Below are 61,404 nucleotides of genomic sequence, written 5' to 3' on the forward strand. Positions count from 1 at the left end.
AATTGTTTTAATTCAATTTAATTTCTTTTAATTATGACAAATAGAGCATTCATCGAGAGTCAATTTTATTTCTAGACACTATGAGTGTTCAATACCAAGCCAACATAAACAAATAACAAAGCTCAATTCTAAAATAATATAATATTAAAGGATAAAGTTTGAAAAAAAATTGATGACCAAAAAAAAAAAATCTAAACAAAAACATCTTATGAATCTACAATGTTATCTCTCACATGCTACATTACATTATTGATGCCTATTAGTTTTTTTTCTATTTAAATTTAAATTTAAACTTAAATTCTTAATTTTGATTTTATTGTTATTTAAAAGTGTATTTGACACATCCTCTGCTTTTGCTTTTAGATACTTTTTAAAATTTGTTTTGGCTTGAAAAAAGATTAAATTAATACTTTTTAGTGTTTTTTTATAGTTTTTATATGGTGGAATTAAAAATAAAATAAAAATTATTTTAATGTATTTTTAAACAAAAAGCTATTTTGAAAAATATCTTGTATCACAATCTCAAACACCCTTTAAATATATTAATAAACGGGTCATAAATCATATTTAAAAGGCATTGTTATGAAGCTCAACCTCGGGCATTGGCAGAGTTTCGAATAAGTAAAACCCGAGCTTGCATTTGGCTAAGTTAAACTTGGGCAACTTACCTAGTCAACCCGAAACCCATGTGACCTAGCGTAACCCGGTAGACCCAACTTTATTTTTTATATTTTTTTAAAAAACCCAAAAATATAGAAAATTAATTTATAAATACTTAGCCTCATGTATTCTTTTATAGTTTACATCCACATGAATTGTTTGACAGAGTTTCAAATAAGCAAAACCCGAGCTTGCAATTGGCTAAGTTAAACTCGGGCAACTTGCCTAGTCAACTCGAAACCCATGTGACCTAGCGTAATTCGGGTGAACCCAACTTTATTTTTTACATTTTTTAAAAAAACCCAAAAATATAGAAAATTAATTTATAAATACTTAGCTTCATGTATTTTTTTATAGTTTACATTCACATGAATTGTTTTTTAATATTTTGATGTGAATTGTTTTATATATATATATATATAGAAAATTAATATATAAATACTTAGTCTTGTGAGAAAGTGAGAGAGTATATATATCCATCTATAAAATATTTCTTAATTTTTTGATATTAGATAATTATATATAGCTTATATTTATATGAATTGTTTTATAATTTTTTGATATAGGATAACTATTATATACACACACGCGCAGGCATGCACACATTGATTCTTTCATAATTTTTTCTTAAATGGTATTAAAATCTCAAGTATATTTTTTTAAAAAAAATTTAAATTAATCCAGAGTAACTCATATAATCCAAAATCCTGTCACTGGCCGGGTCAATCCCAACCCAAAAAGATTAGAGGGCTGAAAAGAGGCAAGACCGGACCCATTGAGAATTTTTGACAGGGACTTGGTCCGGGTTTATGGTTCAGTCTATCTACCACGTACATCTTCCCTTTTTTGCCGTCTCCCCCACTACGATTTCTCTTCTTCGCTCGCTCGCTCTCCTTTTCTTTCTCCATGATTTTCTCTCTCTAGATTCTCGATATCTCTCTCTCTCTCTCAAACTCAAAACAGCATCTCTAATTTAACGGATCGCATGTATTGATTTGCGGAAGTAATTGATTGTGGTCAAATTAGGGTTTGAATTGCACTTAGAAATGGTCTACGGAAGCTAGGGTTTTTTAGTTTTTCAATTATTTTTGGTCTTGGGTGGGTCTAGGGTTTTCGAATTGGTGAATTAATTGAGGGGGAAAGTGTGAGTTAGGGTTAAGGGTTGATGGTACTCGAAAGGAAAAATGCAAGGCTATGCTGCATGGGCGGGAAGCTGAGGAGGAGAGGAAAAAGGATCGTATTCGGCACATGTGGACTGCTCCCACTCGTGTTAACAACAATTCAGTTGTAGCTGCTCCTGATTTCGTCCCTTCTCCTCCTTCTTCTTCTTCGTTATCTTCAGCTGATTCTTTTTACAAGGTACTCCTTTTCTTTTGGGATTTTTTTTTGTGTGTTTTTGGGTCATTGTTTCGATTATGAGAGGTATTGGATTGTAATTCATCGTACTTCTGTGTTATTTGGATTTGAATGATGGGAAATGGGGCAATCTCTGATTTGATTGATAAAAGATGGAGAGGTTATTTGTTTGATATAGGAATTAAAGGAGCTGGCTCAGATTTTCTTTGATTTTTGTTAGCGTGGGAATTCTACAATTCAGTTAGTATTGTGTTCGTTATTGCAATTCTCAGTTGGATTTTGGGAAATATGACAACAAATTAATTTTTGTATTGCTACATGATATTGTTGCTTAAATTCAGTTTGGGGGCAATTTTTTCTTGTATTTGTGAAATTTTTTAGCAGTAGGTTTTAAGTTCAATTTCCACTTTTGTTTTTCTTTCTTATGACTGTTGACGGAACACTCTGCTTTGTTCCTTTTAGCTGTGCGAAGTGTAACTTTGAATGACTTATCTCCTCATAATTACATCTTAGCACAATCATATGCATTGAGGCATTTGTATGTAATTTCTTTTACTGATGATGGCCTGGCTTAGATTTATTGATTAAGTGCTTAATCAAGTATCTAATGAATGAAAATGAGATAAGAGGACTCATAAGCTGTGATTTTTAATCCATGAAGTTCATAATGGTAATTATCTAGTGGTTTGATGATGGTATCTTTATTATGATATTAATGGCCAGTTAATGATATTCCATTCAGCAATCATCTATGCTATCAAAATGCAGGCTACATTTTCTACTTTAGCAGAACATTTGTTGATGTAATTGGTATAAAGATGCATTTGTAATAAGTTACCTAAAGTGCCCTATGTTTTATTTTTTTCCTTTAACAGGATGGACGCAAGGTCAGTATTGGAGACTCTGCTCTGTTCAAACCACCCCAGGACTCCCCTCCTTTCATTGGAATAATTCAAAGGCTGACTACTGATAAAGAGAACAAGTTAAAGTTAGGTGTGAATTGGCTTTATCGACCTGCTGACATAAAGCTTGGCAAAGGCATCCTACTGGAAGCTGCGCCAAACGAAGTATTCTTTTCCTTTCACAAGGATGAAATTCCTGCTGCATCACTACTCCATCCGTGTAAAGTTGCCTTCCTTCCAAAAGGTGTTGAACTTCCATCAGGGATTTGCTCATTTGTGTGCCGGAGAGTTTATGACATTACAAACAAGTGTTTATGGTGGCTAACTGATCAGGATTATATTAATGTGAGTTGTAGCTGCCCTTCAAGAATTTGCTTTGAATTTACATTTCCATTTGATGGTTAACTCTTCTTTACACAGGAACGACAAGAAGTAGTGGATCAGCTATTATCTAAGACACGTTTAGAAATGCATGCAACAGTTCAACCAGATGGATGTTCTCCGAAGACAATGAATGGTCCAACTTCAACATCACAGGTAAAACCTAGTTCTGATAGTGTACAGAATAATGCTACCTCCTTTCCTTCACAATCTAAGGGCAAGAAAAGGGAGCGTGGAGATCAGGGGTCTGAGCCCATTAAACGAGAACGTTTTTCTAAAATGGATGATGTGGATTCTGTTCATAGACCAGAAAGCATTTGGAAATCTGAGATTTCTAAATTTACAGAGAAGGGGGGACTTGTGGATTCTGAAGGGGTTGAGAAATTGGTGCATCTCATGCTACCTGAGAGGAATGAGAGAAAAGTAGATTTGGTTGGCCGGTCAATGCTAGCTGGTGTGATAGCAGCCACAGATAAGTTTGATTGCTTAAATCGGTTTGTGCAGCTGAGGGGCTTGCCTGTATTTGATGAATGGCTACAGGAGGTGCATAAAGGGAAGATTGGTGATGGTAGTAGCCCCAAGGATAGTGATAGATCTGTTGAGGAATTTTTATTAGTTTTGCTTCATGCACTGGATAAACTCCCTATAAATCTTCATGCTCTGCAAATGTGTAATATTGGCAAATCTGTGAATCATTTGCGGACACATAAGAATTTGGAAATACAGAAGAAAGCAAGGAGTTTAGTTGACATGTGGAAGAAACGGGTTGAGGCTGAAATGGATGCAAATGCAAAGTTTAGTTCTAACCAAGGTGTCACCTGGTCTACTAGATCGCGCATTCCTGAAGTTTCGCAGGTTGGGAATAGACCATCTGGTGTATCCTCAGAGATTGCAATGAAGAGCTCAGTTGTGCAACTCTCTGCTTCGAAAAGTGGTCCAGTCAAGCCTGTCCAGGGGGAGACTGTGACCAAGTCTGCATCATCTCCAGGCCCCATAAAATCGACAGCATCACCTGGCACAGTTGGTAATAATTTGAAAGATGGACAGCTCAGAAATATTGGTGTCAGTGGGGCCTCAGATCTACCTGCATCTGCAGCAAAGGATGAGAAAAGCAGCAGTTCCAGTCAGTCCCTCAACAATAGTCAATCTTGTTCTAGTGACCATGCCAAAACTTCAGGATTGCCGGGAAAGGAGGATGCAAGGAGCTCTACTGCTGTTTCAATGGCAACAAATAAGATCATTGGTGGTTCTTTGCGGCAACGTAAATCAGTTAATGGGTTTCCAGGCCCAGCTGTATCTGGGGTCCAAAGGGATAGTGGGTCGAGCAGAAGTTCTCCCTTGCACAGAAATCCAGGTTCAGAGAAATTACAACAGTCCAGTTTGGCATGCGATCAAGCACTTGATGTTCCAACGGCTGAAGGGTTCAGTCATAAATTCATTGTTAAAATTCCCACCAAAGGTCGCAGTCCTGCACAAAGTTCCAGTGGGGGAACTTTGGAAGACACTTCAGTCATGAATAGCAGAGATTCTTCTCCTGTGCCTTCGGAGATGCATGACCAGTTTGATCATAATTTGAAGGAAAAAATTAATTCATATCGAGTTAATATTGCATCAGATGTTAAGACCGAGTCGTGGCAAAGCAATGATTTCAAAGAGGTGCTGACTGGGTCAGATGAGGGTGATGGGTCACCTGCCACTGTTCCTGATGAAGAGCATGGTTGTATGGGTGATGATGCTAGTAAATTAGGTGAAGTCTCAAAAGCTACACCCTCTTCAAATGTGTATGAACATAAATTTGGGAAGCTGCATGATGCATCTTTCAGCTCCATGAATGCTTTGATTGAAAGTTGTGCAAAATACTCTGATGGGAATGCATCTATGTCAGTTGGTGATGATGTTGGTATGAATCTGCTTGCTAGTGTAGCTGCCGGGGAGATGTCCAAGTCTGATATGGTTTCACCAACAGATTCTCCACGGAGAAACATGCCTATCGAGCACCCCTGTGCACCAAGTGGTTCGAGAGCAAAATCATCACCATGTGATGTTCCTGCTCAAAGCCAAGGTAAGCCTGTTGATGATGAAGATGAGAAGCAGGGTATTACTGTTGGTACTTCACTGTCCAAGAACATAGGGGCTAAAACAGTTCTGTTTTCACAAGAAAAACACACAGGGGAGCTCAATGGACCTCCCAATTCTTCCCATGTGGATGGGAAGAAAATTGCTGAACCATGCCTAGAAAGCAATGTGAAATCAGAGGAAATACTATTAGCTGCTGTGTCCCCTGAAAGCATGGCAGTGAAAACATCAAATTGTAGGGGCAAGGAGCTGTGGGAGAAAGAGGGTGGTGGCAGATCAAATTTAGATGGCATATCTGATGAAAAAGAAAAGTTGCATGGTTCTGTCTTAAATGAGATCAACAATACAGGAGTGCAAGATGGGACTGATGCAATTGATGTATCATCAACAAACCATCCTGTAGAGACTGATGGTGAGAACAAGAAAAAAATGAATAAAGAGCTGGATGTTTCTATTGGGGATGAGCCAAAACCACCTGCTATGTTGCAGTCTGATTTTGCAAAAGGAACCAATGATGAAGTGCGCGAGCCTTCTAGTTCTGGCAAGGATGTGGTTTCTGAAAACATGCATGATGTGAAGGCTGGTGAAACAGATGGTAGGAGTCATTCTACTGAGAAAAATAAAATTGAACATGAATGTAATACAGCCTCAGCCACAACTGATTATGAAGGTGAGTGCAAGGTGGAGAGCTTGGGAGGCATTCAGGTCAATGAGCAATGTAGTGCCAGACCAGCTGCTCACAAGGCAGCACCCACACTTGTTCAGGCACCAGAACTAGTAGTGTCAACAAGGTCAAATTTGGCTGGCACTGGAGCTGATGAAACAGAGGAATGTATGTCTGCCCCTGCTGCTGCTTCTTCTTTATCTGCTACAGGGGGATCGGATCTGGAAGCAAAAGTTGAATTTGATCTGAATGAAGGCTTTATTTCTGATGATGGGAAATATGGGGAGTCAAGTGATTTGAGAGCACCTGGATGCTCTTCTGCGATTCAGCTAATTAGCCCTTTTCCCTTACCTGTTTCTTCTGTGTCTAGTGGGCTTCCTGCTTCCATTACAGTAGCCGCTGCTGCAAAAGGGTCCTTTGCTCCACCAGAGGATCTACTGAAGAGTAGACGGGAGCTTGGTTGGAAGGGATCGGCAGCCACAAGTGCATTTCGGCCAGCTGAACCTAGAAAAGCTTTGGAGATTCCATTAGGTACAGCTAATATCTCACTACCTGATGCAATGGTTTCCAAGCCTGGTCGCCCCCTGTTAGATATTGACTTGAATGTTCCTGATGAAAGAATCCTCGAGGATTTGGCTTCACGAAGTTCTGCTCAGGAGACAGTTTCTGTTTCTGACCTTGCAAAGAATAATGATTGTGCACGTGATGCACTGATGGGTTCGATACCTGTTCGAAGCTCGGGGGGACTTGATTTTGATTTGAATAGAGCAGATGAAGCTAGTGATATTGGTAATCACTTAACAAGCATTGGCCAGAGGCTGGATGCCCCACTTCATCCCGCCAAATCATCTGGTGGTTTTCTAAATGGAAAGGTTGGTGGTTGCAGAGACTTTGATTTGAATGATGGCCCTCTTGTTGATGAGGTGAGTGCTGAACCATCACCACTTGGCCAGCATACCCGAAACATTGTGCCATCTCAACCACTCATTTCTAACCTTCGGATGAACAGTACGGAAATTGGAAACTTCCCCTCCTGGTTTCCTCAAGGAAATCCTTATCCTGCTGTCACAATCCAATCTATCTTGCATGATAGAGGAGAGCAGCCTTTCCCAGTAGTTGCAACTGGTGGGCCTCAGAGGATGTTGGCTTCCTCTACTGGCAGCAACCCATTTAATACTGATGTCTACAGGGGAGCAGTGTTGTCTTCTTCTCCGGCAGTGCCATTTCCATCTCCTCCTTTCCAGTATCCTGTCTTTCCTTTTGGGACCAACTTTCCTCTTACCTCAGCAACATTTTCTGGTGGTTCAGCATCGTATGTGGATTCACCATCTGGTGGGAGACTTTGCTTTCCGACAGTACCCTCTCAAGTATTAGGTGCAGTCTCGTCTCATTATCCAAGGCCTTCTTATGCTGTTAACTTCCCAGACAGTAACAATAACAATAATGGTGCTGTGGAGAGCAGTAGGAAATGGGGAAGACAGGGTCTAGATCTCAATGCTGGGCCTTTAGGCCCAGACATTGAAAGTAGAGATGAGACCTCAGCTCTTGCATCGAGGCAACTATCTGTTGCCAGTTCACAGGTCCTTACAGAGGAGCAATCGAGGATGTATCAAGTGACCAGTGGAGGTGTTTTGAAGCGGAAGGAGCCAGAGGGTGGATGGGAAGGTTATAAGCAATCCTCATGGCAGTAGATACTAGTGATGAATAATGACAACCCAGTGATCCACCTGTAAGTTTTTGTCATGTTCTCTCTGTGTTTCACCTTGACCTTAATTTGATGAATTATCTATAAGGTAGCTGTGGTATTGCCTTTTCTTTTGTGATCAAGGAGAGGGGGAAACCCTCTTTAACTTGCTTTCTGTTGGGCATGAGTTGCACTTAAGTTCCTGCTCACAGGTCAAGTAATTTTGTTTCTGCTTTCGTTGTGTTTTCAATTACAGTTCTCCTGGATGGATGTTGGCTAACTACAAAAGATCGTCTAACTTGTGATCTCAAGGATGGGTGGTAAGTGAGTTATTTGATGTTCAGTCTCCGACCCCCACCCTGTCGCTTTACCCATTGCGCCTTACAAGAAATCTGTCCGGGGTTGTTGAGCTGTTATTTCCTTGAATTTGAACTGGGTGGCTGCAGTTCACTTTCCTCTTTGTAGATATTTTAACCAATGGAAAGCGTGCATTCTGTGACTGTGTTGCCCAGACATTCGAAATTGGTGTCCATACTGTTGTCCAGTGCATCGACAATTTATACTGCTGGATGCAAAACCATCTTTCCTTTTCCAACCATTTTGAGAATGAATGGTGATTGGATTGGTAAACTGCTTTAAGCAGAAGCCCTTTTGTACGTGCTTTGTTGTTAAGGAATCTTTCTTCATTTATCTTTTCATTCTCTCTTTAATCACATACATATAAGCAGAGTGGTCCGTGAATTTTGGTGCTGAAGCCTTTCTTGCACTGGCATGTGGTTTAGTTGACAATGGTTGGATGCTGTATTCCTTTTAATTTATTCTATTTTTTTTAACTTGGTGTAGATTATTTGCTACACGCCAATTCTACCCAACTTTGCTACCATCTTCGCCAAAGGGTGAATGAACTCTAAATTAATCTAGGTTTGTTCATGACATTCTCCCATTTTTGTCCTCTATTTGACCAACGATATAACACCTGCTATCATCTCTTAAAATTGGCCTTTGAATTGTGGTGCTATTGTTTTGGTGCTGGAACATGGAATTAGCTTCGAGAATAAGAAATCCTTTCCACAGATAGCTGCTGTTGCAGTTCAAGATTTCTCGGTGTTTTGTATGGTCGGCAGAGGCTTTATAGGATGGTTCGTCATGGAAATTGTAATTGTACTTTTGTGTAGGTTCAATTTTTAGGTTCGAGATTCGAATGAAAACTGCTGAACCACAATAACCAGTGAAATCTGATAAAGAGTTGAATTGCATCCAACAAATTTTAGAGGTTAAGGTTTTGTCATCTCCAAGGATGAAATTTTATATTACTGGGCGGTTTATGATGCTGTCTTGACTGTGAAATACACTCGCCCAGGTGCTGCAGGTTCACGTGTAAGGAGGTGTTACGTGACAAGCATGGGAATGATGTTATGCATTAAAACCTAGACCATTTCAATTCATACAATCTCATTTTGGTTCTTTTTCTAACTGTTGTTGGGTTGCGTGCTGCCTCTTTTCAGTTGGCGTTTTTCTTTCTATCTCCATTTTTCTGTATTATGGGCACTCGATTTAATGGCGACGGGTGAGACTGGTTCGCACCAAGCTTTGTCTGCCATGATTAAAATCCTGGTCGGGTCTGGAATGCCTAATCTTTTCTGTTTCCTGGGTACATCACCCTCCTTAAGAATCAGGTTGCAACCTCAACATCATCTTTGTTCATGGATCTAAAGACAAAATACCGATGGGCAATAAGCCAGTAAAGGCATTTAAGTATCACCCTGAACACGGTCGTCTTTTAGGTTTTCTTTTGGATTCATAACAACCAGCTTGTAAAAAGTAAAGAGAGAAATCAGCTTGCAGAAGGAAAAACAAATCATGTTTTACTAGTGTTAAACCAAAAGGTCAGGAAATATACCGTGAACAATAAAAACTTGAAACAAAGCCAGCTGAGCTCCACTTTATACAATGAATTACAAAGTATAGATTAGTACTGAATGAGCATGTTTTCCACTGAAATTGGAGAGCGCGACCTTTAGCAAGGAACTATGCCGCATTCAAAATCAAATTCGCAGGACCCAACATCTTGAGGTATATCCGAGCAGTGTGGTGCCACAGTTATGCCAAAGAGTAACCACCTTGGAGATGATGGGTTCTTCATTCGAGACACAGAAGCCTCCTCCCGCAAAAGACATTTCTGCGTTTCAAGGAATAATGCAAAAAGAATGAGAGAAGCTCAGTTTCTGAATAGCACAAGCAAGTAAAACAGATAAGATTTAAATGGAAGCAGCCAGATGAATGAGGCAGACAAAAGACCTTCAACAGAACATTCAGTGCATGTAAAATAGCACCATTAAGGGACCTCTTCTTCAGTAAGTTATCTCTGAGGGAGTGCCCATCAAATAACATCATAGATATGAAGACAAGTTAATGACAATTGACCGAAACAGTGAAGTCATTCTAATAACTCCATAGCTCTGTCATTCTACAATGGGACCTGTATGCATTGTGAGGAGAAACAGCTGGCTATTGCAACAATGGCAAACTCGATCACAAAAGACATTTAGCTAGCTGTGAGCAGGGCATAAGGTCATGTCTAATATATGTAACATAACAAGATCTGCTCATTCTCCATGCTCTCTCTATGACAAGAAGTGTACACGTGACAAAAAAAAAAGCTACTCACAAAAACAGTTAGCAAATCAACTTATGTTTCTAACACAGAGGCATCAAGGCCAAGTCAAAAAGAAAACTAATAAATGGCACAGTCTCCGTCTCCACAAATTCTATATCAATAAACATATTAGAAATTTAGAACCCTTGTATTCCCAAATGAACCAGTAAATATCCATGAGACTTCCTTCGCGTTGTCCCTTCCATATTACATCTCAACACTACTTTCTATATATATGTCCTTTCAATATATACATATTTCAGTCCACGTATTCACATCCACTACTCAACATCCTTGAGACATTCAGTTTGAACTTAATCTTCCAATTCTATCTTCTCAGACATATGTAATTTAGATGGTCGCTTTTACCAACTCAAGGGACCCAGGCCTAGGATATTCCTTAGCATCCAAAAAACCCATGTCTCCGCAATCCTTTTCCACTGATTAAAGAAACACTTAGCCACTACAACTAAGATGCCAACTGCTTAATCTTGTACATGAAAAAGGAATACTATTTACATTTGATAGAAATGACTGCAGGTGCCTGTGAACTATTAGTCTAAAAATTATAAAATGTTTCCATTTAGTTTGACATGATTACACAAGTGGTGGCAGTAGCTCTGAAAAAAGGGATAGGGAAACAAAAAATAAAATCAGAGAAGCCTATGAAAACATTTATAAAGGAAACCCAAACATAAGTGACACCAAGATAATTTGCAAGATCTATATGTCAAGAGGATATGAGATCAGAAAACTTTGCATGTCTTTCTAAAAAAAAACTCTTAAAAGTGCAGAAAATGATGGTACTGACAACAGGCACCCTCGGCGCGGCTTTTTCTTCCTCTCTTTTTGTTTCTGTGCTGGTTTTATAACTACTTTTATTGCAGCATCAAAAACTGCTTTGACATTCTGCAATAGCATGAAAAAAGTCATTTACAACATGATAATATAAGTGATCTAATGCCTGCAAGGAACAATTAGAAAAGGTCGTCCTAAATGCAATAGTGGCAGGGCAAGATTCTTATATGATAATAGTAAACTTAGCCTGCAATATATTACTTTAGGACTGTCACACAGTCAGGATGTATGCCAAATAGCACAGAGCCCATTGATAAAATTTTCATAAGAGGAAAATCAGTTTTGCCAAGCATTTGGAAACCTGAAATTTGCACTCAGATTAATTCAGGAGAATACCACTGCATACAGTTGCAGAGGTAAGACTTTTGGCAGTTTTTTTACCTCCTTTTCTCTAGAAGATTTAACTTTCTATGATCAATTCATCCAATAAACATTAGCTGGGTGGTCAATTTCATGGATAGTATACATAGGTACTCAATACAACTCAACATATTGCCAAACTATTACATACCTGCTGAGTTTTTGAACTACACTCGATGTAATATGCTGCACCAATCTGTTTTCGGAGTTCCTCTCCCTATTCATAGAATAACCGATATCATTAAAAAATGTTGATCACATGAAGACCAAGAAAAAATATAAACAACCATTGAATAGAAACTGCACCTGTGCCATGGTCACAGGCACCAATCCAGGGTGATCAGCCAAATAATGCTTATCCTCACGAAGATCTACATGTCCGTTTTAAACCATTCATTAGATTCACATCTAAGGTGCTTCACAAAGCTAATCACCGCAATATAAATGTTAAATGTCAATAAAGCTCATGTAATTGGTCAACAGTTCCCAGCAGAAGGATTCATGAAACATAAGAGCACAAAATTATCTGTGAAACATCATGGATTATGAAAAGCAGTATGGATGGCTAGGCTCATGCCAATCAGTTTGCACATAATCTAGAACTCTCAAGGACATGAAAGGCAATACAATTTAATTTTACATCAAAGAGAACAGAGTTCTTATTTGGTCAGGGAACTTGGACTGATATCCTTCCTGACAAAAAGCAAGAATTATGCTATTCATAAGTGAGATTAATAAAATAATGAGTGCAATGAAGTATGACATAATCATACAAGTGAGTTGTAAAAAGTAGTATGAAATTGTAAGTAACTTTTTTAAAAAAAAAAATAGATAATGTTTATCATATGACAATCATTCACATTAAGCCAGTGAAAAGACAAAAGGAACAATGGAGAGGGAAGGAATCACAGAACGAAAAAGAAAAAGCTATGCCCTTGACTTGACAGCAGTTATGTTGTCCCACAAAATTAAGTTCCAGTTAGGTTTATTATACAAAATGTCAAAAGGAGGGAAAAAATTTCTCAATTCTGTACAGAATACAATGATACAGAAATAATCTATAAATCCTTCCTTAATCCTGCAGGAGACTTTAAGTTGGTAACAACCAAACTCATTTTTTAAGCGCCCTAAAGGCATGCACATGATCCTTATTTGCGATAATGACCAATATTTTTTCTTAACCCCAAAAGGAGACTTTAAGTTGGTTACAACCAAACTCATTTTCCAAGTGCCCTAAAGGCACTTATTTGCAAGAATGACCAATATTTTTTCCTTTTCTCATTCTTTTTTTCTTTCAGAAAAGCAAAGATTGCCATTAGTTTGACAAAAAAGCACGGGCACACACACCCATAAGGTCTTTATTTGCAAGAGTGATCATTTTTTTTTCTTATTCATTTTTTCCAGAAAGTAATGACCACCATCAGTTTGGAAGGATAAAAGAAAAGAAGTCATTATTTGCAAGAGCTAACAATATTCTTGTTTCTTTTCTTATTCATTTTTTTACAGGCAATCAATGATCATCACTGGTTTGCAAAAAAGGAAAAAAGAAAAAAAAAGAATACTAACTTTGACACTTTTTGCAATCCAATAAGGTGGTTGAACAACTCTCCCTCTCAAGAGATTAAATGTTATGGAATAGCATAAAGAATGGATACACTATAGAATGTAAATTGCAATGTATCCGCAAGCAAGTTGATAGAACAATATTAACAAAGAATGGATTAATTTCCTTACTTTTAAATTTCATCAAGTATTCCAACCTTGAGAGAACTTACCTGAACAATTTTCTGATCACACAACAGACCCTCAATCATCAAACCCATCTCAATCAGCATCTAATGCTACTAACCAGGGAAGGGAAAATTCACTTGGTTATGTGGGAAGAATTGTGCAAACAAAGAGGACTGAGTTTAAGAAGAGAAAGGATTGAACATGACAGAAATATCTCAGTTGGGATTCGGGTTTTTCAAAGATTTCCTATTACAAAATCCATATATTAATAGCAAAAATAACCTTTATATGCCTTGGTCATCACTTTTCAATTTCTTTCCAAAACTTCACCTTTGTTTTTTTTAGATTACCAATGGATGAAAACCAAACTTGAGACCTCACTCCTCTAGCTTTGCATGAGTACCATTAAACTACGAACCCATTGGTCTATATATAATTCCTTTCCTAAAATTTATCTCCTACTTGCTCAAAAACCTGAAAGTTTAAACCTGCAAAATTGGACAACGCTTTCCATTGGAAAGGTGATGTTGACACACACACATAGAAAGTCTGCCCAAATTTGTGACTCATATAGATTTATCCATTGAATTTCAAGCTTGAATGATGAAAAGGCTTCAGAAAATATATCAAATAAAACTGAAAAGTACAAGAGGAAACTCATTATTTACTTTCAACATATTAATGAACCAAAATGCATCAATGGCCTCATTGCCAAGTAGTTTTGACTTGGAATATGAACAAGTCCTTATTTTAGCCTGCTTATATCTCAAAATTGCCTTCGGTGAGCTCACCAAGTTCTGAATAAGAAGATATACCATTCACCTATTAAGCAATATGCAATAAACAACTTTGATGCAAATATTAACCAGTATAACCTAGACATAACAGCATTGACAAGATCAATACCAAGAAAAGAACAATAACCAGCATTGAATTGGATGAAAAAATGATGATGGATGCTAGCAGACTTACCCAATTTGGTACCAACCAGTACTACTGGAACTCCAGGGGCATAGTGCTGAAGCTCTGGAATCCACTGGATAAACAATCTCATATTTGAAACTGATATACAACGAGTATAAAAGAAAAAAGAAACCAGAAAGTTAAGAAGATAACAATTTGGAAAAAAGGATGCACCTTTTTAAGTACATTTTCATAGCTAGCCCGACTAACTAGTGAGAAAGCTAAGACAAAGACATCTGCACCTCTGTAGCTCAAGGGCCTTAATCTATTGTAATCCTCTTGCCCTATGGAAGTCAATGAAACAAATGAATCATAAAAGTTGCCTAATTTGGCAAAACTGTTTCCAGAAAAAAAGAAGGCACAATTATGGAAAAAAAGATTAAAAAGAAAACATGCAGCGAAGCAAATAATCATACCAGCTGTGTCCCAGAGGCCTAAGTTTACAGTGGTTCCTTCAACTGCCACATTTGCACTGAAATTATCGAACACTGTAGGTATATAATCCTAAAAAAAATCATCAATAACATTTACTGTTCATTTGCATGAATGAATAAAATCAACCGCAAAAAGCAAGAAACTTTCAAATGAGGACAAAATAAATGAAGCCTAAAACGGGACAATAGCACTTATTAAGCAAGAAACTTGATTTTTTATGTTTATTTGAATGAAAGAACAAAACCAACAGCAGAAAGCAAGAAACTTTCATATGGAGATAAAATATTAAGCCTAAAAAACTAAAATCTCCTAAACACAAGATCATTATCTTAAAACAGAAACTAAAAAAGACAAACTTTATCCTTGTAGCAAAACCCAGAAGCTAAAGGATTTGAGAGATACTGAGACTAAATTAAAAATAGAGCTAAAAACAAAAAGCAGCAAAACCCAGATGCAAAAACACATTAAATCACCAAAAAAAAACCATAAATTATAAAGCACAGCTGAGGTGAGATAGTTAGATGGGTCATTTAATTGACCAAAGAACATACAGTAGGGAACTTGTTACTTGTGTAACATATAAGCATACAGGTCTTGCCTACAGCCCCATCTCCGACAGTAACACACTTGATAAACCTTGAAGCGCTTGAAGCCATTGATGCAAACAAACAAAGCTTTTCTCTCCCAGAAAAAGAACAAAAATATTAGCAGTTGAAGTAAAGAGGAGTGAAAGACTGAAAGTGAATAAAAAACAAAAAACAAAAGACCAAAAAAAAACAAAAGACAAAAGACAAAGGGAGAGAGGAGAAGAGGGTGGTTTGTTGTAGGTGGAAAAATTTATTAGTATTGCTATTATGGCTTATTTTGATTCAAAGTTAAGGAGAGTGGTGGAGGTGGATCACATCACATGATTCTCACTCATTCACTTCACTGTTGAAATTTTCCCTTTGCTTTTTATTTTCAAGGGTTTTATTTTTTATTTGCTTCTGTTTTCGTAGTTTATTCGTTTTGCTTTGACAAATGGCAGATTTGGTTTTTCTCTCTGATATTTAATTTGGATTCTTTCTTCTTTTTTTTCTAATGTTTTTGCTATTTTTTTTTATTTAAAATAGAATGCTCATGTAATTTATTTATTATTTTTGTTTCCAAAGTAAGGGCTGCTGCGAGCATAGTTATTACACGTGGAATGGGGCAAATAGTACCTGGGTCTGAATTACAAGTTGATGTAAAAAAATAAAAAATATTTAAAATTTTAATAATTCACATAAAATTATTCAAAAACAACTCATGTTAATCTAGGTTATATAATTATCTCATAGAAAAATTAAAAAACACTTCATATAAAAATAGATTATTTATAGTAATCCCACATGTAAAAATTAAAAAAAATCATATAGATGTATATTGATGTGGATATAGACCGTGTATAGATATCCCATATTAAAAAGTCAATAAATATTTTATATGGATGTAGGTTATAAAAAAAATATATAGAGCTAAGTATTCATAAATTAATTTTATAATTTTTAGATTTATTTAAGAAAATATAAAGAAAAAAAATTGGGTCTCACTTGAATTATGCCAGGTCAATCAGGTTATGTATTGACCTGGTAGATCGTGGAGGTTTGACAAAGTCAGTTGCAAGCCTGAATTTTACCTATTTAAAACTCAATCAAGACCCTACATCACTTAAATCTTAGATTAACTTACTAGGTCACACCAAGTTTCATAGCTATAAGAACAAAATTAGCAAGAGTTTTTGTTTTATAGTGCCTTGTTTTCCGGGGCTTGGTTCAATTTTTAAACAAAAGAAATGAAAAATTAGCTAGAGTGGGAGTGGGAGTGAAGGTTGAAAATGAAATTATCTTTAGGCTTTGCTAATCAGCAGAGAAAGAAAAATGAGGAGGGGATAAAAAAAACTAAACATTTATCTTTAATTAGATTATTTTGTTGGTTAGAAGGAAACAAAGGGAACAATTTAGAAGAGTTGAAAAAATGTGATGCTTGAGAATTTCTAGAGAAATCATTTTTCTTAGTTAATATTATTTTCTATTTAGTTCAGGAAACTATTTTTTTATGGTGATTTTATTTTTTTTATTTAGTTTAGGATATTAAATATTGGTAATTGTATTTCTTCTAGTTTATTTAGGATTTTTATTATTTTTTCTTTATTTTTAGGTTTTCTAGTTTGTTTAAGTTTGTTTTTGAACTTATTTAAGATGTAAACCTCTTAAAAAGGCCAACCATGATAGATTTTTCTTTTCAGCAATAAAACAACAAATTAGGGTTCTTATGTTATACCCTACTTCCACCATTAATTTGTTTTCTCATGTTATTACAAATTAGTATCAAAACCCAATGATCTCAGGTTATTGTTTGTTGTGTGCATCAATTCTAAGTTATTTTTACTTTGTTATGTGTTCTAGAACAACTATAGTAGAAAGAAATCGTGAAAAAAGGTGTGGTCAGATAAGAGGGGATGGGGAGGTTCCCTTTTGGAAGATAAATGGTTAATATGTTTGGAGAAAAATCTATTTTCTTATCCTTATGTTAAATATGTTTCTAATCGCTTTTTTAATGGAGACCCGCCATCTAGTCATAAAATTCATTCTCTCATGGAAGCTATCACTAAAATACAGAAAAAAAAAATTTAAATTTTAGAATTTGATGTCATGTGAAGCACGTGACTCATCTTGCATAGGAGTTGAAAAGAAATTTTCCTCTAATTTCCTCCTCTAGTAAGGAGCACGTGAGAAGCACGCAAATGATTAATAATTTTATTAATTATATCTACCGGAGTAGTTCACTTGAAAAACAAAATTCTTTGATAGTATAATTAATATGAAAAATAATTTAAGAATATAATTGAAACAACCCAAAAGTTGGATGGTAAATTAGGATTTGCCCCTAATTTTATTTGTTTTAGATGAGATTGTAAAATTTGATTAAAAATCAACTAGTGATTTGTTATAATCTAAACTATATTAAATGATTCATTAGAAGTTTCGCATAGGCCAATTATAAGATCAAGAGCAAAAAAAACTCAAAGATACATTCAACATGCTTATTCAGAGTATTTTAATCAAGATGAATTTCAAGAAGGTCATATTTTTAACAAGTGATAATCAGATCTTAATCAATTTAATCTATGTACAAGAAGAGCGTGATCCATCTACTTCATGGACTAATTAATTTCGACAGCTACATGCTTATTTTTTCTAATGCATAGTTTTAGTTCAACAAACATAATTTTCAATTCAACTATTGAATTGGGGTCATATTATACCAAAAGCTTTCAATAGTCTTGTTTTATATACGATTAAAATTTCAGGTCAACTGGACATCAAGAAAGTCCTGCGATAAGGTTCAGAATCTATTATGCGGGGATAGTATTAGTTTCCTAGTTGATTTAAGATTATTTTTTCTATTTCATTTAGAACTCTTTTATTATTTTTCTAATATTATTTAGGATTTTTTTACCTATTATAAATAGAGTTATTTAGCTTGTAATTAAAGTTTTTTTTATGATAGATTTTGATTTCAAAATAATTTATTTCTTGTTAGAGGAAATTCTTTTAATTCGACTCTTCATTGAACTACTCTGACTTATCAAATAATAAACCAAGTTTTGTGGCATTTTTCATACTTCTCATTCGCATCTCTTTACGTGTGTTGGGTGAGGGTTCGGTTTCTATAAATATTTTATAAGAAGAAATTAAAAACATAGATAATTTTTTCTCATTAAATATTATTGAAAAAATAATGTTAATTTTTTTTCATATTAGGGTAATACATTATTATTCATAAAGTAATTGACAATATCATTATAAAAAAGTCTCAATCTTCTTTAAAAAAATGGCATAGTTGGATAATCACTTAAATATTATTTTAAAAAAATTATTTAAAGAGATTTTTTTGAAAAATAAATAATGAAAAAAATACATATTTTAAAAAAGACCACTCGCATCTGCCCTAAATAAAACAGGTCAGATGTGTATATGCTTTGAAGGATGGGCCAATGCTTCTACCCAAATACAAGAAACATAGGGTTCTTGTGCCTAGCTTTTTTTCTTTTATTAAAAGCGGATTCTTTTTTTTAAAAAAAAGTGATGATGCATCACTGACTTGATCTATTGTTTTTGGCAGGATGAAATTCATAAATGCTTTAATGGCACGTCTCTTGACAAGATGTTTCTATTAATATCAAGAAGAAGGATCAAATTAAAAACCAAATAAAATAAATGGGTTGTTATTAATGTGTTTCATAATTATTTTAACAAAAAAATATTTTTAATTAGAAACTTCAAAAACATATAATGATTTCAAAAGCAAGTTTTAATAAAAATATTAAAATGATTGAAGGAAAATAATTAGTTAATGTGATAAAATTAAGCAAAAAGAAATCTATTAAAAGACAATAGAAAGGAAATTTTACTTTTATAGAATATTGATGAACACGTTTTTAATTTTTTTTTATATCAGGTATATAATAATTAAAAAAATATTAATATTACTGTAAAAACCTATAATATGATATATATATATATATACACACACACTACTTTAAATATGATATTAATTACTTTATATATAACGCATTTTAATAAAAATTTAAGGAAAAAAAAACTAAAGGGACATAGGAAAAGACCCGAAATCTAGACCTAGAAGGTTGGCCTTGTGTTTGACCTAGAAAAAGAAAGCTAGGCATGCATGGGTCTCCAGTGCTAGGTTCACACGCTGAAAAAATAAGATCCTAGTTTTAAAATTTTAAAAATTTATTTTCAATTATTTTTCACCTAAAAACTTCAAAGAAATACTAGAAGCATCCAAATAAACACATTTCCAACCTTAAAACACCCTTAGATCTATATAAAAAAAAACTAAAACTAAACAAAACAAAACAAAATATAATTTCTTGATCCTCAATCTACTTTTTCTATCAACATTAATTGTAAAAAACACTTGAATGAACCCTTCTTGTTAAGAGGAACGCATTGACACCAATATGAGCTTTTTTAATGGCTGGATGTGGTTGATGACCATTTTATCTTTCCTTTCATATTTGTCAGCGGCCCTCTTTTTCTTTTTAAATTTCAAGAACTAAAATATAAAATAAATAATATTGAGAATTGAAACATAAAACTTTCAAAAAAATAGAGATAAAATAATTAAAAATTTTAGAAGCCAAACTATAGTTTTTCATATAAAAAAAGAAAACAAGGCTATTTTTTTTGTTTCCGTACAAAATTTAATCCTTATTATTTTAATTTTTAAATTAATAAAATTTAACTCTATTTTGCACAATCAAGCATCAAATTAATTCTTGGTGTATTTTTTATTCAGGCATATTGTAGCAGTCGCGCCTGGTGTATTTTTTCACCACCAGCATTATTCCTTTGAAATAAGATAGCCCAATATTATTTTCATAGTTTCGATAATTTGAATTGAAAAGTTAAGATACAATATAATATGAAATAATATATTTATGATATATTATATGAGACATGATTTGGTCTCTTGGACCTTCAAGAGAAATAAGCGATGATTATTAGACATAATCTATTATAACTTGCATCTTATAAAGATAACTAGATTGCAAATTATCTAAATTGAACAGTAGGATCTGTACAGGAATAAGTAAAAATTAAGCAAGATTAATGGGTGCAAAAAATATTATTTCTAGTAACAGGAAATTTAAGCACTGTTTTACAAAGCAAATCATAGTATACTGCATAGCGAATATGCTTGGTTTCTAAGAATGACTATTTTCTTGTGTTGCACTGCGGTTTAAATTAATTTTTTTAAAATAAAAAATTTAATGTTGTTAGTGTATTTTTTAATAAAAAAATTTAATTACTAACTCAAAATATAATGTTGAACAACATTTGTTTTAAATATTGATATGATGATATATTAAATGATATTTTTTAAAAATATTGAGACGACGGTATATTTGATTGACCCAATTTAACTTATCAAATATGCAACCTGGATTATGAGACCATAATAACTCTATAGAAAGTGAATCAAAATAAATTATGAAGGATAATTCCTAATCAACTAAATGTAGAAGGACGAACTTGAAAAAAATAATTTTAAAAAATAACAGAAAACTATCCAAGTCAATCTAGCTTAACCTATCAAACTAACAATACAAGTAATGACATTAGATAACTTGATAAAAAAAAATAAAAAAATTACAAAGCTCCATTTCTAATACATCCAATATTAAATGTTGAAATTAAAAAAAAAATCTATAAAACTATGATAACTTTATAGAAATAAAATTAAAAAAATATATATATTATAAAGTTTAATTTCCAAACAACCTAATATTAAATGATAAATTTTTTTTAAAAAATAACTAAATAAAAAAAGCTTGAGTTGTGGAATGATTAAATTAAAAAAAAATATTTAATTAAAAAAACAAAAAAAATATAAATTGAGTAAACCTGCGGCCCATTGAGACCATTGTTCATAGACCTTAAAAACACTACACATGGAGTAATATCATTTCCAAGAATACGCCTGTGTTTATTCTTTCTTCTTTTTTTTTTCCAGGTAAACTACAAAGAGATTCAACTTTGTAATTTCTATTTAAGTGTACCAACTTTATTTTTGTTATTTTAGTGTGCAAACTTTTAAATTTTATATAATCAAGTGTTATTGTCATATATTACCAAACATATACTGATTAAACCGTTAAATTGACACATTAGTATGTTGACATGTACGCCAAGTATGGATGAACATTATATTCTATTTCTAATCGAATATCTATACTTTAGTTATTTTTTTTTATTTTACATACTTTTATTTTTTATCTAATTATCTTTATTTTCATGATTTTCCCAATCGAAGGCTTCTAATTAAAAAAAAATAACAAATGTCTGCTTTGGAATCTTATGATCATGTTTGTTATAGCTGAACAAATTAAATAAAATTATAAATTAAAATGATATAATAATATCAAAAACATATAAAAGCAAATAAATGATAGCCGAAGGAATTGAAAAGTCATATAAAATATATACCAAAAACAAATAATATTAGGTTAGCAACAATCTGCAAAACTGTGCTTGAGAATAAAAAGGAAAATCATCTAGTAGGAGGTTTAGTGGTAAGAGTTTGAGATCAAGGGATTTGCTCCTCCTATGGTCTCAAGTTCGAGTCCTGTAATTGCTAATATGATGACCATCAAAAAACTCTTGAAATTAATATTTCATATTGAAAATTATCATTAATAATATAATAAATTACTATTTAGGATTTGTTTAGTATTATTGTGACATGTTGCGATGTAGTATTTGATATTGTGTGTGGTTACCGTGTTGTGTTTATAAATGTTTGATGACCAAAAATAAAATAAAATAAAATATATTTTTGTTTGAGTGTGACTGTGTTTTCTCATATGATATATTATTTTCTAAATTACTTTTTCTTTATAATATCATAACAAGATTTTGTTTTTTTTTCCCTTTTATTTTTTTAATTTTCTATCTTGATTTTTTTATATTAAAATCAAGAAAGTATATTTTTTTCATTATAATATCATGTTCTATTATGAGAGATTCCCCCCTTTCCCTCTTTTTTTTTCATAAATTTTCTATCTTGATTTTTCATAATCTTTTGTGTTTAATCAATATTTGTTTTCTGTTCACTTATGATGCAATTTTGCTTGGGCTATGAGTTATAAATCAATTGTTTCTTAAATTAAAAAAAACCTTAAAAAAATCTAAATTAATTTCAAAATCTTTCCCCCCCTTCCCAAGCTTCAATTATACTTGTACTAGTTGATGATGTCATCTCAAATAAATTAAGACATGTTTGAGAATATAACAATTATTGTTTTTTAAAATAATTTTTTACTCAAAAATAAATCAAAATAATATATATTTTTTATTTTTTACATTAAAATATCAAAATGATATAAAAACATAAAAAAAATTTATTTAAAGCAAAGAACAAAATAATTTTTATTAAAAAAATACTTTTAAAACACAAAATCAATTAGTAATTAGAAATTCAGTGTATATATGTGCCTGCGCTGGCACTGAATCGTTCATTAACTTTGATCGCTTGAAACCGGAAGGCAACTGAAAGAAAGTTCATCGACAATGGCTTGGAACGAAAGAGAAGAAGTCAATTAAAAATGCGTTGATATGACAAACATTGCAAGAAAAAGGCCGAAACGAGCAGTAAATGCACAGAACATACATTGGTTTTAGGAAGATCACAGTTCTAGAAGCAGCAGTAGTGGGTGTTAAACAACATAGCATTTCCTTAGCGTGCCTCGCAAGTCTTGCTAGTGAAAGGAAGAAAAGGAACAGACAATGAAGTTGTCGTTGTGCACATCCTTCTTCTAAATCTGCAGAAGAGGCCTTGGCCAAGGATCTTGGAGAAGAGCAAGAAAGGGCTAGTAAACCTCCACGAAGATGTATTAATTTGTAGAGCTATGACCGCTTGTTGACTGTTCCTATAACCAAATACCAAATTAAGAGTCTGGAAAGAAAATAACTGGAGGAAACAAAGCAAGCAACATCATGATAACCTGGAAAAGAAAAGCACAAAAAAAAAAAAAACATATGACTATGAAAACAATATATCCTCGTGTAGATAATGTTGACAGCATGCATAAACAGAAGTCCTAACTCAACCATGGTTGTTGCAGCAGTGAAAAGAAACTGGCAGGAGTAATGATAGCATGCAGACTTGAAATCAAAATGAATGAAACAACAACGAAAATGCATCATGTAAGAAAGCAACCAACTTGGTGTGAGACTACGCAACTGGCTAAGCATGTTTTTACACAACATATTTTTATCACCAATTTTTTTTTTTAAAAAAGCAAACAAAGTAATATGCGATAACCATGCTTGTTTCTCGAACTAACTTAAATGCAGGGTAAAACAATGGCCACAGCTAATTTTATTCTCATGAAAAAGAGTTAGCAAAAATTATTTTCTCAAACGAAAATATGAAAGTGGCCTTGTGGAATGTCAATAAGGATGTTAGCACTAAACATGCAATCACATTATAGAAAAAAAATGATCAGGTTTATTAGGTGCAAATGGCAAGATTTGAATGAAAATGCAAAATTGTTCTAAACAGGACTATCACATATTTTTACAGTAGCTAAGCCCTACTTAAGCATGAAAAGGAGCCAGAAAACAACAGCAAATCACGATTTATAAAGTGCAGATGGAGTCTTAAAAAGTTAAATAACATGTGTGCTGGAAGGTGGGAATGTCCATTGGCACTTTGCAGCAGGCGTTGCCTCTTCTAGTCTCGATGGCGAAATATGCTCTTCTGTTAGATCCTCCTCGGATGGGAGGAGCGACTGGCCTTCCCTAACGCTACTACATGGAGAAAAAATGTAGTTAGGCAACATCTTATGACTTAAGAATGGAAATAGAAAATGTTAAAGAATAACATGGCTGATGTGTTCTTTTTAAAAAGAAGCCGTGAGGCTGATTCCTGGGTAGAGGAGTAAGATGGTGACATGAGTTTTAGATTATGCAGCTAAGCAATTGTTTATTTTAAGAGCGATAACAACAAGCAATGGTTTAAAAATAAGAGACCAAAAATGTTCCAATTAGCATATGAAACATTGAGCTCGCTTGATTTCGAGCCGATAAGAAAGAGCTCGTGAGAAAGCTTGTCTGTGGAACATCTTCTTTTTTTTTTTAACACAAACAAAAAAGACTTAAAATGATTCCTTATAAAATTATCTAATGTTTTATGATAATTCCTCATAAAATAACAGTCAACCTTCTCACCTCTTATGTTGAATCCATGTCAAATCTATAGACACATGAGAAATCTAAGGGTCAATGCGAAATGGTGAAAATGCTTAATCAACAGACCCAATCTCTCACCCATTCTAATCCTTTTTTTTTTCCTGTAATTTATCCTCAGTGAAGAGAGTCAATAACCATTTTTTCTCTCTTCCCCCAAAACATAAAGCAACCACGTGTGTGCAACAAAGGTTGAATCCTACATTTTTGGTTGCAGAGATAATAAAGATGAAATAAGCATATTGTATACAAACAGAAAGGAAAATGTACAGATATACATACATACATACATACATAAGACATCATCCGTTGGAGTTGTTTCAAAGCATTAAATCATAGAAGAAATCGTGGTCAATTCCAAAGCCATAAAGCTTCAATCCTAGTATAGCACTAGAGCATAAAATCTGAATTTTTTGTTTAACAACATGACATATTGCTAGCCAAAATATAAGCAAATTATTAGATGGTTGGCGCTGACCTTACTAAATAAGAATGAATAACTGTGAGATATAAGATGTTTTTTTTATTTATGAAAGTTAGCATGGAGGGCATGTTGCAAAGTACATAAAGAAAAGGTAAAAAACTAAAATGGTCATGACATGAGAGAAATTTTTGGTTTAGACATAAAGCTCTTATCTGTGTTCTGCATTTTTCCTTCTGGTTTACCAAATGGCAAAACCAAGTCCTCATGATATCATCATAAAAGAAAGAGACTTTCAGGATCAATTACCTACCAATATCAATGCAAGAAATTCAAATCACAAATGAACCAAAACCTATCAAATTTTAACCATAAAGTTTGTAAATTAATCAAAATTTAAAGCATACCATAAACCCTTTTAGAGATCTCTAAAAGCCCATCAGGGGGTTTTCTATAGAAAAACTTTCTAAACAAAACCATTTTTTTTTACTTCTTTTCCCTCTAAAGTTCTAACAGAATCAATCACCTACATAATTGAACTCATATTACTAAGAACAAAACATTCCTCAAATAAGCTCAAGAAACCAAAATAAATGTGCATAAAACAATAGTTTCTGTCGAGGACCTAGAGAAAACATGAATTTTGCTAGGTTTTTAAGAAACCCCTTATGTGGGTTGCTGTTATTTTTGTCTTCCAATTCACACTTCGTCTCTCTACCTTTGTGCCTGAGAAAGATTGAGACTTTGCTTTCATTCAACAAGCTTTGATAGTTAGAGAGAATATTCTCTTTCTTTTTTCTAAAAACAAATAAGAAAGAGTCAGAGATTTAGCAATGGTGGAGGTTGTTGATGTTGACAATGATATTGCTAAGGAATAAAGCATGGTCAATACATGAGAGAAATATTTGGTTTAGACATCAAACTCTTTCTTTTGCTTTTCTAGAATCTCCTTATCTCCAGCAAATTTGGTATGGATATCAACCATTTGTGTAAAAAACACAACACAACTACAACAACATTTACCAAACATCTAAATAGTTTCACAAAATCTAACTGATATGTTCAGGAAAAGAACCAGGAGAATACCAGAAACTATCACAAACATTAGTATGGAAGCCACAACTTTAGCCCCTAGTACATAATGTCTTGTATATTACCCCAAAATCCAAAACAGAAGGCCTTCAAATAATAAAAATGTCAAGGAAACTTCATTTAACCCTTAAAGATATACGCAAAAGAGGTAAATTCAAATGGCAAGCAATTAACCATCTAATAATCATAGGAGATATAATAGTGAAGGCACCAGGTTTTATCATCTCCCTCAAAGATACATATGTGATGACAGCAACATAGCGACCACAATCTAGTTTCTCCTTGTAGTCTTGTAAATTTACCATAATTTGGTCTCTCCTTGTAGCCCAAAAAAGATCTAATAATGTCTTCTTGTAAACAAGGCAACAATCCCCTTGTCAAATACAGTTCAAGAAAGTAAAGGAACCAATTAAACCCGAATAACCATTAAAAAACACATAAGCCATGTCAACCAACAATCAATGAAGTTAAAAAGGCTAAAAACCTAAAAAAACGATTTTTTTAATAAAAAAAACCCCTAGAAATTTACCTTGGAGCTACTTGACCTGAACTGGAGTATAATGGGTTGACTCCTAAAGTAATTAGAGATGAACATGGTTTGAAGCTCGGTGCTGAAAAAAAATGCAATCTCAAAGAAATCATATGAAAGAAGTAAGGAATGGAAAGCTAGGTTAACACCTATAAATTGCTCCAAATCCAGGATAGAACACCCAAGCAAACACACCTCGAACAATGAACATTCTCAAAAGAGCCAGAAGGGTATGATAGTTGTTTTGTGGCAATGACAGAAGTCATGGCATCGATTCCTCGTTATAAAGCAAATTGAATCTAATTTTTTTGGCCATCTTTGGGAGCAAAAAACATTGTTTGTATATCCAAAGGAAAAGGATAAGATGAGAAGCTAGCAAAAAACCATAGCTAATATCCAGAACTTGAACAACCCCAGCTGAACATGGATCACATGTATCATTAGTTACCATATTTCCTAACCTGTATCATTGGAGATGAAACATTATAGTGCTTGAGTTTTGGAAATATCATCAATTACTGGTATCATTGCCACTGTAGTAAATGATAAATTAACCAGTTCAAAAGTGGATAAGTGATATAAGAAACTTAAGTTCATCAGCTGCTCCATGCTTGAAATGAGTGCCACCACCAGGGAACCATTATAGCTAATCTTTCTCATGCACCCAATTTGTCCTCCTTTGACTTCAATAAGACGTGTATAATTCACATTGCTTCTCCATACACAATCCCTGCTAGCTGGCCATTTACGAGCAATCTATAATCTTCTAAAGGTAGCACCAAGAAAAATAAACGCTTCTCAAGTGGAGGACAATGCCTCTTTAGCCCTTCTCTTTCAGAAAAATCCAAGGATGGGAACAAAGTTTTCACATGAGAAACATCATGGCAAGGGAAAAAAAGAAGAGGGAAGATATATAAAAGCATAAAAAGATGAATTAACCTTCTTTGGAAACCACTTGAAAGCAATGAAGTAAGCGACTCAGGGAAAAGAGCTAAAAAACCTTGCAAAGATAGAGCAATAGAATCACATAAAAATCCATACTTCAAAAGCAAAAGAGATCAAGAGAAAAAAAAGAAAGATAAAAAACTCACCTGCCAATCGATATCCATTCCAAACCCCTTCCTCAATCTCATGGCCTTCACCCACCCTACACCATGCTTGTATGTTATAAAGGAGAAAAAGTCTGGGATAAAGCTTCTGGGTTTCATTTGAAAGCTTGTCTGGAGCTTGCGAGTTTAAGGTCTAATGTTATTAAAAGGAATTATAATGAGATTATTGCTTTTTTTCAAAGGTTCTTTGGGAGCCACTAAGGCATTCTCAATTGAAATTCTATTCCCAAAAAGATGGTGGTAAAATTATAATATTTAATATAAAAACTTTTTATTCGTTAATTAAAATAACAATATTGTAATAATAACTTAATAAGTGAAGAAAATAATTAGACTAATTTTTCCAAAATAGTATTTTAAAAAGTATAAATCCACCATTGCTTCCCCTCTCCATTGGCCCTGTCCAACATCACAATTATCACATCATTAAACTGAGACTCAATCTTACTTCTACAAAATCTAACCTAAGAAAAAAAAAAAACCCTAAAACCCTAAAACTCTTAAACCATTTCTCAATGGGCAGTGATGGAAAACGGAAGAAACGAGGCCGCAAATCTAAAACCCAAACAACCCTAGATCCCACGACACCCACCTTAAACGACGAGGTTTTCTCCGTCAACAATGTCGAAATTGTGAATTCCACCACCCCAACCAGCGCCAATCACCTCGAAAACCGCCGCGGCCGCCCTAAGAAGCGACCAAAGCACTCACCAGAGAAGCCCCCGCCATTAACTAATGGGGAGATTGGGGTTGCGACACCGGTGGAAGGCGTGGCGAGGGTGTTGCCGGCGATGGATGCGGTGGTAAAGGTGTTTTGTGTGCATACGGAGCCGAATTTCTCGCTTCCGTGGCAGAGGAAGAGGCAGTATAGTTCGAGTAGTAGTGGGTTTGTTATTCGAGGGAGGAGGGTTTTGACTAATGCGCATTCTGTGGAGCATTATACACAGGTTAAGCTTAAGAAGCGTGGCTCTGATACTAAGTATTTGGCTACTGTTCTTGCTATCGGAACCGAATGTGATATTGGTAAATATTCAAGCTTTTCATGTTGTATAAGTAAATATTCTTGTCATTAGGCTCATGCTGTTTACTATATCCTGTGTTAAAAGTGGTTTGTAATGCACATCGAAGAAAGCAAGTATATTTGTGTGATTATGGCATATTTTCGAGAAATATATGCACTTGATCAATTTTTAGTTTTGTTGATTCTAAACTTTATTTCTGTTTGATGAGTCGGGTATTTTTTGCATCTTACTTTCTTGCATCGAATGTAAAATGTCAGCTTTTATGGGCTAGGACAACTTGTATGTGCATTTTTTTTTTTGGAATGGTGTAATTATTCAAATTCTGTTTAGATGTGAAATAGTGATTGTGATGCGCAAGGAAAGTTCATACAAGTTTTGTTAGAGGCAATTAGGGATTTAGGTGATTATATGTTAGGACAAGAGATGATCCCACAAGTAGTCAAGCTTTCCTGTGGTAAGGGAATGGGTGTGATGAAAAGAAAATTGTAGAAGTAGCTCTAGCAGGTAATGTTAATTAGATTTGTAGTTCTCTTATGACGGAACATGGTTGATTAAGTCTATATACCTTGTTGGATGCATAGGATAAAACATTTTGCTCAATGCAAAATTTCCCTTTGTGATTTGCAGCCTTGCTAACAGTCAACGATGATGAGTTCTGGGAAGGGGTATCACCTGTTGAGTTTGGAGAATTGCCTGCTCTTCAAGATGCTGTAACTGTCGTTGGTTACCCAATCGGAGGGGACACAATTTCTGTGACAAGTGGTGTTGTATCACGGATAGAGATCCTATCTTATGTCCATGGATCCACAGAGCTTTTGGGTTTGCAAGTAACATTGTTGAAACTCTTGCATTTTGTGTTTTTGTAATTATTGAACTACTGCCCATACACACCTTTCTCATGGTTTCATTTGTAGATAGATGCTGCTATAAACTCAGGAAATTCTGGTGGTCCTGCCTTTAATGATAAAGGTGAATGTGTGGGCATTGCGTTTCAGTCCCTTAAACATGAAGATGCTGAGAATATAGGGTATGTTATACCAACACCGGTCATCAAGCACTTCATCCAAGATTATGAGAAGAATGGAGCCTACACAGGTTAACTGTTATGACATATTTGGTCCTGGCTTTGTATACAAGTGTCTATACTGTGTAATTAAGTTGCTTTGTGTATATTTTAGTAGTGTCACATTGCTTACTGATCCTGGTTAGAGTCTGATGATCATCCCTTACATGCTAGGATTTCCATTTCTTGGGATTGAATGGCAGAAGATGGAAAATCCAGATTTGCGTATGGCAATGGGTATGAAACCTGATCAGAAGGGTGTTCGTATCAGAAGAGTTGATCCCACTGCTCTAGAATCTGAAGTCTTGCAGCCATCAGACATTATTCTCAGCTTTGATGGGGTAGATATTGCTAATGATGGAACAGGTTCGTGTATAAGTTCTTCTGTTCAAAACAGACACCTGAAGCTTTGTTAGGAACTGATAGTATACAAAGGTAATTCATGCAGCATTCTCTTTGGCATGAAATTTCATCCCCTTTTATTGTTGACATTTCAGTTCCCTTTCGGCATGGTGAGCGCATTGGCTTCAGCTATCTTATCTCTCAAAAGTATACCGGGGATAATGCAGCGATCAAAGTTCTTCGGAATTCTAAGACTCTAGAATTTGTCATCAAACTCTCAACTCAAAGAAGGCTAATTCCTCCACATGTGAAGGGAAAACCTCCATCCTATTATATCATTGCAGGATTTGTATTCACGACAGTTTCTGTTCCTTATCTTCGTTCTGAGGTGCATATTTCACTTTTCCCTTTCCTTTTCCCTTTCCTTTTCCTTTTCCTTTTTGCCTATACTTTTTCTTGATATACCCAATGACTTCTCTTATTATTAGTTAGTAAAATTATTGTGATGAAATCTTAAATGCTTCCATTTTTAATTGGTGCTCTATGAAGCGAGTGATTGATTCTTTTTGTACATGAAGCTATGGCTGTGCTATATTGATTTTATTTCCTGACTATGGTACTTCTGCGTGATATTTTATAACTTGTATGCTTTATGTGCTAGAGACGAGGCCCATTAAACTTTCTTCTCGTTCTTTTGTGCAAGTATTCATGTATTCGTTGGTGCAAATGCTTTAACTCAGAGGTTATGGTTTATGTAGCACTGCATAATCTAATTTGTATTATTGTCATTGAGTCTTTGCCCCTTCTTGTCAGTAGGTGTATTAACTTATTTCTATAAACCAACACCATGGTTCTTGTTGGCTCTTGGAACTTGGGATGATAGGATATTAAACTTTCACCACATCCTAAAACATTAGAGACAGTGTGTTGATTTTAAAAGTACAAGGAGTCAATTTTAATTGTCCTAAAACTCTGGGCATCACCCTGTTATTGAAGCTGAGTTCTAAACTTACTAAACCTGTTCACCTAATGAACGTGTGCTAATGTGTAACTGAATCCCCAAACCCAGAACTTCTTGAAATGGATTTTCAAATAATTAGGTCACTGGTGAGTTCCATCAAACTTTCCTGGATTTGTCTTTTGGTTCTGGTGTCCTTTTGTAACTTTCCATTGTAACCTGGGATTGAAAACATTAATTGTAATTAGAATGGATTACTGCTGTAGTAATGCCTCTACCTTTTGCTAGCCATTGTTCTTATAGCTTGTTCTGAGGGTTGCAATATACAGATTCCTGTTTATTTTTTTCAACTAAAGTATTTAGTTTCACTCACCGAGCCTTTATTTCTGTAGCTTGCATTTGCATGTTTATCTATTCCAACATCATTCTCCATGCCTATGACTTGCTATATTCTGAACTTAATTTTATGGACATTGAAGAGCAAAATAATTACTTTTATATTAGCCTCATTTATTTATTCAATCTTTCACGCCTTGCCATTTGCAGCTTCAGTTTAATGCCAACTCTCTCTCTCTCTCTCTCTCTCTCACACACACACACACACACACACACACACACACACACACACACTCTCAGTTTAATGCAATACTTAACATCATATGTACTTTCATGGTTAACTGATTTTACATCACCCCTGTTCTTTTTGTATAATTGTGCAGTATGGCAAAGAATATGAATTTGAAGCTCCTGTCAAACTCTTGGACAAACTTTTGCATTCAATGCCACAATCCCCAGATGAGCAGATGGTTGTGGTTTCTCAGGTCTCTCTTGCTCGCGCACAAGTGTCAGTTCATATGACTACTATTCTACTCTGCTGACCTTGCACTATAACTCTTTTTTTCCTGGAAAATTTCTGGCAGGTGCTTGTGGCTGACATTAATATTGGGTATGAGGACATCGTTAACACTCAGGTGAGGAATGGCAGTCTTGTAACCGGTGTTTTTCATTTCTGTCATTGAGTTGGTACAGCCTGTCTATGATTTCACCTATTTTTTGGTGAGCTACCTCTCTTTTGATGTAATTTATTCTATACCTATGCAGGTTCTTGCTTTCAATGGTAAGCCAGTGAAGAATTTGAAGAGCTTGGCCAACATGGTCGAGAATTGTGACGACGAGTTTCTGAAATTTGATCTAGAATATGACCAGGTCCTCTCTATCTCTCTCTCTCAGGGGGTGTTTGAGTGTGTGTGTGTGTGTGTGTTTGCATACTCATCAAGCATTTGCATCCCTGCTACATTTACTAGTTCTCTGTCTGTGGGTGTCTGGTGCTGATATTTTTTCCTGTGCTTTGGTTCAGATAGTTGTTCTCCGGATGAAGACTGCTAAGGAAGCTACTGTAGATATTCTTACCACACACTGCATACCTTCTGCAATTTCTGATGATCTTAAGCCATGAATTTGGGTCTTAGTCTAGGTACATTGCAATATTCTTGTTGGGGCCCAGCTACTCCCCTTTCTTTACCTTCATTAAGATGGGGTGGGTTGGGGTTGTGGTAGGGGATAATTTATAAAATTGAGGGTGGACTTGTTAGTTTTTACTTTCTTAGATGCAACTTTCCTATATGGTGTTGAGGGTTGAGAATCTTTTTAGCAAGCATAATGAGGAAAACTTGCAGTGTGTATTATTGGCAGCTGTGTTCTTTCCTTTACCTGATACAAGTTTTGGAGAATCTTGTCAGGGTGACAGGGTCTGTTTCGTTTCATTGTTTTTCTGCTGCTGTACTATCAGCAAGAGTATTTAACTTATGAATGTTGAAATTCCTATGTATTGAGAATTTGCAAATTGATAAACCCGGCGGGTGAATTTTCTATCTCCAAGGAAAACTACTTTGATCCTCTATTAGAAAAATTCCCAACTCTCCCTTTGGTGCTTCAAGAAGAACATAAAGTTCTTGTTTCGGCAATTCAAAGGCGGGCTGTACTAGGTTAGGGGTAGTGCCTTTGATGCATCTAGCATTTTACATGAGTTGTTTTAATGCTGATATCCCATTGGATAGCTGGTTTTCCCAGCATCGCATTGTGAATAGCAACCACTGGATGCTCTCCAGTTCTAGGTGCCAAATAATAAAGACCACAACAAGGTGCGGGACGACAACTCTGTATTTGAGATGTGGACTCTTTTTTCTATATTTTTGCTCCTTGCTCTTATCAATTCTCACAGAAAAAAGAACTGCAAGAATGCATGGCCAGAATCCACCCAAGAGATGGTTAGCACATCACAAATGTATCGGATGATGCCCTTTTTTCATATGAAGACCAAATAAACTGATGGAATTACACATTGTACTAAAAAAGGATAAGTAAAACTACGTACTATACTTGATTGTGCTGAATTAGAATACGGTCACTTGACGGAATATTCGACAAAGAAAATGTAGACACTTGAAAAATGCCTACACAGTTTTGTCCACAAGCTACACAGGTATTATAACTACTCACATTGGTTTAGGCGTTCATATGGCTCTCCAAGAGAGGAGTCTTCTGTGACAGTGATTGTAGGTTTCTGGGAATGTTTACTTTACTATGTTCGTCCTCTTGGGATTGTGCCCAAATCACTCCATAGAAACCGGCAACAATTATAATTGCTCCAACAATACTGCAGAAGAACACCAACTAGTTATAGACGTAGTTCTCTTTACCTGTATGAAGAACTAGCATGAAGCAAAGGAAGTGTGATGTAAACTAGACGGGACTGTTACCTTCCAACATGAAGTGTGTCGCCAAGAAAGATAACACCCAGAAACGCGGCAGTAGCAATCCCCACAGGTTTAAAAATGGCCACAAAAACAGGCCCCTTCTTGTGTATGCACCATGCTGCTACACCAAACGTCACCACACTGCCAACCACAGCCTATAAAAGCTTCTTATTAGAGGGCTGTAAGAAAAACTGTAGTCAAATGTTTTCTTATGTGCTTACTGAATAGATGATGGAGATGAGCTCAATATCAGGCTTCAGTTTCCAAGCATTTGGGTTCGGCTCTGCAATCAAGGAAACTATTGAACTTTGAATGGTCCCAAAGAGGCAAAGGAAGGAGACCACGGCCATCTCTGAAGGGTACTCTTTTAAAATTGCTGCCTTCAAGTATAATTCGACGAAAAAGCATTTAAATTTCAGCAAAGGCAATTAATATGAACAGAAACCACACATTTTGAGCCTATTACCTGAAAAGTAGTGAATATTGAAACGCATAAATCAGCAGTTACAAGGAAGAGGCCTCCTATGACCCAAGAATTTGTTGTCGACATGATGGAAGGGATTGGTTCAGGATTTGATTGGGTAGTTATGGCACCTATTGCAGGGCCCTTGTACAAGGTTATAGTCAATGCTCCTGAAACTGATACCAGTGTGCCCATGATTTTGATCTGACTTCTCGAGCTTCTCCAATCTAGCTTTTCCATCCTGAATTTGAAGGGATAAAATTTGTAAGGGAAACATCCACTTCTCTTACAACATGCTTACTTCATGAGTTTACTACCCACAATTCAACAACATATTGTAGAGAGGGAACATCCCGACTCAGTTTTGCATTTCATCGCTTGTTTATGTCTACAAACATCTTAACTGGAAATTTGTTTTCTTTGTTTGAGTCGAAGAAGCGCATGATTTCTACTTAATTCCCACCGCCTGCTTTTTGTACAGTGAAAAAAAGAAGAGAGAAACCTGAAGATAACAGCAAGCAAGAAAGTGAAGGCAGGGATTAGTTGGCCCATAGCAGAAGCAAGGGTAGGAGAACTGTAGCTTACACCAGTGAACACACAATTCTGCATCAAAGTAATCCTACACAATCAAAACACAACACAGAGTGAAGAAGTTCCTGGAAATAAAAAGCAAACCCACTTTCAAAATCATTTAAAAGAAGATCTTTCATGGGTGATATGGCATTACCCAACAAGGCTAAGGAGGAAGAACTTGCAGAGGAGGGAGAAGGTGACTGGTGGTCTCTTTGTTCTGCCCAGAAAAAGAAAAGCAAGGTCGACAATTCAATAGCAACATCAATGATTAAAGAGAGATAGATGTGATTAGGGATTTTGCTGATGAAAGTCAAGGGCATTAGTAGATATACCTGTAGAAGATTAAAGAAGGTAACAAGATAAGAGTGGCAAGAGCATTAGAGTAAACAACAAAGACAAATTGGCTCATCCCTTTGGACATGGCTGCTTTGCTCAGTGTGGTCAAACCAACATCAAGGCATTCCACCATCACCATGGCTGCAAATGGCAGCAAATTTAACAAGACAGACTTTACTCCCATCCTTCTTTCTCTCTGTAAGCAAATAGAGAGAGAGTTCACTGTAGTCACTGATCAAGAGTTGTTGCGTTCAGTGGTATGGTCAAGCAGATGCAACGTAGCTGTCTAAAATCGACTAGATATTTTCTTTAATGATTCTCCATGTCTCCATGAAATTATTATTATTATTATTGTCAGAAACAAATTAATTGAGCTCTAATTAATGAGCATCATATCTGTCTCCTTCTCTTCCCGTAGTAGTTTTTTTTTTTTTTTTACCAACATCTTCATGAATTCTGAATCTTTTTTTTTAGCAACATTTTCATGAATTCTGAATCTATTATTATTATTATTATTAAAGAATTGCCATAGAAAACACGGAGCAAAATCCAACCTAAGTTATGGTAACTTTACTTCCTACTGTGGTCAAGGACATGTGTTCCATGTTTGCATAAAAGAATTCACCAAGAGTCATATCCTTGTGACGTGGTATTCCAATGAGATACAATACTTAAAAACTAGACGGATGGCCCTTGGTGTATTTTTTTATATCAAGACGATATATATTTATTTATTTTAATTTAAGATTTTAAAATATTAAAAAGCCAAAAAAAAAACTCAAGTCAAATTTGATAAACTTACTAAATTCATGACTTGAGATATAATATTAATATAACTCTATAAAAAAATATAAAAAGCAAAGAATATTAATTTAAAAAAAAAAGTAAAAACTTATTTCAGGTATTGCCTCAAATTAAATGTTAGAGGGTGAAATAAATAAATTTAATTTAATTAAAAAAAATTCCTTTTAAAAAAGAAAAATTTAACAAAGACTGGAAACAAAAAAAAAACTAAAGCAACCCTTGTTATTTTAAAAGAAAGATAAATCTTATAGAAAAAGATTAAAAAAAGAATGTTAGAGGATGAAACATGAAAAGAAAACGAGCTTAAAAAGGAAAAAAAAACAAGTAAGCTCGAGTGAACCTTATAAACCCGGCTTAAACTCTCAAACCCGCAATCTATTAAATTCTTGACCTAGATTCAACACTTAAAAAATTAAATATTGGAGGATGAAATCAATCAATTTAAAAACAAAATTCCTTCAGAAAAGCTAAATTCAACAAAGACAAAAAAAAAAAAAACAACCAAGGTAACCCATGTTATTTTCAAAACGACTAAACAATACCATAGAAAGTGAATTAAAAAAATAACAAAATGCTTGAGGATGGAAAAGAAAAAAGCTTAAAGAAATCTGTGTTAATTTTATAAACTGAGGTTAATCTCTTAAACTCGCAAACCATTAAATTTAAACTCGGACTCAACTAAGAAGCTAAACATCCGACTAATTAAGTGTTGGAGGATGAAATAAAAAAAATTAATCTAAAAAAATTTTGCAAGGTCAAAAAAATACAATAATACAAAAAAGGATTAGATTTGACAAGAAAAAAACTAAAGAATGATGAAATTGCAAAAAACAAAAATTGCAAAAACCATCTAAAAAAATAATAATTATAAGAATAAAAACTAAATTTTATAGATGAAAATATCGATTGAGGATGAGATTAAAAACAATTCTTAATTTAAAAAACTATTCTAAATATAAAAAAAATTGCAACAAAGAGAATAGAGATGGAATTGAAAAAACCCTTAATTTCATAAAGTATTCTAAATTTAAAAAAATTGTAATAAAGAGAATATGGATGAAATCTTTAGTACAATAAAATTTAGGGTCCAATTTGATTTTTTTTAATTTCAGCATGAAAATCAAGTATAAAAGAGGGAAAAGAGAAAAAATAAAACGTTACACATATCATACCGACCACCGTAGTTCTACATGTGTCGCTAATCCGTGAAGGAGATACCGAGATGTTTCGAAAGCTGCCTTGGAATCATAATTTTGGCTACCGGACAGTGTCGCACGAGCCATTCAAAGGCAATTGACACTATTCACCTGATTCTGTTTTCTTATTTAATTTCTTTATTTACTAAATTACCCTACTAGATCACATTTAAATGATAAAAGAGCCCCAAGTCAGAGAGAATTGATTTTAATTTTCAAGGGTAATAAAGTAACTTATTTGTTTACAAATCAAGTTAAAGACTAAAAAGCCCCTTAACCTAAATGATTTTTTTTTTGTCTATCAAGGGCAATTAAGTAATGACACTATACAAAGAAAATGCAAAAATACCGTCTAACCTCATCCTTTCAAGTAATGATCAACGTGTCCTATTAACAATACCACCATACCCATAAACTCAAAACATGCTACTTTGCTTACAAAAGGGTAAAATTAGTCTTTCATTGTGCGAATCCACAGTGAAAGGCTCGTCTCTTTTAGTATAGAGCATAATATAATAACTAGTGGTATTTTTCGAGTAGAATTACAAACTAGTTAAATTATTTTATTTTAAAGATTAATTTTTTTCAAAAAAGCAAATAAATTTTATTCGTATGAAAACATTAAATACCATTTATTTATATAAAATATTAAAAGAAGAATTTCAAGACAAATGACCCTAGTCTATTTGAAAGATTGTAAAATTAACAAACAATTGAAAAAAGAACAAAGGTGAGCTAAATAATTTAAAAAAAGAGAGAGAGAGGAGAGGAGAGGATATTATTGAAAATTTAAATAATAAAACTAATGCAAAGTAAAAATAAATAAATACAAAGAGAGGGTATTAATTAAAATGTGAAAAAAATAAAAAATAAAAGCGAGGCGTTGGTGGGTGAGGCCCACGTATTTGGCCTATATACAAAAGCATAACTGCTCTTGGATTTGGAAGCCTAGGCCTGCACCTGTTTTTTCTTTTTCATCAGGACCGAACAATGATGTGTCATTTAGCTTTTCTTATAAAACAAATTCAAGTGACAGGTTGCATGTAATGGCATGTAATGTGTCACTTGCACTAACATTTTTCAGTCACCTCCAATGATTTCAAAATCACAGTCGAAGCTTTTAGATTCTAAAAACCTAATTTTAAAGTTGTTTTGTACTTAAAAAGCTTTAAAACCACTATAAAATCATTCCTAAACCACCTATAAACCCCAAAATCATTAAAAAAAACAAAAGAAAATCAACCAAATCTAAACAATCTAAATAGACTCCAATCTATTTTTTTTAGCAAGATGAAGGCCAAAAACACGGCCATGAAACTCCTCTCGTCGAACAAACCATCTGACATAAAGATTGGTCATTTTAGTTGGGTATTAAACAAAATCGGTCCATTTATAATATTTGCATTATCTAACTCGACCCAACCCTTTAAAGTCGGATAATGTAAATATTAAAAATGATAGTGGGTCAAAAACACCTAAGAAATGGATATTAGGCGTGTTAACGGTTCGGTTAAGATCGATTTAGGCTGAAAATCCCAACTGAACTAGGAGATTGAAATTTCCTAAGACAATGAACCGAACCAAAAACCAGTTCAGACCGAATCAAAAACCAGTTCAAACCGAACCGGTTCAGTTCGGTCAAGATCAGTTTTTTTAGGTTAAAATCGAAAAATCTAATCACAACAACCAGCACAAAAAGAAAAGGTGAAAAGAAGAAAATTTATTGAAAAAATTATTTACTATACTTTTTCAAGGTCCCTGCAAGAGTATGCAAAGGCAAATATGCCAGTTAAGAAAATTATGCAAGTTGTAAGAGACTACTAGTGGTAGTGGTAGACAACGAGTGCATCAACCTTTTCAAAAGTGCAGCCGTGATTAATATAGATAAATGAGGGAGAACACTTATAATCTTAATATAGAAAGTGTTGTCCACTTCTAACAACTGTACAAGAAAAGTGGAGTGGATTATACACTGGCTCACCGTGGCTTCCATTGTGTAGATTATACACCTTAGATGATGAAGTACAATACATGGAAGCAATAATTATAAAACAAAAACAAAATGCATTTAAGAACCAAAATGAAAACTAAACACCTAAACCAAATAGGGGAGATGGCAGCCAAAGAGAGAGATGGAATGAGATGGAATTTTTTAGAATTAGAGAACTTAGGTTAGGTTACCTTTCTATTTATACCCCTCCCTTTATTTTAAATGGGTTTAAGCTTTTAAAGCACATTGACTCCGGTTCGGTTACCCGATTTTAATTTTTAAAACCAAAACTGAACTGGACCAAGTGAGTTTTTTAATTTTTAAAGCAATTTGATCAGTTTTTTCTCTTGATTTGGTGTTTTCGGTTAATTTTTTCTTGGTTTTTACAATTTAATCGGTTGGTTGGTTTTTTTAAATACCCCTAATGGATATCATGGGTCAAGTGACATGTTAGGATTCTTAAAACTCAATCAACTCGATCTAACTCATATACTTTATACAACCCATCGATAATGTAGATATTACAGATTAATTTGTTGTTATATGTTTTTTTATGTTTTTGCAATTGATTATTCCATTTAGTCAATTGATTGATTCAGTTTATGTATTGAGCTTAAATCTTTTGCTATAACTTATAACAAGTTTTGAGTTAATTTATTGAGCCCAAATCTTAGTTGTAATTAAACCTAACCCATAAAAATTAGCAATATAAGCCTAATCCATGGAACATGTAATATCTATAAAAAAATTTAGTGTAACCTAATATATCCAAGAAAATTGAATGAATCAGGTTTACAATTTGTAAAATATCAAAAGTTAGGATAAACTTAATTATAAATCCAAACCCGACCCAACAATATCCATGAACACTCCTATTTCAGCTCCTAGAATGGTGAAAATAGACAACTTTTTATTTCTTTTATTATTTTCTAGTACATTTCTCTATCCTTTTCCTATTCCAAAGATTGAAAATAAATAAAATAATTTCTTATATGAAAATGAAATTACCACAAATTTGGTGTTAACCATGTATTTTTTCTTAGTATTTTAAATTCTATCATCTCTCTTTTAATTTAGTATTTTTTATCATAATTTTAAATTTAATTTCATCTAATTAAGCTATAACAATTTAATTGAAAAAAAGTTTGAAAATAAAAAAAATTCAGGTGCTTCACTGTTTATATGAATAATAAAGCACTATAAAAACATAAGATCTTCTAGTATATTAGTTAATTAGTTCGGTTCTACGTTGTCACGCTGAACACTTTAGAGATATATTTTTTTATTTAATTTATAATAATTAAACTAAATATTAAAAAAATAATTTAAATTATAAAAAAATATTAATTTAGGATAAATTCCTTTTTATATTCATATATTCTTTTTGCTTAGATAATATCATGTTTTTTATTAGGAACATGATTTTTTTAAATAGAAAATAAAGGTAATTGATTTTAATATTAATAGGAATTCCAATGATATGAATTAAGGATGAAAAATGTTTCTCTTTAATTAATTTTTTTAATTTATATAATTCTTTTTTATCATGAGAAAAATATTTTTTTGTATTAGAAACATTGTTTTTTTTTAATAAACTTATCATCATTTGAAAAAAAGTTTCAATAAAAAATAAATAAATTATAATTCAATAATTTTCAAGCGAATATATAGAAAAATTAAGAAAATTAATTATATATATAATTAAAAATAATAATAAAATAATTTTTTTATTCTTATTATATGATCAATTTTCTAAAAACATTTGCATATTAATTTCATATATAATTATTAATAAATTAATTATTTTTCCTAGTGCGTTTGACTTCATAAAACATGGAATTGATTTTTTTTCTAGTGCTTTCTAATAATTTTAATGTATTAATATAAAAAAATAAAAAAAAAATCTAAAAAATAATTATTTTAATATATTTTTAAATAAAAAATATTTTACATTACAATACAAAACACCTAAAAAATAAGAGGGTGTCATATTATTTTTCTTTTTTTCTTTAAAAAAAAAAAGAAGACACATCGTATATCTACTAAGAGAACTTGGCATTTAAAACCCAAGTTAGTGTCTCTATCCACATCCATATATTAAATTTAAGGAGTGTTAGTGAATGAATTTTAACATGTTTCTATTAAATTTTTTTTTTTGTTTTTAAAATATTAATATTAAAAATAAAATTTAAAAAATAAAAAATATTTTTTAAAATAAAAAATACTTTAAAAAATAAGTTTTTATATCATTATACTTTATTTGTACCGTAGAGTGTTAAAATTTCAGATTAGCTACTCTCTGGTTCTGTTTGATCCATTACTTCTTTCTCCTGCTGGAAAAAAGTGTTAAAAAAGAATTTAATAGAGAGTCAGAAAGAAAGCAAATTAATGGAGAAGATGGGCACGGCAGAACCCAACTTTGAACAACTATTCGAGGAGAAGAAGCGCGTCAGGAACCCCCTCGTTCCCGTCGGTAAATATTCAATCAATCCTCCCCTCCCCTCCCCATAACGCGATGCTGAAGCTTCATTTTTTTTTTATTTGCAACATATTAGTGAATACTGTTTTTTTCATTTTCGAGGAATCATTAGCCCAATTAAAATTTGTTAGGAATTTGATTGTATTGATTAGGGTTTAAAGGTTTGAAGAAAAGAAACACAGAGATTCTATGATTTACCCTTTTGTTGGGTTTGCTTAGAAATGTGAATAGAATTCGAATTCTACAATTTTTATTTTCAAAATTAACTTTACTTCTAATGCTGTTTTAGTGTAGCACTAGAGAAATGGAACAATTAATCTCACTTAAAGTATCAGTATCTCATTCTACCAAAGGAAAGGTATTGCAACTTGCTTTTTTGATAATGGCAATCCATGTTTCAGTGAATTAAACTACATTAAATTAGAAATGGAATGAGAATCCGTTCCCATTCCAAATCCTAGCGCAAAACAAGCATGGCCTTCAAGAATTTTCTTCCCTCTCTCTCCTGTTTTCATTGGAGGGATGGCGGTGGCGATTTGGTTTCCTACTGATTTCTTTTTCCTGAAGTTCAGGGCATTGCTTGTAGAAAACAGGATTAAATTGGTATATTTGCAGTAATAGAATGGAATGTAAATTGTTGGTCTTTGGTTCCATTTCACAAATACTAGCACGTTGGTGGATAAACTCTGGTTCTGGCATATTTGCCTTGAACATCATCTTTCATTTTTCAGACCCATTTATTGCAGATCCCACTTTTCAAAAGACAATGTGCTTTAAGGGTTCGGGCACCTGACTCTGTGTCTGGAGTTTTAATGGATGGTTTATATTACTGTTAGCTTCTTATTTTAAACATTTGAGCTTTTGAGTTGCATATTGGCCATCAGGAATTCCAAATTCGTTGTGCTATTCGCTCATGATAGAACTGGGATTCATCTTTAGACAGTTCTGTATCTGGCTTCAGTTTGATTGATTTTTTATAACTATTGCAGGTGCACTTATGACGGCAGGAGTTCTCACAGCTGGCTTAATCAGTTTCAGGCGAGGCAATTCTCAATTGGGTCAGGTGTTAATGAGAGCTCGGGTGGTTGTCCAAGGGGCTACTGTGGCGCTTATGGTTGGCACTGCTTTCTACTATGGGGATAACCCATGGAAAAAACCAAGTTAGACGTTTTACAGTATGGTTTCTTGTGATGAGTATTTTGGTTGCTGCAGGGTGTCCTCCATAGTGACACAAGCTGTTCTTTTTCTATGCCGATTTTATTCAATAAAATTCACACAATTCATATGCTCTCATTGCTGGTAGCATACTTCTTGTGCATGACGAGATCCTACTACTGTTAGTGTAAACTGAGATCAGTGAACATGGATGTAGCGAGGATGTTTGTGTAAGTTCTGAAAGAAGGGATAGCATCTACCTCAGACAAATAATCTTATTTAAAAATACAAAAATAATCAATGTCTGTTAACAAGCCTTTAGTCTTATAATTGATGGATTATGTCTCAATGCTATATTGTTTGAATAGAAATGGCTTTTCATTGCTTTAAAGTTTTCTTTAACAAGGCTATTTGAAGAACTAGAAAGTCAAATGTATCGCATCTCCAACAACTCACTCTTGCTGTACTGGTTGCCCCTTATGGCATAATTACGGCCTTAACATCTCGTTCAGTCACGTATACCAACCGACACCAGAAGCCGAAATCATTTTACAGGCATCCAAGGCTCTTGCTGCCTTTCCTTTTAAGATACACTTGGTTTTGGGACAGTAATTTGTTGTGGGTTGGATAAAAAATATATAATTATATTAAAAAATATAAATGGTGTTATTTTTTTTTATTATATGCAATGAAATATTTTAAATAATGATTAAAAACTTGATTAATATACTATAATAAATTAATTGACCACCATAATGTTAATAAATAAATAAAAAAAGAGAGAATTGATTACTTGTTTAACTAAGCGAGCAAACAAAAAATCAGCTGCCTCGCTCAAATGATGATTTGTTCTTTTAAAAAAACGATCTTTATCATTCTAGTTTTGTCTTAACCTCAGCTTAAATATGAAAATAAAAAACTGTTATAGGACTAAATTGGAGAGAAAAAACTGAGGGAATGAAATGAAAAAACAATAACAAACTGTATTGACTCGAGTTCACATGTAAAATCCACGACCCGTGTAATATACATAACCGTAATGATTAAACCTGATTGGATAATTTATCTTTCATTTTCCTTTCTTTATTCTCTTCCCGAATGAACCTTTACGAAGTCTTAATCGACAATAAATCAAATTAAATTTAGAAGCAAATAAAAGAGGTATAAAAGAGTTTAAGCTAAAAATTTTAAAAAATATCATATTGTATTGATCGTAATCAACTTTAATCAACAAACAAAATTTAAAACTCAAATCAAAACATGATCCTAATTATGAAGGATTTTTAAAGCTAAATGATAAAAAATGATTAAATTGCATTTTTAATTTGAATTTAAATAAAAAAAATCAATGTTAACAAAGGGCTAAATTGCATTTAAAAAACATTTAGGGGGAAATGCATTAAAATTTTTCTTAAATATTGTGTAACAACCCGTCAAATAAGCAATTCGCACTAATAGCTAAACCTAGTCTAATAATTATTTTTAATAAATTTATGTTGCACCTAAATAAAGACAAAAGAATCGCAAAAGAAAAGCTCCACAAAAGAGCTCAAGTGCGCGGGCCTAACGACCCTGGGTGTCTGGACCTATGAAAAAAGAGTTCAGGATTGCGTGCTTGGGCCTTATATTTTTATTTTTTTAAGGGGCACACAACTTGTCGTCTGCCCTTTTGATTAAAAATAATCTGGTAACATGTCGTTTGTTGAAGTAGACGGTGTATCGTCTGTTGAAGTAGAAGACGTGTCGCCTGTCTACCTAGTGGTGACTGGAAAATCTGGACAAAGATATTTTTCCCCAAAAATCCTTTTTTTCAACTCGTTTTAACAAAATAAAAAGCTCATAAAAACCCTAACAACATCTAGAAACCAATTAATCAACCTAAGAAACTTTGAAAATGACCCTAAAACATGAAATCAAACAGGGTTAGGTTTTTCTTCCTCAACCTTGCTTTACTTTTTCAGGTGATATTAAAGTTTGAAACAACCATTATTCAACACATTTCATCAAATGAAACACGTGGACATCAATATCAACTAATTTGGTGGCCAGAATATACGTGACTGATGACTTTCTCTCTTTATACTAGAGTTCGGCAAAAATTTATCTCTCCTTCCAAAGTTAAGGACTTAAAAAATAACAGAAATGAAGTTGTGTACTAAAATTGAATATAGAAAAACATAAGGAACCAAAAAGTTTTAATTTTATAAATTGGAGGATTAAAGTGTATTTTTAATGCCAACTTTAAAAGCACCACTCATTTTCATCACCTTTTCTAAGTTGGTCCCCCCATCTTTTAATTTTGTCCCTAGCCAATAAATTTAAAGCAATTGGGTGTTAATTTCACAACTAAAGGACACAATCGAAAAACAAAAAATAAAGAACCAAAATGAAAAAAAACACTACTCATGTTCATAATGCTTTGTAAGTGTTTGAACAATAATTAACACCGTTCAAAACATCCTTCCGTTTTAGTTGTTTATATAATATCTATATACAAAATATTTATGTTTCATTATGATTTAAACCAAAATAAAAGTTTTCAATTTATATGCTAGATTTTAGCTCCATAATGTTTAACACTACACTTGGATATTCAAATAAAAGTTTTAATGGAAATGCAAAATGCTGGAAATTAACAATTAAAAGGTATAAGATTTTCAAATGCTTATATTATTAAGAAACATCCTAAAGAAAAGAAAAAGCTTGAAGGCCAACCAACCAAGTTGTGGATTTGAACGTATTTTATATTCAACACGTGCATGTGAAAATGTGGTCATTCAATTCACCCCTACACTCTCTCCTTATATATCTCTCTTGCCTTCCCCTGCCTTGCCTCTCTCACTTTTTGCTGCTGCTATCTTCTCTTCTCTACGATTTTTCTGTTTGGTCTCTCGTGATCAGAAATCCAGCACCAACCCACTAAAGGGCTGTCACCATATTTTCTGAAAACTGATTTGCAAACGTAAGATACTGCAAGTTTTTATCTTTATTTTCTCTCTGACCAATCTTCCGACAGCGCCCCAATTATTCATGGCCTGTCGTATTTTTTATTTTTGTTTCATCTGTCACTTGTTAGATCTTATATCGTTAGATTTACTTTATAAAAGTTAGATCCTTGAAACTTTGCAACAATTTGGAATTATAAATTTTGTGTCGGTTGCTCGCTATGTCTTTGACTGAACGAGGTGTTTTCTTTTTATTTTTTGCGATGGAAAATGAAGAAAGAACTTGGGATTTTGTGCTTCTTCGAGATTGAGAATTGGTTCACTTGTTAAACATTTGTAAATGTTTTGGCTCAATGCTTTGAATGGATGATTTATTATGGATCATATATATACTTGCATTGCCAAATGACTGCTTGTGTTTGCTTGTTAAATTAGATGCAATGCGGAGAATACTTGTTATCTTCCGATTGCTCTTGAACTTTTGGATGACTGTTATAAATTCTTGGTACAAATACTACACTATGTGTTAATTTCACACTATAATTAAACAATGTTAGTGTTTAAGAACACATGAAACAAACTCTTGCACTGAATACTCAGTTCTTTCTAAAGTCTTTACACTTAATAAACGATCAATGGAACTAATCATAGTGTCATAAAGGGCACTTTAGAAGAACAGCGGAGTGACTTAAGCCTTAGACAAAGACTTATCCGACATTTGTTCATTTAGTGCATGGTGTTGAGGGTTTTTCTTACTTCTGTTCTTTTCATTCTTGTATTTCCTGTTTGTGGCTGGATTAAACAATTTGGTTTTGATTCTGTGGCAATAATTAATTGTATCTAGAAATGTCATTGTGACATCCCAGGCAGGTCTGCATGCGGCTATATTTAAGCTGGCAAAATCTTCAGAGGCTATGATTTTTAGGCACATGGCATTGCTATCCTGTGCAGGGCAATTGATTTTTTTCTTTTACCTGTGAGGATATTTCTGAAGGCCTTCTGGCTTAACAAATGGATATTTGAACCGATGATAGGATCTTAACAACTAGAAGGCTTGCTGAACTTTGAACATGCGGACATGTTTCATGTTAGATGTATTGATTTACTGACTTTGTGTACATTCTTCACAGATTTGCTTGTACCCTACGCATGCTTTGCACATTAAGCAGTATTAGAAGTTTCTGATACTGTGGTTTTCTTTATCTCTACCTCAAGTTACAACATCTCGTAGGTAATTGCAAGGACGTTACATGCTTAATGCTTGTATCTTTTGCTGCTTGTATGTCTAGTACAAGGAATTGAAACAAAATTGATTACTTTGATTTTACTTCTCATACATTAAAAGCAAACATATTTGATGCTTCTATTGCAGGTTTGGGAGTTTTAATCTGTACAATTTAAAATGTCTTCTCCAAGCAAGAGGAGAGAGATGGATGTCATGAAGTTGTAAGTTTATCATTGTCATTTATGCATGCATATGAGATAATCAGCTTTTCTTTTTGATTTCTGTCTACATATAGTTAAAGATAGACTGACTTAAAATGAAATCAAAGGCATGGTTCAATGAGCTTTGGATGGATTTATAGTTTTGTGAGAAGTGCAAATAAATTTTAGGGAAGAGGATGTCCGTGACTATGGCACCCAAGGCAAGTGCCTCCCTATTTTCTAGGAAAATATCAACAGCATTTTCATACTGTAATCTGTGTGGTTTTAGCTTAATCAGGTTGGCATGCACTGTTAGAGTTATGAGGGGAATATAATTGTTTAGAGATAGGTTTAGGATATGGGGGTTTATGCTTAAAACTAATGGAGTAAGGATGTAGCTCTAGCACAGGCTTTTCCATACCATTGGCTCCAGTAGTACCGATTAAGGTTTGTGAATGGGAAAAGGCTCCGCAGTTTACCACCAGGATTGAGTTTGGTTGGTCCATGGTGTCTTTCACCATGGATGATATAAGATCCCATTTACTATTAATGATTGTGCTAAAGTTGAATTTTTATTTGGTATTCCTGATGGTTTTCTTTCTTTTTTGGCATATATTTGTTTGGATTATAGGCTTTTTATCTGACCAGCATAGTCTGTTCAGCCATTTGCCTAGATTTGGAGTTGCTGCATTACTTCTTGAAGTTATGGATAATTATTTCTTTGTGAGATGTTTAACTGTTGGATTAATGCTGTACAGGATGATGAGTGATTACAATGTGGAGACTATAAATGATGGACTGAATGAATTTAATGTGGAGTTTCATGGTCCTAAAGAAAGTATCATCTCTTCTCTTTTGTTGTTTCTTTCTCCAATTTGATATATTAGCTTTTCTTTTTGTTTATCTACTTGGTACATGGTGCTTTAAAAATTGTACAGACGGGGTGTAGTCCATGTACAAGCTTGCTGTTGTAAATCTATGAATGAACTCGGGAACATCATCTGTTTTACCACTGACAAAACAATTTCTTGGTTTGTTGTATGGATTATTTGATTCCAATAATGGAATGGAAATAACAATTGTTTTCATCTTCTGTCCACATGGATCTCTGGCATCCTTCAGTTATTGTTTTCCTTGTTTAAGTCTATTTAGTTTTGGGAGCTCGGGGAGCTTTCTTCCATTGTTAATTTTGAATGAGAAAAATATGAAGAGGTCATTTCATTTAGTTTCAGGACTTCATGATTGATGTCGACATGTTTGATGGCTTCTCACTAACTGAAGTACTGTAAACATTGAGTTTAGGGTGACAGAATCTTATGGCATATTTATGTAAGACCTTGTTACCTATTGGAGTTTCCAATTTTAGTATTTATCTTTGTTCTCCTTTTACCTTGAGAATTCTGAGAAATACCTTTTCTCTTGCAAACCTCTATTGGCTGTTTCCAGTTTTATTCTTTTATTTTTGTGTTTTAGTAATGTCTTCTATTTTGTATTTTGTGTTTTCTTGCTTCGATGCTTACAGGCCTTTATGAAGGTGGTGTCTGGAAAATCCATGTTGAGCTTCCTGATGCATATCCTTACAAGTCGCCTTCTATCGGGTTTGTGAACAAGATATTCCACCCAAATGTTGATGAACTGTAAGCAATGATCTTGCAACTGCTGTGTTGCAAATAGTTTAGATTTTATATTGTTTCTAATTTTGTGATCCTTCAGCTGACATTTGCTATATTTTTCTTTATCAATAACAGTTCTGGTTCTGTATGCTTGGATGTAATCAACCAGTCATGGAGTCCAATGTTTGGTAAGCATCATATATCACATTCTAAATAAAGCTATATATTGTTTGTTTAGATTGCACATTCTAGGTGGATGGTCCACATGCAGTGTTTTCTCATTGAATATGCACCATCCACATGATCTGTTTTTGTCGATTGTTTCCTTCAATCTTGACTTTCACCATAGTTACTCACATATATGGTCTTTGTTTCTGCAGATCTTTTAAATGTTTTTGAAGTTTTCTTGCCACAGCTCTTGATTTATCCAAATCCTTCAGACCCCCTCAATGGTGATGCAGCTTCATTGATGATGAAGGATAAAGAACAATATGATCAGAAAGTGAAAGGTGAAAGTTATCCAGAATCATTTTTTTATTCCCCACCTGAAAAAAAATCTAGATTGTAGAATCTTTTCATCCTTGTCTATTCAAGTATTCATTCATATTCAAGTTCAGAAATTGAAATATACTGGGATTTTGGGTAATTAGCTATTCAAAAACACATAATTATAGTATCAAACGCATGATTGGGTTGGTTCCTCAATGATGGGACTCTACATGAGTTTGCAAGCGTGTTTGCCATTCATGTGAAAAGGGAAGTCTTAGATCCAAGTGGTTAAGTGATTGAAGACATTGACGAGTGATCTATCTATAGGCAGCAAAGGAGCAGCCTATAGAATGAGAATACGTGACTTCACATTCTTTTATCCTCGAGTTTCTGGAAAAGGGTTTTTATAAGATGGTAGTGGTGTTTTGTTGCATGACTGAACATGAACCGTGTGCCCATTATGTTGCCTAGGGACCTGTCTTCTGATGTTTGTGATTAACTGCACTATTGGAATTTGCTGTAATTTAGCACTGATAAAAAGATCATAGGCTAATGCTAGGATATAAGGTGAGGTCTTACACTAGGGCTGTTCAAGAGTCGGGCCCCAGCTTAGGAACAAGAGATGTAATTATTTTCAGTCTTATTTGTTGAGCAGAGTATTGTGAACGATATGCAAAAAAGGAGCATATTATGAACTCCACGGGCGAAGAGCTGAGTGACGAGGAGGATGTCAGTGATGAAGAAAGTGGATCCAGTGATGAGGAAGATGAGATTGCTGGGCATGTAGACCCTTAATGTTTTGCAGCAGGGGTTTAATCATCTTTAAATTAAACCCCCTTGTAAGATTGGCAATGGACCTTTATTACATGTTGATCTTCACTGGCGTTCCAGTCTACATCTACCTTCAGTTTGCTTGATTAATCATTAATCATGTAGCTCATCTTTCCCAGAGTAAGAAAATAGCTGGCATGAATTATTTGATTTGAAAACATGGACTCATATGGGAAATCAAAAGAGAAGTGATTACTTTCAGTATTTGCATGTTTGATTCTTTTAGTATAGGAATTGTAGAGAAAACATGGTTTAATTATGTAATTTGGACGGATTTGTGGTGCTAAAATGAGGTTTTTAGAAAGCTGATCTTCAACTAGGTAAAGTCATTAATATATATAATTTACCTAACTAAATTAAATGAGAAAGAGTTGACTCAATGAGATCATAATATAAAATTATACAAAGATCCATATGAGGATATTTAACTTTAAATACTCTAAATGTGAGTATTTCCATCCAACCCATTGAACCTGTTTATCTGCAACATACCCCACAACATCCTTCAACTTTGCAACCTTTATGTTTATAGCTAATTTTCAAATGGCCATCGCTATATCTCAAAAGTCCCTCAGCTCCTATGTAAACATTACATTATTTCAGCCTTTCCAAATAAGCTATACAACTGCTCTAAAGATTACAACCCAGTCCCTTCTATAACAATCGCTATTTCTTGAAGCCAGATTATCCACCAACCAAGTATACAAACTAGTTGTAAAGAAAACTTGTTGATCTTCAATTCCAAGTTTCTAACCACCTGCTCCCAAATCTTCCTCGCAATTTGACAGTCCCTTAATGTATGTAAAATAGTTTCAACACTAGTGATGCAATGATGGCAACAAGGTCTTTATGCAATCCTTCACTTATATCTCTTCCCATTCATTAATATTTTTTTTGTGTCCAACTATCCACAAGAAAGTCCTAATTATTTCCATACCTTTACACCTCTAAATCAATTTTCTGAAGATTCTTCAGCTAACTATTTGTATAATTTTGATAATTTTGATAAAGGATTTTTATAATTTTGATTCTTCAGCTCATAATTCTGAAGAGAATAAGTCAAATATACTGTGACAAAACCATTAGTCGAACCCCTCCAATAGATATTATATTTCCTTAACATATTGTTTGAAGAAGGATAATTCGCCATTACCTAACTATTTGTATGGGTAGAAAATAAAAAAAGCACTCTTATCTCCATTATTTGTTCTCCCCACCATGTCTAAGACCGTGGCCTCCCTCAAATCCTATGAAATTTCCTGCCTCACATGATTGATAAGTGGTTTATAAGTGTCAAGCCAGCCATCCCTCCAAAACTTAACACGTGCACCATCATTTACACTCCAACATAATTCTTTACTAACCTAATTCTAAACATAACTTATTATTTTTCATAAACTTGAATCTCTCTGCTTAGCATTAACTTGAGGAACTCTCTCAGTAGATTTGATATATTTTCCCCTCAACACTTTCACCCAAAGACTATCACTCTCAAACATAACTCCCCAAGCCAGCTTCATCACAAAAAACATATTCATATGATGCATCTTTTTTAACCCTGACCTAACTTCAATGTTAGGTTTGCACATAATCTTTCAGTTTACAAGGTGCATTTTACCTTTACCTGCCTTTAATCCCCAGATAAATTTCCTACATATCATTTTTGTATCATAGCAATTTTCTTTTGGTAGTGCTGTTAATTGCATTGTATAGAAAGGAATAATTGTTAGAACAGACTTACAAAGAGTAATCCTTCCTGTTATAGAGAGATTGTTTGCTTTCCAACCTGCTAGCTTCTTCTGCACCTTCTCAATCAAGTAGCAGCATCTCTGCTTAGTGATTCGCTGATGAAGAATAGGTACACCCAAATACTTCCCCAGATTGTCAGTTCTTTGGAAGTCACTATTTCTGTTTGTATTTCTAGCAGTTGCTGTTGACATATTTTTTAAGAAGTTAACCCTTGTCTTGTTACTACTTACCTTTTAACCTGAAGCTTCATAAAAAATGTTAAGACATCCCATTATGTTCTTCATTTGTTCCTTTCTTGCTTCAGAAAACAACATGTCATCTGCAAAACATAGGTGATAAATATCAATCATATTTCTATTAATTCTAAAAGGTTTACAAGAGTGATTTGTAACCTCCTTTTGAATTAACTGGGATGATTTTGAAGCTTACATTGCACAGTCCAATTGGACGAAACTGATGCATGTATTCAGGGGACTGCACATTTGATATCAATACCATTTGAGACTGATTCACCACTGCCACATTAATTCTTTCCTAAAAAATATCTTTAATGAAATTGCACACTATTGAACCCACCACTCTCCATAGATCATGATAAAAGAATGGCTAGTAACCATCTGGTCCTAGAGCCTTGTAAGGCTTCATGTAAAAAATAGCCTTCATGATTTCTTCATTAGAAACTGAAATAGATAACATCTCAAGCTAGTTTTGTGGAACTTTGGGAAATTTCCCATTCAACATCCTCATTTGCTCCCCCTCTTCTCTCTACTGAATAGCTTTATATAATACTCCACCACTATATTCCTCAAACCATCCTCCTTCTACACCCATATATTATTCTCATCCTTTAGTTTCTTAATTCTATTTTTATGTCTTTTAATCACTGTCTTCGTATGGAAATATTTAGTATTGCCAAACACCACATTATTCCAATCTTTCAGCTGCTTAGTCATTTCATCCAAGGCTAGAACAAATCCCGTATCAGTCTGTCACTTTGAATAAAATCCCCAAACTCCTCATATTGCACCCATACAACTCCAAACCTAAAAGGTTTGCTTTGACTTTGAACACTTTAACCATGACCACCCAACACTGCCAATATTGGATAATGATCCGAATTAACTTTAGACAGAATCTTAATAAAAACATTTTAAAACTTCAGACACCACTATATATTCTCAAACCCCATATCCAATCTGTCAAACACCTTACCAAAACCACTTCTTTTTTTACGTCTCCAAGTAAATTTTGACCCATAATAACCCAAATCAATCAAATAAACTCTTGTACCCATCTCCCAAACCTAGTACATTGCTTGAAGGCCTAGAACGATGTGGAAGATCTAAGGAGATTTTAGCTTAGATGATTTGGGAAACAAATTTTTTTGGCAAAATTCTCACAGTCTCAAGATAAGGAATATGTGTTTTTTGAAAGACTCTGGATGGTCGGTGATCATTATTTAACAGTTCATACATGACATCTAAACTTGGATCCATATGAGGTGATTATTGAAAAGGTTGCAATATGGGTTAGATTGTCAAATTTAGCCATGAAATACCATGATAATTTTATATTATAGAGAATTGGTGAACATATAGGGAAGGCATTAAAAGTGGGTCGTACCACATCTTTTGGCATGAGGGGTAATTATGCTAGAATTTATGTGGAGATGGATCTAACGAGGCCATTGTTAGCTAAATTCAAATTGTAAGAAGAATTAGACGTATTGTATATGAAGGGCTTCATTTAATATGTTTCTATTGTGGCTAACATGGTCATAAAAAAAATCCCCATGCACGTCAAAATCATGAGGAAAATATGGAGGTGACAATCAATGAGAATGGAAGCAAAGATGATGGTGATTTGGTGCAGGGTATGACGTAGAAAGGTGGTCGAGTTACTAGGCCAGAGGTGGAAAAACAAAAGGAACGAAGAGTTTGAAGCTTACATTGCACAGTCCAATTAAGAAGAAAGATGCTAGCCCAATGATTAATGAGTGGGCTTGGATAGTAATATTATCTCCTTAGTAAATAATACTAGGGATAGCAAAAATAATAGAAAATTTCATCAACAACACAAAAATAAACAGGTTATGATGAATGACAAAAATCAATCTACAGTTATCTCATCCCTATCGATAATTGATGAGATGCTTGTGAGGGAAAGGTCTGTTCAAATCCAAAGAAGTGAGGTGTTTCTAGAACCAAGACCTTATGAATCAAGTTATTAGGCAACAATGGATGTTGCGAAAGATAATTTAATTGAAGATGATGTTGAAGTAGTGCAAATTATATGGGTAACAATGGAAAAGGATGAACAAATAGACACCTTTGTACCATCTTTAAAATAAATGAGTATGAGATTCTAGTAATTCTTTTATAATTTATTATTATGAATTTTCTATATTAGAATTGTAGAGGGGTGGAAAATGATAGGTTTTGTTCAATTGTTAATTATTTGAGGAGAAGTTGTAGGGTTGATGTAATGACAATCACTAAACCTAGAGTGTGTGGTGTAGTAGGTGATAAAATAGTAGAGAAACTAGGGTTTAATGCAAGTTTTAGGGTAAAAGCTCATTGGAGATATGAAGGGATTTGGTTGTTATGGAATAAAAATAAAATGGAGTTAGATATTGTGAAGTCTTCTCGAAATCTTATTCATCCTATTATAGATGAGGGGAGAGGGGTAAGTTGGGTTTTTACAACTGTTTATGTTAATCCGAATGAAGTTTGGAAAACTACTGTAATACTATAATTAATTAATAAAGCTGATGGACATGTTCAACAGCAATGGTCCAGACCAGAAGCTGTTTAAAAAGGATAAACTACAAAGCTCGACCATATGGAGGATGGAAATATTAAAGCACCAAAGAGAAGGTTTCTAATTTCTTCTTTGTTGTTGGCCATCGACAAGAAAGTTACAGTTGTTTCTTTTTGATTAGTTAATGAATTAACTGAAGCATAAAACGCTGTCAATTTTGTAGAAACCAACTGAGAAGGACACGACATTGAAAATGATGATGACTAGTTAAGTCTGCCGGCCGGCTCCTGTTTTGAGAATCTTGTTTTAGGCCTTTGGCATGTTTTTGTGAGACCTTATGGGCAATCCATTTTAAAACAATGCGAGCTCTCTTTGTAAATTCAGTCAATTGGCTCTCTAAACTGGTTTAAGCAACAATGGCAATTTTGTTCCTTTCTCCTTGGTTTTACTTAGCTAGCCAATCAGAGGCTACCCTTTAAAAGAGAAACCACAATATAGCGCCATTTTCTCTAAACTCACTTGGTTCATCTAAGAAAAATGGATCGAATTCTTATCTGGATGCTCCCCATTTTGATGTTTTTCATACTTCCAAAGTCAAATTCAGAAGATGAAAATGTCATTGAGGCACTGGTGCAATTCATGGAGAGACTTTCAGCAGGAAATTCGCAAAATAATCAAAATTGGGGTTGGGACAGAAATTCAGATCCCTGCGTTGGCAATGTCAATTTCAATGGCACATGGAAAGGAGTGGACTGCAAGAAATCGCAAAATGTTAAGAAGATTGTTCTTGATAAGTTCAACTTAACAGGAACATTTGATGCTGCTTTTGTATGCACGGCGAAGTTTCTTGTTTTCTTGAGCCTGAAAGAGAACAATATTTCTGGCTTCATGCCTAAAGAGATAGGAAATTGCGGACGTCTGAGACACTTGTACGTAAGCGGGAACCGATTTTCTGGTGATATTCCTGACACTTTTCCTCAGTTACGTAACTTGAAGAGCATCGATATATCTGACAACAACTTCTCTGGTGAGCTTCCTGCTGATATGTCCCGGATTTCAGGCCTGCTAACCTTCTTTGCTGAAAACAATCAGCTCAGTGGGGAAATACCGGATTTTGATTTCTCCTATCTCAAGGATTTCAATGTAGCCAACAACAACTTTAGTGGTCCGATTCCTGATGTCAAAGGCAAGTTTGGGGCAGACAGCTTCTCAGGTAATCCTGAATTATGTGGGAAACCATTATCAAAAGCCTGCCCACCTTCAAAAAAAGGATCAAAGCATTCATTAACTGATCGCTTCCTTATCTACTCAGGCTATATAATACTTGCCGTGGTTGTGCTGCTCGTGTTAGCTTTATATTTATTTAAGAAAAATAAGCCTAAAGAAGAAACTGCGAAGGTTGTCAAGAAGGGGAGGGTAGCTAATGCAAATAAGGAACATAGTAGTACTTCAAGTGAATCCAAAACTGGTGGTAATAGATCAGAATATTCAATCGCATCTGTTGAAGCTGGAATGACATCATCATCTCTTGTAGTTCTTCCCAGTCCTGTGGTGAATGGTTTGAAATTCGAGGACTTGCTTCGAGCTCCAGCTGAGTTGCTTGGTAGAGGAAAGCATGGAAGTTTGTATAAGGTCATGTTCGATAATGCTACGATCTTGGCAGTGAAAAGGATCAAAGACTGGGGTATTTCGGCTGCAGATTTCAAGAGGAGAATGGAGATGATAGACCAAGTGAGGCATCCCGGAGTATTGCCTCTGGTAGCATTTTATTGCTCCAAGCAAGAGAAGCTCCTGGTATACGAGTATCAGCAGAATGGCAGTCTCTTCAAACTTCTCCATGGTAAGTCTATCATCTGTACTGGCATTCTAAATTGTAACATTACCTCATTTTAATGGTGGAAACTGGAAAGGAATTCTTAGGATATAAAAAACAATGTGAAACTGAAAAGTACAATAGGATTAGGATGAGAGAAATATTCACCATATTAAGTGCATGCACTTGGGGATGTGACTATAAGAAGTATGAAGAGGATTTTCTGAAGTAACCCATTGGATAAACATAAAACTCAGAGACATGGTAAATTTCAGTCTGATGAGAGAAATATTCCTGGCAACTATTATTTGTTTTCTCATTTTTCTCTGCATTTTCTCAGGCATTAGTAATTTCATATATATGAAACAATAATATAAGATACATACAGGAAAGTGACACGGTTCATATAACAACTTGGAATTGTTGTTGATGTTTTTAGGGTCCCAGAATGGGCAAGTATTTGACTGGGGAAGTAGACTCAATGTCGCAGCTAGTATTGCAGAGTCCTTAGCATTCATGCATGAGCAACTTCAAGAAGGTGGGATTGCCCACGGGAACCTGAAATCCACCAACATTTTATTCAACAAGAACATGGAGCCCTGCATTAGTGAATATGGTCTAATTGTGGCTCAAGGCCAGGATCAATCATTCCTTTCTCAGTCTGATAGCTTCAAAAGTAATGCTTTGGGTGGAGATGGCGCCTATAGCACCTTCAAGGTGGATGTTTATGGCTTTGGCGTGGTTCTTCTTGAGCTTTTGACAGGGAAACTAGTCGAAAACAATGGGTTTGATCTGGCAAGTTGGGTGCACTCAGTGGTTAGAGAAGAATGGACTGCTGAAGTTTTTGACAGGGCCTTGATCTCAGAAGGTGCTAGTGAGGAGAGGATGGTGAACCTGTTGCAGGTAGCATTGAAGTGCATAAATCCGTCTCCAAATGAAAGGCCAGCCATAAACCAAATATCTGCTATGATAAACACGATAAAAGAGGATGAAGAGAGATCCATAATTTCAGAACCATGATCATGCCCTGGAAGCCTAATTCGCATTATTTAGTTATATTTAGGTCATTAATCGTACATCAGATCAGATGGTACGTAGAGTTGGTTTAAAACATGCGTATTGGTGACAAAAATAATTATTTCTTCAAACATTTTGATTTGGATTTTCTTCGATTTATGATCATTATCTAAATTTTTATTACCATTGTAAATTATGCTCATTGTTTCCATCAACAAATTTCATCTATCTCGGTGCAGTTTGGAAATGCCGTCTAATCAGTATTTCATAAGAAATTAACTTTATATTTTAAAATCATTTTAATATATCCCTTATAAAAATAAAATTAAAAAATTATATTTCAATATATTTCTAATAAAAAATAGTGTAAAAAGTAACTGTTACTACAAAGACCGAATACTCTGCTCCATTATTTTTTATTTTGAAGTTATAACTAAACAAATTTTATTATTTTGTCATACTAAAGATCTAATCAAGATGTCAACTTTAATCAAGTTAGTTGTATCATTAAATAAGTATTTATTTAATTTGACGAGATTTCCCCATTTATGTTATATAATAATATACTATTGCTCTTTTATTAAACTCTAAATATGGAGATATTTAATTTAGTTAATTAGCTTGACTATATAATAGATAATATGGAGATATTTAATTTAACTTGTTAATCAAGGATCTTAGTCAAATTTATCATACAAATAAATAATTTCAATTTTTTTCTGTATAAAATAATATAAGACATGCAATATAAAATAAAGAGATTTATTTATTTTTTCTTTGTATACAATATTCTATTTGTTTTCTTTTTTCTTTTTGTAATTTAAATTTCATGTCTGATTGACCCTCTTTTATCTTTTTTCCCTTTCTCCCAGTTATACCATCAGGCCATAGCTTCTTTCTTAATATAACTAGAATACTTTGTTTATGTTAATGTGCTCGAGAGTAATTAGATATATTAGAATATCAAAGTTAGCTTAAAAGTAATTTAAGTTTAAAATATATTATGTTAATTGTCTTATTATTGTTTGGTACTTGTTCATTGAGGTAGTGTTTAGTATGCTCAACCAAAAAGAAATGGATATGACAAATTTTCCGTGAAATTATTTGGTGTACTTTTTAAATAGTATAAAAATCATTTTTTCTCTTGTTCAAGGCTATTGCAATGGAAAAATATTTGTCCCACGTAAAAAGGATAAGGTACACTTCTCCACTTCTCTCCACAAGTATTGAACGGGTTAATATAAGTCAACACAAGTATAAAAATAGTTATTATTATAGTTTTAAAAATTATTTTAAAGATCGATTCAAGACAAATGACCAGGTCATAGATTGGTTAACTATTAACCCGGGTTAACATAAAGATAAAAATAATTATTATTATAGTTTAAAAATGTGATTCGGCAGTCAACCCGGGACCAAGCTCGGGTCACGGGTGGGGTTGACCATTAACTCGGGTCAACATAAAAATAAAAATAGTTATTATTATAATTTTTAGATCCGGTTCAAGAGTCAACATGGAGTAAGGCTCGAGTTACGGGTCAGGTTGCCATTAACTCAGATAAACTTAAGGATAAAAGTTGTTATTATCGTAGTTTTAAAACCGAAATCGAGGGTCAACCTGGGACAAGGTCTGGTCATAGTTCGAGTTAATCATTGTACTGGGTCAATATAAGGATAAAAATAATTATTATCATAGTTTTAAAACTCGACTCGGGGGGTTGACTTAAGTCAAGACTTGAGTCACAGGTCGCGAGAGTCATTCAGGTTAACACAAGTCAATGTATAAATAAAAGTGGTTATTATCATAATTTTAAAACCCAACTCGGGAGTCGACTTGGGGCAAAATCTAGGTCACGGGTCGGGAGAGTCAACCATAATTGACTCAACTTAAAAAGGATAAAAGAGTGAAAGCAATCTTATTTTGAAAAAAAAAAGTAAAAAAAAAGGTTAATGGATTTTTCACCCTTGTTTTATCTCTGGTTGATCGGGTCGTGGGTCAACCCGAGTTTTTAACTAGGTTAGGTCAGATCAATTCTTCATCTATTTTTTTAAACTCGGACTTTTAACTAGGTTAGGTCAGATCAATTCTTCTTCTATTTTTTTAAACCCGGACTAGTCCAAGCCCTGGGCCTGCCATATTCCATCAAATTTCTACCAAACATAAAATAAAACAAATTATCCAGTCCAGGTCAATGCATTTCAATCACAAGATAAGACAATTATTTGTTCAGTTATGTCCAATCCAATCCAATTAATACAATTCAAACACTATTTAAACTTTATTTTTCTTACATCTCAAACCCTAGATCATGAAAGAGAATACAAAAAATCACTGGAAAATAGTAATGATAGAGAAAGTGGTTGAATATCAATATTCTAACCACTAGAAAGGGTGATTTTAGTGTTAATAGATTTGTCTCTTTAAAAAGAGCATGATGGAGATGTCGATGTCCTCTAACCATGATGGGAAAATTCAGTCTAGGCACTCGAGTTTGGGTGGTAGTTGTACAATTAGGGGTAGTGATGCAAAGTACATAGTGTTTATGTAGTATTGTGGTAACGATTGGTTTTTAAAGTGTTTTTCACTCATAAATATATTTAAATAATTTTTTTATTTTTTTTTAAATTAATTTTTAACATTTGCATATTTAAACTACCTAAAAAACTATATAAAAAAATAATTTTAAGCCTAAACATTTAGTGGCCAGCTCCATTCCCAAATGATTTCATATTCAATTTCAAATGGTAGATTTATTGATTTAAAAAGTTTGCCTTTTAATTAATCTATTTTGTTCAATTTAAAATTCATAATTGAGAAATTTATTCTTTTACATATATGAAATTAATATGAAAATATATTTAAAAATTATAAAAAAGAATTTAGATTAATTAATACATAAATTAGTATAAAAAAGAAAAGAAAAGCAAATCCCATCACTAGGTTACTTGAAGCCGAGAGAGAGGGAGGAAAGAGAGGAATATAACAACTTTGCCACTACAAGGAACATTTTCAAGACGAATTAATTAATATAATTGTTGTTGGTTTGGTTGTCATTTTAGTACAAATTTAGATATTTTGATGTAGATTTGTGATCCCTTCTTGTGGTTCTGAATATCCCTTTTAATTTATAAATAAAATTAGCACAAATCATCTTCTGACGGATGTGGGAGGTAAGACCTTGTTGAGAATTAGAGTGCATTTGACAGTGACGCGTCAGCGTATTTTTAAATTTGTTTTAATGTATTTTTAAATTATTTTAATACGTAGGTATTAAAAATAAATTTTTAAAAATTAAAAATATTATTTTAATTTATTTTTAAATAAAAAAACAATTTATTAATCAAATTTCTATTGGTTGCCGTGCTGGTTGGACATCAGCAATCATCACATGAAAGTGTCTAACCACTACAAATATGGCAAGTAATTATCAACGGCATGATAATAATAATAAATAAATAAATAAATAAATAAAATTCAAGAATAAGTTGTTAAATGTCATGCGTTCCATGAGAGCTCATGTGACCTACCATTAGGGTTTGTCTACGTTTTCATTTTTCTTTGCCTGCTCATACCAAGCAGCTGCTCCGTATAATTTAATTAAAGGGAAGATTTATTTGTGCTTAACGTGTGTGTTAAAATAAAAGTGCTCATATATGATATCTTTGCGTTTACTTTACATATATGATATTTTTATATTTATAGGTTATTTGGAAACGTGGTGTAAATTATATTTTTAAAAATTTTAATTTTTTTTTGCTTAAAATAAATTTATTTTTTTATGTTTTTAGATTGTTTTAATATGCTAATGTCAAAAATAATTTTTTAAAAATTAAAAATTTTATTTTAATGTATTTTTAAATAAAAAATATTCTAAATCCTTACAATTATTATTGTTTATCTGATCATTATCATTTAAAAACGGAGTTAAAATCATATTTTTTAAAAACTAT

At 33.7% G+C, this 61,404-nt stretch overlaps 7 protein-coding genes and 1 long non-coding RNA gene across 13 annotated transcripts; 5 read left to right on the forward strand and 3 right to left on the reverse strand.

Annotated features, from left to right (window-relative positions):
- Positions 1 to 1,477: 1,477 nt before the first annotated feature.
- LOC133675348 (uncharacterized) lies at positions 1,478 to 8,556 on the forward strand. Its single transcript, XM_062096700.1, has 4 exons — positions 1,478 to 2,019; positions 2,892 to 3,263; positions 3,339 to 7,768; positions 7,980 to 8,556. The coding sequence occupies exons 1-3, from the start codon at positions 1,855 to 1,857 to the stop codon at positions 7,728 to 7,730; spliced, it is 4,929 nt and encodes a 1,642-aa protein (XP_061952684.1). The 5' UTR covers positions 1,478 to 1,854; the 3' UTR covers positions 7,731 to 7,768; positions 7,980 to 8,556.
- Positions 8,557 to 9,562: 1,006 nt separating this feature from the next.
- On the reverse strand, positions 9,563 to 15,738 carry LOC133675349 (rac-like GTP-binding protein ARAC8). 2 transcript variants are annotated; one of them, XM_062096703.1, is made up of 8 exons: positions 15,278 to 15,734; positions 14,708 to 14,795; positions 14,466 to 14,575; positions 14,301 to 14,364; positions 11,904 to 11,968; positions 11,749 to 11,814; positions 11,191 to 11,288; positions 9,563 to 9,902 (listed from the first exon to the last, which is right to left on the reverse strand). In XM_062096703.1, exons 1-8 carry the CDS (start codon positions 15,380 to 15,382, stop codon positions 9,863 to 9,865), a joined length of 636 nt encoding a protein of 211 aa, XP_061952687.1. In that variant the 5' UTR covers positions 15,383 to 15,734; the 3' UTR covers positions 9,563 to 9,862. The 2 variants fall into 2 exon arrangements, with proteins under 2 accessions (XP_061952687.1, XP_061952685.1); XM_062096701.1 differs by lacking the exon at positions 11,191 to 11,288 and having other exon boundaries at positions 15,278 to 15,738.
- Positions 15,739 to 22,848: 7,110 nt separating this feature from the next.
- On the reverse strand, positions 22,849 to 27,911 carry LOC133675294 (uncharacterized). 3 transcript variants are annotated; one of them, XR_009835395.1, is made up of 3 exons: positions 27,657 to 27,911; positions 26,761 to 27,565; positions 22,849 to 26,647 (listed from the first exon to the last, which is right to left on the reverse strand). It is a non-coding gene; the product is annotated as an uncharacterized LOC133675294 (long non-coding RNA). The 3 variants fall into 3 exon arrangements; XR_009835394.1 differs by having other exon boundaries at positions 22,849 to 27,556; XR_009835393.1 differs by having other exon boundaries at positions 22,849 to 27,565.
- A 278-nt stretch (positions 27,912 to 28,189) lies between these two features.
- On the forward strand, positions 28,190 to 32,930 carry LOC133675292 (protease Do-like 9). Its single transcript, XM_062096631.1, has 9 exons — positions 28,190 to 28,697; positions 29,324 to 29,523; positions 29,611 to 29,791; positions 29,934 to 30,125; positions 30,257 to 30,489; positions 31,779 to 31,880; positions 31,980 to 32,030; positions 32,161 to 32,265; positions 32,417 to 32,930. Exons 1-9 carry the CDS (start codon positions 28,190 to 28,192, stop codon positions 32,513 to 32,515), a joined length of 1,671 nt encoding a protein of 556 aa, XP_061952615.1. The 3' UTR covers positions 32,516 to 32,930.
- Positions 32,931 to 33,302: 372 nt separating this feature from the next.
- On the reverse strand, positions 33,303 to 35,472 carry LOC133675293 (WAT1-related protein At5g40240-like). The gene is made up of 7 exons (XM_062096632.1): positions 35,184 to 35,472; positions 35,006 to 35,068; positions 34,781 to 34,897; positions 34,282 to 34,519; positions 34,037 to 34,195; positions 33,819 to 33,970; positions 33,303 to 33,715 (listed from the first exon to the last, which is right to left on the reverse strand). The coding sequence occupies exons 1-7, from the start codon at positions 35,369 to 35,371 to the stop codon at positions 33,565 to 33,567; spliced, it is 1,068 nt and encodes a 355-aa protein (XP_061952616.1). The 5' UTR covers positions 35,372 to 35,472; the 3' UTR covers positions 33,303 to 33,564.
- Positions 35,473 to 41,447: 5,975 nt separating this feature from the next.
- On the forward strand, positions 41,448 to 43,125 carry LOC133675808 (RING-H2 finger protein ATL48-like). Its single transcript, XM_062097295.1, has 2 exons — positions 41,448 to 41,650; positions 42,646 to 43,125. Exons 1-2 carry the CDS (start codon positions 41,566 to 41,568, stop codon positions 42,819 to 42,821), a joined length of 261 nt encoding a protein of 86 aa, XP_061953279.1. The 5' UTR covers positions 41,448 to 41,565; the 3' UTR covers positions 42,822 to 43,125.
- Positions 43,126 to 45,584: 2,459 nt separating this feature from the next.
- On the forward strand, positions 45,585 to 50,318 carry LOC133675807 (ubiquitin-conjugating enzyme E2 4-like). 3 transcript variants are annotated; one of them, XM_062097292.1, is made up of 8 exons: positions 45,585 to 45,773; positions 46,887 to 46,987; positions 47,129 to 47,202; positions 47,940 to 48,019; positions 48,704 to 48,818; positions 48,930 to 48,982; positions 49,175 to 49,303; positions 49,939 to 50,318. In XM_062097292.1, exons 3-8 carry the CDS (start codon positions 47,159 to 47,161, stop codon positions 50,076 to 50,078), a joined length of 561 nt encoding a protein of 186 aa, XP_061953276.1. In that variant the 5' UTR covers positions 45,585 to 45,773; positions 46,887 to 46,987; positions 47,129 to 47,158; the 3' UTR covers positions 50,079 to 50,318. The 3 variants fall into 3 exon arrangements, with proteins under 3 accessions (XP_061953276.1, XP_061953277.1, XP_061953278.1); XM_062097293.1 differs by lacking the exon at positions 46,887 to 46,987; XM_062097294.1 differs by lacking the exons at positions 45,585 to 45,773; positions 46,887 to 46,987; positions 47,129 to 47,202 and adding an exon at positions 48,408 to 48,510 and having other exon boundaries at positions 48,005 to 48,019.
- A 4,944-nt stretch (positions 50,319 to 55,262) lies between these two features.
- LOC133675805 (probable inactive receptor kinase At2g26730) lies at positions 55,263 to 57,458 on the forward strand. Its single transcript, XM_062097290.1, has 2 exons — positions 55,263 to 56,463; positions 56,876 to 57,458. Exons 1-2 carry the CDS (start codon positions 55,263 to 55,265, stop codon positions 57,454 to 57,456), a joined length of 1,782 nt encoding a protein of 593 aa, XP_061953274.1. The 3' UTR covers positions 57,457 to 57,458.
- The last annotated feature ends 3,946 nt before the right edge of the window (positions 57,459 to 61,404 follow it).

This window comes from Populus nigra, chromosome 16 (assembly GCF_951802175.1).
Source record: "Populus nigra chromosome 16, ddPopNigr1.1, whole genome shotgun sequence".
Lineage (NCBI taxonomy): Eukaryota > Viridiplantae > Streptophyta > Magnoliopsida > Malpighiales > Salicaceae > Populus > Populus nigra.

Excerpts from the sequence above, each read along its gene's own strand:
- LOC133675348 (XM_062096700.1), top strand. The coding sequence starts at position 1,855 with ATGCTGCATGGGCGGGAAGCTGAGGAGGAGAGGAAAAAGGATCGTATT. Across the intron at positions 2,020-2,891 it reads CAGCTGATTCTTTTTACAAG|GATGGACGCAAGGTCAGTAT; the intron begins GTACTCCTTTTC and ends TTCCTTTAACAG. Across the intron at positions 3,264-3,338 it reads CTGATCAGGATTATATTAAT|GAACGACAAGAAGTAGTGGA; the intron begins GTGAGTTGTAGC and ends TTCTTTACACAG.
- LOC133675349 (XM_062096701.1), bottom strand. The coding sequence starts at position 15,382 with ATGGCTTCAAGCGCTTCAAGGTTTATCAAGTGTGTTACTGTCGGAGAT. Across the intron at positions 14,365-14,465 it reads ATGAAAATGTACTTAAAAAG|TGGATTCCAGAGCTTCAGCA; the intron begins GTGCATCCTTTT and ends TTGTTTATCCAG. Across the intron at positions 9,903-11,748 it reads GTAGTTCAAAAACTCAGCAG|AAATGTCTTTTGCGGGAGGA; the intron begins GTATGTAATAGT and ends CTTGAAACGCAG.
- LOC133675292 (XM_062096631.1), top strand. The coding sequence starts at position 28,190 with ATGGGCAGTGATGGAAAACGGAAGAAACGAGGCCGCAAATCTAAAACC. Across the intron at positions 29,792-29,933 it reads GAAGAATGGAGCCTACACAG|GATTTCCATTTCTTGGGATT; the intron begins GTTAACTGTTAT and ends CTTACATGCTAG. Across the intron at positions 30,490-31,778 it reads TTCCTTATCTTCGTTCTGAG|TATGGCAAAGAATATGAATT; the intron begins GTGCATATTTCA and ends ATAATTGTGCAG.
- LOC133675293 (XM_062096632.1), bottom strand. The coding sequence starts at position 35,371 with ATGGGAGTAAAGTCTGTCTTGTTAAATTTGCTGCCATTTGCAGCCATG. Across the intron at positions 35,069-35,183 it reads CCTTCTTTAATCTTCTACAG|AACAAAGAGACCACCAGTCA; the intron begins GTATATCTACTA and ends TTTTCTGGGCAG. Across the intron at positions 33,716-33,818 it reads GACACACTTCATGTTGGAAG|TATTGTTGGAGCAATTATAA; the intron begins GTAACAGTCCCG and ends GTTCTTCTGCAG.
- LOC133675808 (XM_062097295.1), top strand. The coding sequence starts at position 41,566 with ATGGAGAAGATGGGCACGGCAGAACCCAACTTTGAACAACTATTCGAG. Across the intron at positions 41,651-42,645 it reads GAACCCCCTCGTTCCCGTCG|GTGCACTTATGACGGCAGGA; the intron begins GTAAATATTCAA and ends TAACTATTGCAG.
- LOC133675807 (XM_062097292.1), top strand. The coding sequence starts at position 47,159 with ATGTCTTCTCCAAGCAAGAGGAGAGAGATGGATGTCATGAAGTT. Across the intron at positions 48,020-48,703 it reads GTTTCATGGTCCTAAAGAAA|GCCTTTATGAAGGTGGTGTC; the intron begins GTATCATCTCTT and ends CGATGCTTACAG. Across the intron at positions 48,819-48,929 it reads CACCCAAATGTTGATGAACT|TTCTGGTTCTGTATGCTTGG; the intron begins GTAAGCAATGAT and ends TATCAATAACAG.
- LOC133675805 (XM_062097290.1), top strand. The coding sequence starts at position 55,263 with ATGGAGAGACTTTCAGCAGGAAATTCGCAAAATAATCAAAATTGGGGT. Across the intron at positions 56,464-56,875 it reads TCTCTTCAAACTTCTCCATG|GGTCCCAGAATGGGCAAGTA; the intron begins GTAAGTCTATCA and ends TGATGTTTTTAG.